Below are 71651 nucleotides of genomic sequence, written 5' to 3'. Positions count from 1 at the left end.
TGTAAGAAATGGCATAGTCTAAAGTAAGGGTTGAGCTTTCTCTTAGTACAAGCAGCATAAAAAGTCTCTGATTTCCACCATACTGCAGTGACCTTGAGACCTCTGGGCCTCTCTTCAGAGACATCCGTGTTGTCTCAAGTTTAACTGCTTGGACAAGAATTGCAGAAGTTTTTTGGAAGGTCAGCAGCTGGATAGCCAGATGGGCTGGTAGAACCATTGTCAGCTCAGTCACACAGGTCTTGTCACCTTAGAAATAGTTTTTTTCAACAAGGATTTCTGGGGCCAACACCTTCTGGGATGTAACACCATACTTACCCCTGGGGTGCTACTGTTGTTTCCCATCTGAGAAGCAACCTGGGAGCTCTCCTGCCTCCTGTTTCACTGAACCCTGATGCAAACCCCTCAGCATTCCACTCTGATGTAGGTGATTGGGGTCTCTCACCACTTACGGGGTCAGTCGCGTGGGAGGAGAGGAAAGTGTTTTCAAACAGAAGAAATTCTGCAGATACACGTGCAGAGGGGAGGAAGGTTCTGGGGCAACTCACCTCTGGGACTGCTGGGATTTTTAGCCCAGGGGGATGCTATAAAAAACAGTAAAAATTAGAGGTAAATTGCTTAAGTTCATAAATGTGGAAGATAATAAAATGAGTGGTCAGCGGAGAGTTAAGAATGTTAGAAAGCATGTATGGTAGGACAGCATGAAATATGTGCCTGAAAGCAGGACACTGACCAGCACACACCAACTGGAGCTTAATATATCCCCCATTTTTTGTAGAGACAGGAGAAATGTAGCCAGTTAATGATAATACATTTTGCTTCTGTGAACCTCTGCAAGATGTGGCCTCTGGAGCCTTTGAGCTGGCATTCAATTGGGACTATCAGGTAATGTTCACCACACATTTTAAGCTTCTACCTTGTTTTGGAACAATTCCAGTATTTGGATGTTCCAACAGTTCCTTATGATTTACTTTGTAATAAAAAATCTCATTTGTGGATCTCATCCTCCAGTGGGTGGTATCAGTCCCTGCTGCTCAAGCCTTTAGCTAACTTCTAAGTACTAGTCACTGAACCTACCAATCCCTTCGTGCATGCTGGGACCACCAAGGTCTTAGGGAATATTGTGTTCTGTTCTTTTTGGAACCCATAGCAATGTCCCACATGACCTCCTGATGGGACTGAGGCCCCAGCCAGCCTCTGTCCTCTGTCGTGTCATGTGGTGGCCGTGGAACTGATGAGACGAGACTCAAGTCTTCTGCTGATTTTTCAATAATTTCCCTTTGCCACAATTTATTATTCCCATTGCTGTCAATAACCAAAAGCTTTGCTCCAGCTTCATGGGTATGTTTTAGACCTTGTGGTGAAAATGATGGTACTCTGAAACCAGGACCGTGCTCAGTCACTGAACTACAGTCCCATGGGCACAGGCAGTATGGGACTGGATGTAGCCATGCTGTGGAAGAGCAGGTCGTGCAGTTGCCATCTTCTATCCAATTGGGATTATGTAGGCCATGCTAGGAATTTCCCTTAGTGCCCTTGTCATTGTAGACTCGTGATGGAGAGCAGGAACAACACCTTAGAAGGGAGGAGAAAGCAACAGGACATGCTCTCAGACTTAATAAGACAGGCCTGGGAAACACTGGGAATGTCTTGTCTCCCCTGCTGTCCCCAGCCTGTGAGCCAAGTGCCAGAGGAACAGAAGGAACTGGCTGGTGAGCACAGGGAAGCCACAGAGCCAGAAGTTCCCTCTGCAGAGAGCTGGCTCTACCCTGTGCTGACACTGGAATGAGACACTAAAGGTTCTAAAGACACTCAAGTCAGACAAATTAGCAACAAGAGGGGTCAGAGCCACAGATTATCTAAGCCAATAGCATATTGTGCCTTACCCAAGCTTAGCTGCTTGCTTTCCTCTTCTCAAACAGCAAGAAAATGCTGTAGGACTTCAGCACATGCTAAATATTTGTTGGTCTATAGAGCAAGGAGTGCTTGTGTGCACTCAGCATGGCCTGGAAAAATGAACTGTGGGATTTGGGTCTGCACAGGACCTTGGCAGTTGGTGCCTGGAAACGTGCACGAGCTGCTGAAACATCAGCCAGCAGCTCCTCAGGGCCACATTACCTGCACAGGATTATTGCCTGGCTTTACTAGGGACCATGGTTAGTCCTTATGACTAACTTTGTAATACAAAAGCTGCTGACATCTGCTTTCAAGTGTAATAGTGTGGAAATAATCTAGGAATAGAAACATTACCGTTAGTAATCCAAGCAGACCTGTGTCATTTTAGTCACTTTTATGAGAGCTGGGCTGTCCCAGGACATTGCATTCTGGAGATCCAAATCAATAACATGCCTGTTTAGCTACCATTAAATGGATCAAGCTGGTGTATCCATCTGCTGGAAACACAGTTTTCCCTTTCTGTGCAGATCCAGACAGCGCTGCTGCTGAAAAGGAGTTGCCTTAAACATTTTTGCTGTATAAACACACCCCTCTTCCAATTGTTTCCAGTGTCAATGGGTTCTTTCAAGGACTCAGTTTCCAAATATCCAAGAAATTTAGGGCAGTGCTCAATTTTTGATTAGAAAACTTGCAGTGAAAAGCTTGGATTTGTCTAGCTCACGTCCACTTTGCTGTCCCAAGGCCCCAGTTAAAAGTTTGCCCTGGGGAAGTGAAGCTGTTTTGTGCTGCAGGTCACATCTCTCTTCAGTTGCTCTTGCTGCGAGGGACACTTGATCTTTGCATGGTGGAATATATGTGAAAGGGGGAGGCTGAATGAATAAAACACTACATCTGAGCTTCCAAAAATCTTCCAAAAAGCTTCCAAAAACCTTGATCAGACGTTCACGAAGGTATGGTATCAAGAAAGTGCTGCGCTGCTCAGCAGGAACCACCAGATAGCGCTCCCTGCACCTGTATCAGCTGCTCCAAGACCTGTTTGCACCAAAACCTTCAATAATTCCTGAATTTTTGGCTCAGTCTGTAGCACAGGGCAGCCTGGAAACTCGATTCCCGTCCCCTGAAGTGGTTAAGGGCGCTTCAGTTCTCTCTTAAAGCCGTGTCTTCTTCTCCAGCACGTGAGTTGGGAGATGACCAAGTTTCATGACTCTGGAGGGGGGACATGGAACAAAGAGAGCCTGGACAGACAACGGGAGCTTCTGCTGCCCTCGGATCACCCTGACTGTGTCCTGGCAGCAGCCTCTGTGGCCGTGCTGTCACAGGCATGAAGAGCCACGCAGCTCCCTGGTTACACCCGCAGTTAAGCTCATGCGGGAATTACAGCCAAAAGAGGAAGGGATAAAGGTGTCTGTGGGATCTCAGTGTGACCCTACCTGTCTCTCAAGCGCCTAAACACCAGCTTAAAGCACAGCCCTGAACCCCGAGGAAACACTGGAAGAAAATCTTTTTGTTTTTCCTCCACAAAATTCCTCTTCCACTTGGTTTTGTATGTCCCGGGTTGGCGCAAGGTGAAGCGAGAACATCACAGCGCATGGAGTCAGGGAACCGGGAGCAGTCACCTGACTCTCCCCTCAGGCAAGGGATTAACGTGTTTGTTGGACTTTGCCAAAACCACTTTGTTATCGCCGTGGTCTGGTGTTGACAGCTGCTCCTAAACTTTTATTCATCTCGTCGCAACAATAAACACACCATTCAACTGATTAAAAGGCAAATTGTCTATCAAGCAAATTAAAAATCCTAATTTGATTTGCCTTCTCATAATCAGAAAGTTTAAGCAGAGTACAGACTCTTTATTTTTTTCAGTTGTTTCTTGTGGAAATTTTTCACACTGAATTCACTGAATCAGCAACTTAAGTAAATTATCATTAAAAGAAAAAGATAAAATTTCACAAGCATGGCCAAATTATCTGTGTAAAGAACCACCCGATGAATCACAAATGTAATTAAATATTAGCTTTCAGATAATTAAAAAATGTGATAGTCCAACTGTCATTTTCCCTGACTATCACTAAGGTCATTTCACATGTCTAATCATTCCTCTTGTCTGAGGAAAGGGATAGCTGCAGAGTGGCAGCTATCAGTGAGCTTGAGCATCACATACAAGAGCCTGAATATGGTGCCAGTAGTTATCAAATACTAATTAGTATTTAAGGGGAAGGTCCTTTTTATTCAATTCTGCTGAATGGGGCCTAAATCCATGACTGGTACTCGCTGAATTCACCCCTGTAACAAGGAAATAAGAATGTATGAATGGTAATAGATGGCAACAGGAGGCCTCGGGTGTGTCACTGCTGGATTGCTCAGTTTATAGGGCAGGTAATTTGCCATAACCCTATAGCTACTCACCAGTGAATAGCCCTACAGGGCCAAAGGGATGGCTGGAATAATCTCTTGGCTCTCCTTTCTGTCATTCCATAAGTGGACTCAGGAAGGACTCTCATCCTTAGCCAGGGGTGGGGATGGGTGCTGCCACCCAGCAGGATTGTCTAGGAGGAAGGAGCAGCAATCACAGCTTTGTCCCTTCCCAGAGGTGCAGCTGTATTTGCTGTGTGGTGATGTGGCAGGGGTGAGCCCATCTGTCATGCTTCAGGCTGACCTCTGCTGTCAACAGAGGAAAATGAGCACCTTCAGGACATAATTCATCTGCTCTGCTTCAGGTGTCTGCTTCAGATGAGATGAAATCACCCCAAAATGGCTGTTTCCCTCCACTGACTCTGAAGGGAATCCAGAGCAACACTAAGTCATAGACATCCCCATTACAGGACAGCTGTAGGGCCTCAGAAAAAGCCCCCTCCTTAACTTTCATGACTTGGAAGGAGGCACCAGCTTTGTCCATCATGCCAACACTTGGTGGGGTGGGTCAGGAGATCTGTGACATTATAGGCCTAGGAAGGGCATTATGTTAGGTCATGGAGAGAGAGCAACAATCTTTGCAAGCTTGGGGAGTTCAGCAGCAGCAGCAGCACATACCTGGGAGACTGTGGCTCTGCAGGAACGCAGCTGGCACGAGAATTTTTCTGTCTTTTTAAGGACATTGCCAATAATGGGTCTACTTACCACAGCACCTTTCATGACTGGTGTTTTTCCTCCTCTCTTTGTTTGGAGTATCATGGAATCACAGAATCATTTAGTTTGGAAAAGGCCTCCAAGATCATGGAGTCCAAGCTATGACCCAACACCACCTTGTCAACTAGACCAGAGCACTGAGTGCCACATCCAGTCATTTCTTGAACACCCCCAGGAGTGTTCACCACCTCCTCCCTGGGCAGTCTGTTCCAATGCTTGACAACCTTTCTCATGAAGAAATTCCTCCTGATGTCCAACCTGAACCTCTCCTGGTGCAGCTTGAGGCTACATCTTCTAGTCCTGAATAACTGTATGATAGGGATGGGTGTCACTAACAGGACTTTGGCCATAGGGGAAGACATGTGGGATGGCACATACATCCCTTTTGTCTTTCCATCCCACATCCCTCTCACCATGCCTGCCAGAAGGCATCTTGACCCCAACACACACATGTTACAGAAGAGGCACTGTTGCCCGTGCCCTTGTCCCCACTGCACATAGAGCAGCAGCCAGGTCTTGTGTTTCAGCAAAGACTGGGCAGCCCAGGAGCTAACAAAGGAATGTGTGTGTGCAGATTATGTAGGAGGAGTGAGGAAGACAGAAAGAAAGGATTAAAGCAAGGATAAGCTGAAAATTCCTTTAATGCTAACTTAGTGCAGACGGGTAGAGGTAGGAAAACTAGCTAAGGGGAGTCGTGACTGCCTCAATCCTTCATGGCAGATCATTGCCCAGCCTCGTGAATGTGGTGTGCCTCCTGCATGGAGCCCTTGGAGCAGGGAGAAAGCAGGGACATGTTATGGCTGTGCAGGTCTGACAGTAGACACCTGTTCTGATTCTCACTGCCAGCATCCTGCCTGCCTCAGACAGGCAGCCGGCAGCAGCCAGTGTCTCATCTGATACTGTGATGGAAACCAGATAAACCCCTCCTCCTCTTGGTTTTCTTTTATGCTTTGTGTAGGCACAAAGGCCTGTGGTTGACCTGTTATTAATAATAAGAATGCTCCCACTGCTCTCTGAAAAATTTCCTCAATTCTGGCAAAAAAGTGCTGAAAAACTTAGTCAGAAGAGAGAAGGAATTTGCATTTTTATGCATTTTTATGCCATGCTTGAAAACTCATTTTTCTTCGAGTTGTTCACTCTCATGCCAGTAACTGGTTCCTGCTTTGCTGTAGCAACTCTGTGTTTGGGTTGTCCTTAATGCCTTTTGCAATATGATGGTGCAAAGGCGTGCAAGGTATTTACAGTTCACTCACAGGAAAATATGGTCTAGGCTGTCACTGCCAAAGGAAGCTCTTGGGTCACTGTAAAGGGGAATCTGATTCTGTTCAGCTTGTGCAACGGTCAGAAGAGACTGATATCTTAAATATGAGGAAATGGATTTTCCTGCTTTGTCCTACAGCTTATACTGCAGTTGTCTCTGTCTCATTCTCTTTTATTAAATGATCTCTCCATGGGCAGCTGGGAACAGTCTCCCTCTTCATTCTTTACATTGTACAATGCAGTCTGTAATTGTTTCATTATGATTTTAATTATTCTTTCTTTCATTAAGGTTCCAATCATCACATATAGTGATTTTTTTTTTTTTTGGGGGGGGACTACTCAGTTCTTAAAAGAGCTGGGGAAGTTGAGGGGTTTAAAAGAGAGTGAAATGGCTACTCAGTTTTGGAATTACCTCTGGCACAGACTCAGAGTCCAAAACTAGTTGTCGTTTTTTTCAGGCTAAAAACATTACCCTGGAAAACTGCCGAAGTCAAAAGGCTCTGTAGGATCCTGCTGGTTTTCCTGTCAGCTCAAACTGGCCAGGGAGGCTGCAGGTTCTGGCCTTCAATCCACTGTGCCAGCAAGGCTGGGTGGGGAGCTCAGCAGTGAAAACTTCCAGCCATGACTTGCCTGAAGGCTCCTTCTTTCCCTAACCATCTTCTCCTCCTCATCTTCCTCCTTTCCCAGCAAGAAGCTAGCAGGCTTTACAAAAGTGGAAGTATGTCTTGAATAAAAGGATGCTGTGGAGTAAAATAATAATAAAAGTATCTTGAACAAAATGATCCATTGTGGGATTATGGGTCATGGCTATCGGGCCTGTCCTCCTCTACACAGAATAGTTGTCTGAGCCAAGTTTGAGGAATTTCTGTGTTAGTCTGGGTTCCCCATGTGTGTGCTCTTGCCCTTAACAGCATGGCCTGTTGCCATGGGCATGCACATGCATGAGAGGAGAGGGTTGGAGAGGAGAGGAGAGGAGAGAAGAGGATGACTTGGGTTGAAAAGAACCTTAAAGATCATCCAGTTCCAACCACCCTGCCATGGGCAGGGACAGCTTCCACTCCGCCAGTCTGCTCAGGACCCCATCCAGCCTGGCCTTGAACACTTCCAGGGATGGGGCAGCCACAGTTTCTTTGGGCAACCTGTGCCAGGGCCTCACCACCGTCATGGGGAAGAATTTCTTCCTAATACCTAATCTAAACCTTCTCTCTTTTGGTTTGAAGCCATCCCCTCTTATCCTGCCACTTCACGCTCTTGTAAATAGTCTTTTTCCATCTATCTTGTGGCTCCCTTCAAGGTACTGGAAGGCCACAATTAGGTCACTATGAAGTCTTCTCTTCTCCAGGATGAACAATCCCAATTCTCTCAGGCTGTCCTCCCAGCAGAGCTGCTCCATCCCTCTGATCACCTTGGTGCCTCCTCTGGAATCGCTCCCACAGCTCCATGTCCTTCCTGTGCTGGGCCCCCAGAGCTGGAGGCAGCTCTGCAGCTGGGGTCTCACCTGAGGGGGCAGAGGGGCAGAATCCCCTCCACACCTTCTGCCCATGCTGCTTTGGATGCATCCCAGGACACGTGGGGGTCTGGGCTCCCAGAGCTCATGGCTGGGGTATGTCCAACCTCTCACCCCCCAGCACCGCCAAGTCGTTCCACCAGGGCTGCTCTTGGTCTGTTCATCCCCCAGCCTGGATTACAAGTAAGGCAACAGGAATCAAGTCCCAGCAGTGCTCTGTATATGGGACAGACCCACTCTGAACCTGACATGACTCACAGCAATGCAGAAAATAGCACAGTAATTTAATAAAACTTGGAAAGGAGCTGCATGGTGTGAGTAAATCAATGAAGACAAAGAAGTGCTTTTCAAACCCTTAGGATAAAGATGATGTTACATAGCACTTGTAAACTTGTAAGTCAATGGCCTGGATAGTTTACAGTTGTGATTGCTAAAAATACGTCTACAGAAAACCTTGAACATGTTGAATAAAATATGGATTCCTGAGGAAATACCATTCCTAAAAATGTTGCATCAGAATTCAGAAAAGGCTGGAGCAATGGTAGTATTAGATTGGGGTCATCAGATCAAGGCAAAAAACCAGAATGGCTTTTCTAGTGAACTACACTATCAAACAAATGAGTAATGCCATGTGTTGAGAAGATTGTCCTTTCCTGAGTCTCCCCAAGCCAGGTTAGACCTTTTCTATGAACAGGTATGAAACCAAATTAGGAAAATATATGCATGTTTACATATGATATAGCTACATTCTGGTGAGGTTTAACTTAGCATCCTATGACAATCTGTCCAATACTGTGCAATATCATAAAATAACATAAACAGTTTAGCAACGGGTAAACTAAATACCTCAAGGCAGTTATCACTGGGGAAACTTCTAAATGGGCATGTTTTGATTAAGATCACACTGTAGGTAGTGATAGGCCTGAAGTGATTAAATATTTGAATCGGTGATTTGGAAGCAAATATAACTCCTCCACTGATTAGGGTGTGTGACTTATGCAGAATGGTAAACAAAGAGGCTCGATGGTTGCATGCAACGATCTTGACTTCTTGATAAGCTTGACACACTTAAGTGAAAAGTATTTAAGTAGCTGACTGCACAAATGCACTTTTAGGAACAAGGAATGAAGGCCATGTCTACAGAACAGGATGCTGTATCCCAGCAGGGGTGGATTCAGAAAAGGATTTGGCAGTGGGAGGATAAGCAGGTCAGTGCGAGCTCCCACAGTGGCCGAAAAAGGTTAATGGGATGCTTGGATTAACAGTGCACAAGCAGGGCAGAAGCAGGGCAATGTTCACTCTGAGCATGGCATTAGTGGGATCAACACTGAAATGCTACATCAGGTTTTGGCATCAACTGCTCTAAAGAAGGGCTGAAAATGCACAAAAAAGGAACCACACATGATTAGATGGCAGAAGAAACTGCCTTAGAGGGAGCCCTAAAGGGTTCAGTACATGTAGCTTATAAAAAAAAAGAAGATTGGACACAATTTGATTATGTCTTTATTATTGTTATTGTGAAGTATTTACTTACTTGGAACCAGGGAAGGGAAAAGTACCAAGCTGTAAGGGGCTTTTTAACGTGGTTAAATACACATGTAAACAAATAGTTGGAAACTTGAGTAGATACGTAAATACTCCACAGATTATTTTACAGCAAATGACAAACTGGGGGAGAAAAAACTATCAAAGGAAACCTTGCTCTTCTTTGATTTGATACCTCAAAATAAAGACAGGATAGCTGTCCAGGAGATAATGGAACATTGCTGACTCCCCCACAGGGTGACTGCATGGATGAGGGACCGCTGAGATTCCAGGGACTGGATTATAGCAGATATGGCCTCTTAGTCTGACATGCACCAGCCTATCAATGGCCAAATAGGTGTGAATTAGGAAAAGCTCATCGTCAAAGGCTTTCATGTCAGGCCTGTGGACTGACCAAGGAAGTCAGGCACTGCTGAATTCTATGGCTGTGAGGTTTGTGACAGTGAGAAATCATTTGCAGGGTTCCAAACTCGCCAGTCTCAAGCCTCTATCAGCTGTGCCAGGGACTCCAAGGAACTCATCTCTCCAAACTGACAGACTGTCACTGCAATAACCATGACAAATTTGAGTGGAGCCCAGGGTTTGCAGGTTGGTTCCCTCATGGGTAATGGCAGCTCTGCTTCCTTGGGAGCCTTCCTGCTGACCAGGCACCTTTTGCAGAGTGCATCACACTCATTTCGTGTTCCTAGATGGAATTTTGGACAAAAGCGCTACCAAGTACAAGTAACAGGCAAACACACATGTACTAAGCTTACCAGCTCCTGCTATGTTCCTCTCTGCACACAGTCCTGGGAGCTGGTTGATAAAAGTTGGTTAGTGCTTCATTCCCCTGTCAGTCTCGTGTGGGCTCCTGGAAGGAGAGAGTGGGACAACTTTCCCAAAGCCTAGTTGCTAACTACAGTTTTGAGAGGGTTTGCAGCTTTCTTCCCCTCAGCTAAAGCAGAATATGCAACTTGCCCTTAAGACTGAAACTCCAACAGACTGGTTTTGTTGCCTGGTGATCGTGGTCATTATCTTCCAGGGACTTCAGTTCTGCAGGAAATAAATGTATACATCATCAGGGAGCACTGAGGGAGGCTTATGTCACTTACAAAATGATCTTTGAGATGTGCCAGATGGTTTGGTTGTGGAGAATAATCAGATTTTCTCTACTGAGCCTCAGAAAGAGTCTAAAATCCCAAATCTTCTGCGGTTCTGCTGCCAGTCATGTACAAAACCACCTGTACCTTGCCAACAGGGTGGGAAAAGGACTGGTTTTCCTTCTGATGCGGATGGTCACAGTGCCCATCTGGCAGGCACACTCACTGCTCCACTGAACCTGGAACTGGTGAGGTTATTCAGCATCTCCTGCCCTTTCTAGAAGAGCTGCATATCCTGTGGTGAAACCCTGAACTTTACAAAGCTGTTTCACTTCACACAGAAACAAAGAGGAAGCTGGCATTCACATCCCTTCCCCATTTGGTGTTGAGTTGCATTTTCAAAGCAGAACAACTCTGAAGGGAGAGACAGGCAAAACTTTCCCCATAGAGCACTTGCTAGCAGTGACTCAGACCTTGTCCTGTCCCACCAGTCATGTCCAAAACCTTTCTGGAAACCAAGCAGAGACTGAATTTGAAATTCACTTTCCAGCTGCAGGATGAGTGCTCAGGGCAGGGCTGTTGGGTGCTGTGGGATAGGTGCTGCTTGCAGCTTTCGGTGAGAAAAACATGAGTTTGTGTCATGGCTGAGAATCCCCTTTGGAAACAGGTGCTAACTCCAAGTCAAGTCCCCTGGGTAATCTTTCCTTGGCATTTCCTTCTGCATCCCTTTTCCAGGTGCTTAACTCTGTCCCTTGGCACTGCACAGGGAGGATAAGCCAGAGGATTTCAGAAGATTGGTGCCATATCTAATTTTCACAATTGCCTTGTGAATCGAGACCGCAGCCTTTTCATCAGACCGGGAAAATATTTATTTTCTTCACCTAATCTGCTCGTGACAGGTTTGCTGAGCGTTTTCCCCTTGGCTATCACTGCACAAGTGATAGTGTTATCACTTGCTCCCTTCTGCCCAGACCTTGAGGCTACAGCCTGGGAAGGTGGAGTCTGGGGAGACATGATGCCTAAAATCCAGCAGCTCAGTCATTACTCTGAGCAATGTGCACCTGTGCCTGGTTAGAACAAGGGCAGTATGATCTGAGGGGGCCTGCACTGTAGGAATGCAGAAATATGTCCAAAATAGCCCCTGTGCTGAGGATCCTTTCCCCATAGCCCTTGTCTTCTCCCAGCATGATCTATGCACGGCAGAAAAATTTGCTATTTTTCCTTTCATGATAACTGTGGGAAAAGTAAATTTGCTGCGAGCGTGCTCTGTTTTCATCAACTGAAATTAGTGAGTTCATATAAATTATGTCCAATCTCTGACAAAAAACCTCTACTTGTTGCAGCAGGAAGTCTGACAGTGCATTTTCTTTCTCTCTCTTAGTGTGTCTTGGGGTCAGCTGGCAACTGAGGGCTACTTAGATACAGACTAATGAGCCACCATCTCTTGCAGAGCTAAGCCAAGCCGTTGCACCTACTATTACTTCTTTCCAGTGTTACCCCTTTTCAGTTTGCTTGAGCAAAGATGTTCAGACAAATAAATCCCCTGCATCCAGGGGAGGGCTGTACACCCTACTGATTGCCATGAGTACCACAGAGAGTAGCCACAGACATGAACTGCAATAGGTTGGTATTTTGCTCTTGAATTTCTTGCCTTTGGATCTCAGGAGAGGGACATTTCAGCACCCAGATGTAAAAACACAGGTAAAATCTTGTGTAAATGAAGCCTCTTGTGTTATTCCTGGAAATGTCAGTTGGAGACAAAAGTGGTGTAAGGACACAGCTTAGGTGGCATCTGTCTCTGTAACACTGGCCATGGCTATTCCAAGTCAGGTGTCTGGAGACCTCCCCAGCTTCCAGGGAAGCCAAGATGGGCCCAGAATCTATCCCAAATCAAGGGGAATATTTAAGAAGGAAAGCCTGAATTTTCTTTTGGGGATGCCCATTTCTCTCCACTGACTGAAAGAGAATCTTCATGACTAGCTCAGGTGCCAATTTTCTATGCAGCTAAAATTAGAGACAAATCCCACCCATTATACAGAGTATACCCAACCTGAAAGGAATGACTGATTATGTTCTTAAATATTAAATAAATCTGAAGGCAGATCTGTTTAAACTGACTGATCACATTCTTCTCAAATAGCATTATTTGGATATTTCCAGTATGGATAGGGAAGTATTAATGTCATGTGCAAAAAGATGTGACAAAACTGAGAGGGGTTATGACTGTTTTTCCAATAAATAGGAAAGGGGAACAACAAGAAGGGATGCAGCTGTGAGATCAAATCTTCTAGGGAAGGTAACTTTGAAATTATAAAAGGCAGAATCAAAGCACACTCAGGGTAGACAGTCTCTTTTAACCGTTACAAGACTTTGTTAAAAGTATGTGAAGTTATACTCTACCCCACACTGGTTTTTTTCCCCTAAAAAGTCTGTAATTTGGCAAAACTGTCTTAGGTTTAGCAAGAGCCACAGTGTCACATCACAAATTATGCCATAGACAGTTTCTCAAACGATGGTTATAAAGTAGGGGGGAAAAAAATCTGACTCTCCTTCTATTTTGGTCCCCAATATGATTTTATCCTGTTTGAAGATTCTTTCCCCAAGAAACCCAAGATAGAAAATTTCAGATCCAGTGGCTGAAGCTGAACAGGACGACAACTATTTGAAAGCAGAATTTCATAACAGAATATGCCAGGTAACCTTATGAATATGTATTACTAAATGGAAATAGAGAATATGGAGGTGGAATGCAAGACAGTCTCCCATCATGGATGTAACAAGCAATTCGGGTGACAGAGAAAATATAACAAAGGTTCATGAGCTGAGATAAGGACAAGGAGACATCACTCACTGAATGCTGTCACGGGCAGAACAGACTTAACTTGGGGATATTAACTGAATTTATTACTAAAAAAATCAGAGCATGATAAAGATAGGAAGAGGCAGACCTTAAAAACATCTTCCCCCCACAGCTCCCTCCTTTCCAGCTCTATCTCCTCCCCCCTAGCAGCACAGGGAGATGGGGATGGGGATCATGGTCAGTTCATCACACATTGTTCCTGCCACTGTTCAGGGAGAGGAGCCCTTCCCCTGCTCAGGGTGGGGTCCCTCCCATAGGAGATGGTTCTCCACGAACTTCTCCAATGTGACTCCATCCCATGGGCAACAGTTCTCCACAAACTGCTCCCATGTGGGTCCCTTCCCATGGGGTGCAGTCCTTCAGGCACAGCGTGGGTCCCCCCCAGGGTCACAAGTCCTACAGGAAACCTGCTCCAGCGTGGGCTCCATTCTCCATGGGTCCTCGTGGAGCTGCCTGGGTGCTGTGCCAAGGCAGCCACCTCATCCCATTCTTCCATCCCATTCCACCTCTTCCCACAGGTGGACCTCGGGCAGATGCAGGTGAACCACAGACAGGACAGGCAGAGCTGGGCCTTGTCCCTCTGTGGTGCCCTGAGCAGTGAGCCTGTGGGACACTGGGAGCCATCACTGGGAACCATCACACAGATGTAGGGAGACCACAGGGAATGGGGCTGAGCATTTAGCTCAGTTGCTTGGAGCACAGTGCTAAGAATGCCGAGGTCATGGATTCAATCCCAACCAGTGGTTGTCACGGCTGCCCTGCCTGGAGAGCTCATGGGACACTGGGAACCATCACAGAAATATGGAGAGACTGGACTGAACATTTAGCTTGGTTTGCTGGAATGTGGATCTGCCAAGGCCACAGGTGGTGGGGACACCATGTAGGACCTCCCCAGCACATCTCCGCCAGTGCAACACAAAACTGTGAAGGATCTGAGCCTTGTGCCCAAGAGGGAGCTGAAGCCCCACAGTAGCAGAAGGCAAGGAGCCAGAGCAGAGCACAGACTTTCCTTCAGGAAAGCCAGCCAAATTCTCCAGGATAAGGAGAAAATATCTCTAGTTAAAACTACTCTCTTCCAGAAAGATACTGATTTGTTTTCCTCACTGTACTTTCCTTTCCTCTGTCCTTTTTTCCAAGGGCAATGCAGACCCACAGCTACCAGCTGCCAGGAACCCAGGGGCTCAGCCTTGCTCAGGATCAGACCACGAAATTTTTTTAAACTTCATCTTTAGGCTGTTCAAACCTATATTCTTTCCACTTTTATTTCCCTAAACCTATGGAAATGATTGGGGCAGGGCATAAGAAGTTCAGAAACAATCCAAACCAGTATGGCAAAATGACGCTCCAGGATAAACTGTTGTTGTTGGGCTTTTATTTAGGCAAATAATTGCATGAGAATTTCACAATAGGCTGTTTCTTTGTGCTCTCAGCTTGACTTTTCATGCAGATTTATCCTTGAATATTTTCCATAGACTTCCTTAAACTCTGTCCAGACCAGCTTAAATTAACAGCAAGTTGCAAATTATTAAAGCTGAGGCATGTTTTTAATGAAAATCCAGTCTAAAATATTTTGCCTTTTACAGCTCTAACTTTCTTTTTCTCATCTGCCTCTTCCACACTTCTTGGTTGAACTTTCTCCACACATTCTGTCTCAGCAGTGAAGTCCACGCTGGCCTCTGCATTTCCCCAGGCTGTAGCACTTCTATACATAAACTAGTTCTTGTGGAGACACCAGAGCCATCAGTGCTGCACTAAAATGCCTCCTGTGGCTCTGCTGTAAATCTGCCCTCTCTTGCCGTTGGTGCATTTCCACTTTTCCCTGCCCTTCTCAGTGCATTTCTGCTTGCAATGTTCTTTTCCTTTCCTGTGGGCTGCACCAATCTACTGTCTGTAATGCTTATCCTGCTGTAAAGCCTGGAAGCTACTACTATTTCCTTATCTATTTTGGGAGTTCAGTTTTGTCCCTGCCTGCTTTTTCTCACCTTCATTTGTAACTTCTCTCTTTTTTTTTTTTTTGCCCTGGATTTTTTTTTGAAAACACCCTTTTTATATCTCTCCTTTTTTTTTTCTTTTTTTTTTCCCACAGAGTTGTGTTCTTGATCTTTTTGTCTGCAGGGACAAGGGGATCACCTATAAAGTTAATGGAAGAGTTAATGAGGGAATGTAGGAATGCAGGAGATGGCTATTTTTAGCATGCTTCATCTTATGTAATCCTTTTTTTTTTCCTGTGTGGTATCAAAATAGATACCAAAATACCAAATAGAACTTGGTTTCTGATAAACCTGTTTTATGCCTCTGTGTTTTACAAGAAGCTCCTGTAGATACTGATACTGCAGCCACCATGATGAAAATAAGTCCTGAGGATCTGATCGTGTGTTCTTGCCCAGGATAAACTTTTGTGGAAGGCAGTACCTTAGGACCACAAACTGCTTACAGACAGCTGAAACTTTTGTTTGTGCAGCAGATCTCAGTACTGTACATTTCCTCTCTCTGTATCTAGTTCCACCTCACAGTTAAATAATAATGTTTTACCCTCTAAATGTCTTAAGCATATATATCAGTATTTCACAGCCCTTCTCAGGTCCTGTAGGAAGATAAAGCAGCTTTCTCAATGTTTCTAAGGGAAAATACAAGACACAAGCTTGAATAAATTTTAGGTGCTATACACATGTTCTGAATCAAGATAATTAAAACCCTGGACCCTCACTTGAAGAATGCACCATAATTTCTCTTTATTCCCAATATTAGGAGATAATAATCTTTGAAATTTCTACTCAAACACAGTTTAAGCCTTCAGTGAGGACTTCTGGGTGGGCCCATCCATGTTTGGTGTGGTATTCCACAGCAGGTAGATATTTCTTCATCAGTACACAAGTTATAAGTAAATAACATTCTGCAACATCTAGGGACTGAATCCAAGGCTTAGTAAGTCTCCACACTATTCCTTGACAATAGGTTGTAGTGGATGATAAAAGTTTCTGTGTTTCCAAGGGGGAGCCTTGTCTCATGGAAGGGATACTGAGGGTTATTAACACATTCAGGAGGGACAACCACATCAAAAAATCCTTGAGCCAAAAAGGGCTGTAGGCTGTGAGAGTAACAGGGAGAGATTTGATACAAGCCAGCCCTGTGCTTAAGCGCTTGTTTGAGCATCCATCTCCTGGCCACTGCCAGGAGGGAGGGTACTGCAGGAGATGGGCCCCATCTGACCTGGCACAGATGTTCTGTGCAGCAGTTCCCTTCCTGCTGCCTGCAGTAAACACCCCTCCACAGCTCAGCAAGGATAAAATACTTACCTACCCTCCAGGGGCTTTGTGAAGATTACTGCTGTGCCTGTACAATGCTACACAAGTACGAAGCATTATGGCAAGATCCCTGCTTGGGAGATTCCTCACAGATTATAAACTCGTGTACATAATATTTCGTAGATGCTTTGAATCCAGTTCTTGGACAACCTATTATAATTTATTCCCTCTTGCTGTTACTTCCAGAGTGTCTTAGCAAACCCCAAAAGCAGGCCCAGCGGGTATGGGGGCACTCAGAGGGTTGGTGGGTCTTCCAGTACCTGGATTCTTGGTGAAGTGGTTGGGCAGAGTCTTCTGCCAACAGGCAGCATGGTTAGTGAATCTAAATCAAAACACAGTCATGGGTCTAGATTCAAACCAGCAGTGCCAACACAGCCCTAATGGCAGGACCTCTCTTTATAAGTATTTGAAGGGGATGTCAGAGGATGGCTCTTCTCGGTGGTTCCAAGCCATAGGACAGGAGGCAACGGGCAGAAACTGATGCTCAGGAAGTTGCACCTGGATATGAGGAAGAACTTCTTTCCTGTGCAGTGACCAAGCACTGGAACAGATTGTCCAGAGGGGATGTGGAGTTTCCCTCACTGGAGATATTCCAGAACTGTCTGGACACAATTCTGTGCCATATGCTCTGGGATGACCCTGCTTAGGCAGGGAAGCTGGACCAGATGACCCACTGTGCTCCCTTCCAATCTGCCCCATTCTGTGACTGTGTGACCCTGCCGAAATGCAGGTCTCTGATTTGAGGAATAAACGAACAGGGACTGTAACTCAGTGACAACTTTCCTCCCTCTCCATTTCTGAACCACAATGGCTCGCTTGTAAATCAATGGCGTGCGAGTCCCAGGGTCAGAAGACCCATCTCGTCCTCATCCCCGGGCGGGTCGGCACAGGGCGCAATTAGACGGTGCTTCGAAACCCGTTTCCTCAGGGAATGCCATCCCAGTCCCCTCCGGGAGCCCATTGGGAAGCCGGGCGAAGGGTGACCTGTGCCTGTCATGAGCTTCCCATGTCCCGGCGAGCGACCTTCGGTCCGCAGCCCCCTGCACAATTGTCTGCCGCCTGTTTGGGTTGAGGGACAGCCACGTCCATCCGCGGGATGGGGACACGGCGGATGGGGACACGCTGGATGTGGACGCGCTGCCCACCCTCCCCAGGGCGGAGGAGCTCCCCGACCCCCCGGCTCTCCCCATCCCCGCGGCGGGGGCGGTCCGGGACGGAGGCGGCCCCATCTCCATCCCAGTCCCCATCCCCATCCTTGCCCGCCTCCCGCAGCCAGTCGGGGCGGAGAGGCGGCACTCGAGGGCTCCTCCGCCGGCAGCCGGGCGGGCAGAGGGACACATGGCATGTCTGATGGCGGCTTTCTCCCTGGGCAGCGCTTTGGTAAGGCGCGCCCTGCCCTCTCTCCCTCCGAGGGGCGGGCGGGGGGCGAGGGGTGCGGGGTTTGGGGGGGTGGAGCGAGGGGTCCGCGGGGCGATCCCCGAGTCACTTCCTGAGACGCTCCCCGAGTGGCAAGCGGGGCCGGCGGGTGGTCCAAATGCGGGATGCGGTATGCAGGATGCGCGGTGCGGGATGCACAGGGGATGCGGGTGTGCGAGGGGCCGGCGGCGCACGGCGGGACTTGACCGCTGGTTACCTCTGTCTGTAGCTAAGGCGGGGGGGATTATCGCCGAGCATGCTCCCTGAGCCGCTGCGCCCCGCCGGCTTCCCGGAGGATTTGCGGAGGGACCGTAACCTTTGCATAACGCGCGGTGCCCGCGGGGGACGGGCCGGGCAGAGCCCCCGGGACCCTCCTGCCGCTGGGACCGGGCGGGCGCTGCCGTCCCCGCCGGGCGCCCCGAGCGGCCCGGCCCCTCACGGGAGACGCGAAACTACATGGGAAATAACCAAAACTGTGTAAAAGCAGCGGAGAGGTGAGCGGAGGGGTCGCGGGGAGCAGCCGCTCTCGGCGTGCCTGGAGCGCAGGGGTCGGGGATGCGGGGCTGTAGCATCACAGCGGTCTGCAGGTGTTTGGGGCACACGGAGGGTTCAGGTGTTTGGGGCATACGGAGGGTTCAGGTGTGTCTGTGCCTTACGAAGGGCTCGGGTAAGTCCGTGGGTGTCGTGGCCACGGGAGTTGCCCGTCTCTTTCCAAGCGATTGGGAGCCACTGGTGCCGTGCCAGGTGCTCGGGGGACCCTCACCCGTGGCAGGTGGTCCCTGGAGAGGAGGCAAGTGTGTGACAAAAGGCTGCTGACAACAGGCATTTCTGTCCACCGAGTGATTGAAATTGTTTATTGTCCCGGCAGCAAAAACCTCTGGCTTCGTACTCCCGGATGATTAAGTAGTTAGAGACAAGGAGCTTGTCCAAAGGATGCTTGGTGTTTGAATTGATCCAAACTGGAGGAGCTCTGACTGTCACCTGAATAATCAAGGTGACCTGCTCGTTGAGAGTTAGTTTTTGGGTGTTCCCTCTGATGCGTGAAGGTGGTCAGTGGTTCCTCCGAACAAAACAGCTTATGAGTGCCAAAGTAAGCCTTGGAAACATTCAGGGAAGAATATTGTTAACTCGCCTTCTCTTGGTTTTTAGGGAAAAGGGAGGTTTCCTTGCTTTGATTGTTGAGTTCTGAGATGTTTCACGTTACTCTTGTTATGTTCAAATTACATACCATTGCAGTCAACTGTTTAAGAAATTGAGAGTAAGTGTTACTGGATACCTGACCTCTGAGTAAGTTGAGAGCACAGCTAAAATCTTTTCCTTGGGAAAATGTGTTAAGCAGAGCTGATTTTTACATCCAGAACTTGGTGCTTGTGCATGAATGTGAAGACACTAACTGCAGAGTGGTTATGTAGGACTACTTTTTTTCATCGGTGATTATGTAGGACTGTTTGTTTTTTAATGTTTTCATCAGCATTCATGACAAGTTGACTGATTTGAGCTGCACTGCTTTTGCAGCATAAATGGGAAGACAGAAATCATGAGGGAGAGGATGGAAGTGGCACAGTGAAGAGGAGGCAATGTGACTTCTTAGTTGCATTGGAGGACAAAGAGGGGGAAACAGTGGCAGGACCTGCAGCTCTGTTTGGGGGTGTCCAACACCAGTGCCTTGAAAAGTAGTGCAGCACATATGATTTCCAAGAGATACCTTTGGGGACATGTAGATTGTTGGGCAGATGGGCCAACATGGAAATCCTGGCCAGCTACAGAAGTCTTTTTCAACACAGATCTGCATTAAAAATACTGAATTTTCTAATAGACAAATGTGCAGATGTTGGGCCCTGCTTATGACACCCTCCAAACAACAGATGACAGTGAACAGCCTCTGAACTCTTCAAAAGTATGTTCAGCTGAAGAAAATTCATGAGTGTTTTGCTTTTGACCTTACACACATTCTGTTGATATTGATGCAAGGTACCTGTGAGGGTAAAAGGAATGGAAGAAGTCCAGATTTTGTGTGCATAGTGAAAAAAGAAAAGAAAGGCAACTGAAAAGCCCTTGTCATGAGAGGTCAGGAGAGGAGGAGAAGGGGATTCAATCCAAAAAATGCCAAGTGGAATTGCACTGAGTGCTGTAATGGGCAAAGCACAGCAAAGGTATGGCTGTGAGCACAGTTGACCTTACAGTGTCAGCTGTGCAAGTACTGGAGCAGGGTTTAATATGTTTATGTAGCTGATAAGATTTCCATTAGGGATCACTATCAAGCAAGGAAAGCACACAGGGCTTTTGGGTGGAAAGCCAAAGAAATTGTACTGTTCCAGGTTGCAAAGTCTCCAAAACTATCAGTGCAGGAGCAAATAAGGCATAAAATAGTACATTTAAAAATTTGCAGAAATAAAACACATTTCACATTTGCAGAGTATATTCTGATCCAGAGGATCAGAGCTCTTAGACTTTTTGAGTGGCTGTCTTTTGAAAGGTCTGCACAAATAATTGTTCACCCAGCTCCCTTCCCCCTTCGGCTCTGTCCCAGTACAAGCCCTGGAACCAGAGTAACTAGAACCAAATTCTTTGAGTGCATGAGAAACCAAATACAATGGTAACTGAACTTATAAATGTATTAATCTGGTGCAAGGCCTAAAAGGGAAACTAGTTCTAAAGGAACTGTGTGCTGCAAGAGCTCTTTCACCTCTTCTATCAATGCTCAGGCAGAACAAACAAAAGATTGTTTTATTTTATTCCTCTTTCGCCTTTCAGCGCGTTACTGTGCTGGATTCTTGTGTTATTTAGATCATAATTCTTCAAGTGCAGGGGGGTTTGAAATGTGTTCCTAAACAGAAGTCTTTGAACTCCCTCCATCTTCCCTGCAGAACGGCAGCAGTTCCGGGTGCACCATGGCCGAGCCGAAGTCGGTGTGTGTTTCGGTGGACGAAGTGGTCTCCAATGGCACAGACACCCAAGACATTCGGCTCATGAATGGACACTTAAAAAAGGTGGACAATGCTCTGACAGAGGCTCACCGTTTCTCCTACCTACCCCGCAGACCAGCCGTGAACATTGAGTTTAAAGAACTGTCCTACTCCATCCAAGAAGGGCCGTGGTGGAGGAAGAAAGGTGAGGAAGACAGTGCTTCATCTACAAGAAACTGTAGATGCAGCAGTTTGTACAACTGCTTATTTTTGCCTCCCAATTCTACAGTATCTGAAGTAAATATGGTATTGCTGTGCTGCCAAATATCTGTCCTGTGATCTTGCATGTCTACAATTTATTGTTGAGGGTGGGTAGAATATGCAGCAGTTTAAAGATGGGGGTGGGGGGGAAAGAGGAGGCTTTTTTCTTTTACTCTTGCAACTGGCTGTTTTGTGAAACGGTTATTTTTTTCAGTACTCCTTCAGAACAGCGAGTATCTCAGAATTTCAGAAGGCATCTGACTCCAGGATAAAAAACATTTTCTTAAAATGCTGAGCTTGGAAATAAATGCTTTGAGCTGTAGGAATGTCAGCCCATCCGTGCCTCTTGGTGTTCTACGAGGGATCTCTCTAAGCTGATAATTCCTTTTAACTGATGGAATCACTGGCTCTTGCTAGGATTGAATCCTGAGGTTTAGTCAAAGACAAAGATGCTCTTTTGCTACCTCCTTTGCTGATATACACAGCAAAGAGTTCACAGCCTGCAACACAGGGTGTACCAAAATGATACAGATATTGGGAGCATCTTCAGAAAGAGAAGCGTTGGGAGTAAGAAGGGCATATTCAGCTCTGTTCTTTATATACCATTGGTCAGTTCCATCTCTGAAAGGTGGATGTAAGGTGGCTCTCTCGTTTCTCCTGGGTTTGGCATCCATTCCTTTTATACCTTCACTTGCTTTGTGTAGCCTTGTGTTTCCTAGAGAGTTTTTGGGTTTTGTGTGTGCATGTGACTAGTCATCTCTGAAAGGAAAACTAGGTCGTGCAGTAAATTCCTTCTAGTGAAAAGAAGTATGCCCAAGAGAAACTACTGAAATCTGCGGGAGAATTTTGTGTACTAAATGGCATAATTGCTCTTCCTTGAGGAATTCTCTCTCAGTAATGTAAACTGGTATGGTTGTGTGCTTTAGTTCTTTTAAGAGATAAGCCCCTGCCAATGGACTGCTCACCTGAGCCGTACTTCATACCTGCACAGGCTCTGCATCTATAAATCCAGTGGCTTAAACATTACACTTGAAATTGTTTCACAAAGTACATTGCTGCTGTCTGGAAATTGTGTCATTATCACAGCATCAAGGCCTTAATGGTCTAAAAATGTGTGGTATGAAAAACACTGGAGCTGTTGCCATGAAAGTGCTACTGTACATGGACAGCCTGTGCATACAATTGTTCATTTGTTGAAGGATCTGCAGATTTCATGCTTTAATGGGTTTTTCAACATCAGAACTGTATGCACACACACTGGCCATCTTTTATTTATCTATTAAAATTGCATGGAGCCGTGCTGTCCATAGGAGAACAATTGGTTTGGCAGCAACTTCGGTGCATTCAAAATTATGTTTTATCTTATCAGAATGAACTCAAACGTCGAAATGGAGCAAGGCCAAGATGTCTCGTGTGAGATTTAAAAGCTTGAGATCTCTAACTGGATGTCTTTCTCACTGGCCAGAAATGATTGAGGGGTTCTTTGTTCACATTTGCTGACATGCCTTGACTTGGCTTGAACTGAATGGCACGTCCTGGCAAAATGTCCTGCTGCTGAAAATGACCTGTTGAGGTATTTAGCTCTAGAGTATGGCTGTGACTGTGTCACTACACTTAGGTTTGAAAGAGGAGATTAAACTTTTCTAGCTGTCTGTGTGCAGGGGTTCATATTCTCTCCTCCTCACCGTGTGTCTTTCCTGGGGCCACCGAGGGCACCCTCAGAGGGGCTGTGAGGTTGTGTCTGCCAGCAGGGCTTAGCATTCTTCTTCTTCACAAGGACCTAAAACAGCTCTGGGAGGTCTACAGTCCATGCCAAGTGACTGTGAACCAAAGTGTACTCTCATTGCCAGTAAGATAAACCATATAATGTACTGCCTTTGGAGGCCATGGCCAGGTGGAGCCCAGTTGTTATCTTTCCTGGCGTCAGTGAGAGCACAACTGGGATATTGTACCCAGTGGTGGGCCCTCCAGATCCACAGAGATATTGGGAAGCTGGAAAGGGTCTGTCAGAGGGGTAAAAAATTATTCAGGGGGCCTACGAAGAACAACTGAAGAAACTCAATATATTGGTTTTAATAGAGGAGATTTTTCATTCTAGAAAAGAAAATTGAATTGCCTGAATAGTCTCCAGTGAAGGTAAGGCCCAAACTATCAGATTCCTTGAATTGTTTTAGTGATTCTGCAAGTAAAATTTTTTTTGTGTATGCAATTTGGGATATTCTCTGTTTCAAACTGATGGATTTGTAGATTAATGCATTGCATGTGAAACTGTTCTGAATGCCTTATACTGGTCTCTCCTCCAGTGGGAAAATGGGACTTTTCAGTGGGTTTTAATCTGCCACTGCTCAACAGAAGGGCAATATTGGGCCTCCTAACACTGGTGGTGGTCGTAGTTCTACACTCCTTGTGGATTCCCTGTGCTAAAAGTCTCTCTCAGTGATGTGATGTGAAATGTTTGAATTCACTTTTTTTATGAGAAGAGGAGCAGAAAACACTAGGACAGTCCAGTATAGGAAATGCAACTGAAGTAAAATTGTGTGCACAACTTGGGAAAAAAAAAAAAAAGAGAAATGTCTCAGTTCACATTGTTCTTGAGTGCTGGTTGTGGTACGAAGTGATAAGGGAAGCTGTTTCAAAAATGTGCCTTTTAAATTAATGGTGTTTCTATTCTGAAATGGAGCTTAGAAAAAAAAATATACTATTTCTACATCATTCTCCATGACTGTAATGAATTAGTTAAACCCCTTCAAGAGTGTTGGATCACAAAGGCAGAAGCATAGTTTCCTTACAAAGCTGATTCCTGCCAGAGTGTTGGAGAGGAATTCAGCTAAAGAGCAACTCCCTTCAGTAAAAATGGTATTGCAAAATGATGTTAAGGTTAAACTCCAGATTAACAAAAGGAGGAATAATTAGTAGTGCTGCCACTGTGTTCTGTACTTAGCTTGATTGTTCAGAACAATGAAACTCATGGTATGTCATGTCATTTACTTTTCATTAAAAGCACAAAGAAAGGTGAATTTGCATTGCTTGTCAACAAGAAAGAAGCTAAATAAGCTGTAGTAGACTTCAAATTAGAATTTTTCATTGATTTGTGTGTCAGCCTTTAAATGCCTAATTTATCTATTGAATCTATTGAATCTCTTTTTCTCTTGTAAAGGAGGGAGGGGCATTTTGATTCTAAGGTTTATGTGATAAATGCCTCTCTGCTCATGGTGTTTTATCAAATTCGTAGCAAAGATTGGTGTGACTCTGGAGCTGATTCATTCCTGGTGTAATTCCTCTTGTGGTCAGGGGCATTTACAGGGAAGGAAGGTGGCAGGTCAGTCCTAGATCAAAACTTGATGGAATGGTATGTGACCCATTCCATTCAGGAGGAGCTGTTGCTCCTGTATGGGAATTTGGAAAAGCTGACAGAGGTAAAAGTTTCAGAAGGTCTCAGATGACTTTGGCGTTTTCCCCATAAAGCTTTTAGGGAACCAGTCAACAGAGAGAGTCAAACTGTTTCTTTAGTTTTGAAGGATTTTTAACTGACTTGATCCAGATCAGGTTAAGGATCTTCCATAACTGAAAATGTGTCTCAGTCCTTGTTCAAGCATTTTCTGGGGGTTTCCTGTGGGTCAGCGAGTTTCAGGATTTATTTAACAAAGGTGCAGGATTCCTGGAGTAACTGCTGTAAGATTAGTTAGTCTAAGAATGCCTTCTCCTTTCTTTTAGGACAAGGGAGCCAGCTGGCCTGGAGGTGAAGAGAAAAATGAGAGTCTTATGTTAGATCCAGTGTGGCTCCTTAAATATGGAAATAGCAAGATCTGCAGAGTTTCAGAACAAAATGTGACCAGAAGTTTTACTGTCTCATAACAAAGCCATTTATGTAAGGCTTGAGAAAGAGATGAAAGTGGGTCTTATCTTGGCTTCTGAGCTGTTTGTTTAAACTGCAGTTTGAAATGCAAACCACAGAAACCTAGATTGGTTTTACCAGTTCATAGAAAAATTAGAGACTTGTAGGTTTTAATACTAGGACTGCCTGAAAACTGTTTGCAGGGGGATTTCATAGAAAACTCAATGCCTCAGGTTTCTGCCATTTTTGTTAAAAGCACCATAAAGTAATCTGAATTGTGATTTGGGGATGAATTATGTATAGGCCTACATACAAAGAGGGCAGGAAAAGTACTTTGGAGCTTTCCATCTTGGTCAAATTCATTCAGCTTTACCTAAAAAAGATACATATGTTCTATATACCCAGCAAAGGAAATTTCTTCTATTATTTCTGGGTGATTTTGCTATAATACAGGATGGAAATGGAAATATTCTTCCTATAGAACTTGAGTGCACCCGGGAAGAAAGTAGTAATAAATTTGCTTTCAAAACTCCACAACAACTCAGAGATTCCTTTTTTTTTTTTTCCCCTTCTCCCCCCCCCCCTCCACTTGTCAGTATTCATGGTTAATTAGGCAACGTTTTAGTTGGAAATTTCTCCGTTGTTATTTTTAGGACTGTAATGACTCATTTGTGCTGCGTTCAAGAGTAAGTTCTGCTAGGATCTGGTCTTTAGTAACCTCGGAGGGAGCGGGATTCAGCCGGTCAAAATCCAGCCCGGTGCTTCTATGGAGTGGGTTTGGTACCGATACAGAAATTCATGGTCAGCAGAAAAAATGTGCTATTCCTTGTTATTTTGGGTTTGTGCTAATGGCTCGAACCCTGTGGAAGCAGTCAGCTGGAGGGGTGCTGTCTTTTCTGTCAAGGTTGTTGTTTCGTGGCTTTGAGATTCAGGAGTGGCAGGAGAGGAATGAGGGACTGGGCTTATCCTGGATGGCTCCCTCGTGTCCGGTGGGGAAGCACGGAGTCTTTGGCAGGTTGTTTGGTATTCGTGAGCTGTGAAAAGTGGCCATCACAGTCCGAGATAGTGTCATCAGAACAGCGAGATGCCTGCATTTCAGCTCGGAGGGCTGTGTATTATGTTAATGCTGTTCCCTGCATAAGATGGAAACTTCAGCCGCTGTCAAATCATCAGCAGAGATTTAAACAGCCTGGGTTTTGCTGATTTGCCTCGGTGCTGTCTCACGAATTAGTTCTGGTACACGCACTCGGACAGACCCGTTTCTTTCTATTTAGTTGGGGCTTTTTTTTTTTTTTTCCAGCATCAGCATCATCAGCATCCTTTCTGTGACTTCATTTAAAAGATTTCACACCCCCCGCTCCGGAGTTATCCAAAGACCCAAACGAAAAGGAGAGGCTGGGGGGGGGGTGGGGTGGGCGGCAGGGAGGGATTTGCCCTAAATTATTTGCTAATCCTTGCTGGAGGAGTCGGAAAAAGCCTGTCCTCATCCGTGGCAGGTGCACTGCGGTAGAGGTGCCGCATGCCCGCTCCGGGCGAGCCCGGCGCGGTTACTGGCGGGCAATGCACTGCAGTAACCCGCGCCAGCCTGGTTGGCTGCTCCAGGCTCTGTTGCTAAGATGGGAGGAAGGAAAAGATGCAGAGCTAAACCCACTTTCCGAAAGCAGGGTTTGGGGGTTTTTGGTGTTGGTTTTTTTTTTTTTCCTTTTTCTTTGTTCTTTTTTTTTTGTGGTTGTTTCCCCCCCCCCCCCCCCCCCACCCCCCCCCACCCCGTCTCTGGCAGATGGGTTGTATTGTTCTCGACCATCTTTTTTTTTTTTTTTCGCCTGCTTTGTCTGAGAGAGACCCCGCGTTTTCATCATCTCGGAGAGATGCCTGTATGCAAATTGAGATCCATATGTCGGAAAGAATAAACAAGTTAGGCTGCAACCCTAGTAAAAATCTCTGTGGCCAGCTACTGTGTGTGACCAACTATTCTTTTTCGGTGGCTTAAAATATTAGAAAAAATAAAAAGAAAACGCGATTTTTTAGCGGAGGATTTCTAAGCGCGCGTTTCAACCTTGATAAAATCCGTGCAGTTTTTCTTTTTAACACTTAAGCTGTCTCAAGATGGTAAAAATATACTGAGTAGTCACTGTTGCTGGAATAGTTCACAGTGTTTTATTAAGTGATATATAACTCCTTGTAGCATGGGTTGTATAAAATAGAGGTTATTGGGAATAAATCTTGGTCAGCCCCTTTGTCTGATCCTTCTCCTCTTTCCCAGCTGAGCAAGACCTTACTTCAGCATTACTTATTTTCCTCCAAGCAGAACCCGTTGTTATTGTGGGTTTGGCTTTGTTGGGGTTTGGATTTTTTGTTTGTTTGTTTGGGGTTTTTTTGGGCCTGGAAATGTGTCTGAGTTTGACTCAGTGATTTTTGGTCACTGAGTCTTTGTGGGAGTAGAACCTATTTTTCTTCTTTCTCCTTGCTGTATTGTTTATTAAAAGTAAACACAACAATGACCTGACTGTTTTTAATTCTAGCTCGTGTTTTAATACAATAAATTTTATTAACCACCTGTTGTGAAAACTTGTGACTGAGGAAGGAAGTTTTAGAGAGAGAGAGAGAGAGAGAGCAACTAAAACATTTCAGAATTTATATGGCAGGAAGTGGTGATGGCAAGCTGTTGGGAGTCTGAGCTGTGGTCTCTGCTGTTTCCATCTCCCAGTAACTGTGTGTTGGGGGCTGGCTGTAACTCACCCTGACAGCCTTCCACTACAACTTTCTGTGTGCTGAGTGGGATTTGATGAAAAGCTTTGCTGTCCTCTGCCCATAGGCAGTCATGTCTTGCTCGAGGTGTTGCGGAGGTAGAGATGGAGTGCACCATAATCTCGGTGTGCTTTTTTCTCATTTCAAAGTAGACTTTGGCTTCCGTAGTCTGAAGAAGTCTGAAGGAAGATGAAGCAAAACTCATTTTGCAATTGAAGCCTTCAGACATCACATGGTTGATCACAGTTCTCCATAACCTCCCTAAAAGGAAAGAGAAATCACAAAAGCAGACAAGAATAGAAACTAGCTCGAGTGAAAATGCCATTCAAGTTCGTTTTCTGTTGTGTATTCACATGCCATTTTGAAAAAGTGCTTTCTTGAAGTCCGTGGGGTCTAAGCTTAACCAGCTTACTAGGGCAGATCTTTTGTTCTCAGGGGTTTTAATATCTCAGAGTTCAGCTCTGTATTTTCTAAGAAATTATCTGCTTCACACTTCCCTGTAGCATTGTTCTTGTAGGTAAGCTGGCTGGCTTTGGGAAGACAGGGAACATGATACTACTCAAAATGTGACAGACCCTCAGCTGCTTTGTAATTCACCGCTGTTTCCATTAAACTGATGGGTACCTTTGTCCTCTGTTAGAAAACAGTGTTTAGCCTTGCTATTAAAATTAAGATCTCAAAACTTACCCAAAACAACATGCAAGGAGAATCCCAGCAAAATCTGCATGGTAGTTGAGCACATGGGAATGAACTGCTTTGGATTTAAAATTAAAGCATTGCCAACTGAAGAGTGGCTGTTCATTCTCAAAATGAACATCCCTGGGGCAAGACATAAATGCCTTAGGCATGGTTTACCCCTGGAACCTCTGTGACTCGCCTCTGCTGAGGGGCATAAGGATATATGTCCAAGCTAAGACTGAGTTTTTGACAAATATAAGGTGGGAGTTTAGGTCAGCTTGCCATATGTCCCTTCTCTGACAGCAGGCAGAGCTGAGTGTGTGGGGAAGAGTTCAAATCAAATGCAGGCAGGTGTGCAGCAGTGTTTCTGCAGGTTCCCACAGCCTGCAGCTCAGAGTTTCCTCATCTAGGTGTGGTATCTTTGTGTATCCTAGCTCTAGCTCTCACTGGATTTTATTTTCGTAACATCATTCCCTTTCTCTCTGAACCTTTTGTGTTCATGCTGTCACCTCGTTCTTTGCCTTGCTTTTTCAAACCATTCAGCAGTAGGGTGAACACCACCTAATTCCCTGAGGCTCAGGGGTAAACTTGCTTCACTGGTTGACCACTGACTCCTACTCTTTTGTTTCCTGTTGCTCTATCTGCTTTCTCATTTATTTGAGAACCGGTCATCTACCTTCTTGTCAGGTTAATTTATTTAAGAGCTTTAATGAAAGACCTTGTTGAAACACGACATCCATGTAAGATGACAAAATGCCCCTCTTTTTTTAGGTATTCCTTCCACAAGACATCACGTGCATTTAATATTACCAAATCTTGTATCAGAGGCTTCTGCACAACATCTTTTTTCTCTGTCAAAAGCTTTGGGACAGCAGGAAACTGAGGTGTTAGTGGTTCAGATTTCCTGTCCACTGTGCCAGATTCGAACCTAGAAGTTAGCAATTTTTGGTTAACACCATTGGTACAGAGGGCAGCAAATCCACCAGCCCTTACTTAGACTGTACCATGTGGAAAACTTGTTTCTCTGGTGTGAAGGCAGTTTGCAAGTACAGCTTTAGTGCCAAGGACTGGCAGAGCCCTGCTCACCAAGCCAAGGACCGAACCTTATAGGCATGTTCTTTTTGATATCAAAGTCTGTGTTAATTAGGAAATGGGAAGACTGAGGGTCCTCAAATTGTCCAAATGTAATCACTTTTTTACCAACTTCATGAAAAGAACATATAATACAATATGTATGGAAGAATTACTTCCCTTTTCAACCAATCCTTTGACTTGTTCATCCCCAAGTATGATGGCAAGAGGTAACAGCACATACATAGAAGGCCAGTTTTGGTGGTTTTCAGTGGCTGTTTCAATCTCAATGGCTTCCTACAAACATCAGGAGGCCTGTGGAAATACCTCATTAATGATGATTCAGATCTTTGAAAGTGGCTCCCTTGTGAATTATATGCTTCAGTGCAGACGTTTGAGCTTAATTTGGCCTTTGGACACTTAGTCTCTTAGAAGATTTTAGAATGAATATTTGATCAGAATGTAAGTGGTGGCATAAAATCCGGAAGAACTAGTCCCATGTAAGTGTCTCTGGAACGGGGACAAAATAATTCTGTCTAGGAAATGGCGTGGCTGGAGATGCTGCAATATGTCTTGAGTCACTCTGTGGGAACCTGTGCAACTGCATTTCCTGATTGGACTTTACTTTCTTGTCGCTGTTGGGCTTGTATTCTCATTTCCAGTTCATTTAGACTTTGCTGATTTCAGGGGAAGAAACAGATGCGCTCTGAAGACTTAATTCTCTTCAGAGGGTATAGGGCTGAAGCCATCCAAATTCTTATCAGGCAGAACTATCTGGAATTACATAATAGTCAGATGGAGTTAACCTCTTGTTCTTTGTCCATTTTTTTGGTTTTTTTTTTTGTTATATATCTGTTCCAAGTAAAAATAAATGGCAGAGACCTTGGCTTTACAAGCTAATTTACCATCTGCTTCTCATCTAGCATCTACAGCCTACATCTTTTGTGTAAGAATCATATTTCTTCCTGCTTAGCGTGTTTAGATTAATGACAAATGTTGTTTATAATTGCAGTACATCTGCTACAGGAGAGAGGAGAAGATAGAACATGCAGTGGTCAGGTTCCTGGGGGAATGAGAATGGACCTGTGCTCTGTCTCTTGCTGATCTTTAGAGGGTAGGCTTTTATGCCACACAGGAGAAGAAAGTAGTTTCAAGTGAAGTCATGCACCTGGTAAAGATAAATTTAAAGAAAAAAATTGGAAGGTTTTAATGCCCTTGCTAAACAATGGAGTTAAATTCTGTCCTGTTGCATCTGTTTTGTTCTTGTGGAAGCAGTCAAGTGGATGAGGCTGCACCAACAGAGCATGGCTAGTATAATTTTTTTTTTGTCATGATCCAGTTATTACCTTAAGTGCTTTGGAATTTAAGCACTCTAATAACACCAACATGACAGGGCTGGAATTGGTAAATGAGTACACAATTAAAAGAAAGGGGATTGAAGCTAAATTTGCTATTAGAGGAAGGGAGTTATTTTTTCTGGGTCAAAAAGCCACAAGCTTCTACCAGATTATTGCATATGAATATCAAGGCCTGATTATCTAAAATAGCTATTTTAGGCTCATGGAGCTGAAGTCTTTGGGTGGCTGGCTGGGACTGAGTTTCTCTTCTGTCTCCACTCAGAGAGGTGAAGGTCATATGCTGCCAGAAGAGAAATGTAGGAGTCAGAAAGGCAAGGACAGTGCAGAGGGACACATCTGTGCACAGCTGGCCATGAAGAGTTATTCCCCTGGGTTTTCATTTTGACTCTGAGTCTTGAAGAATTACTCGAAGGAGAATTTGTCCCAGAGGAACAAATTGACAGGACATAGATATGAAGTGTGCAGGTGATTGATGGGAGTCGTTTTGGAAAACCAGTTGGGTCGGGTCTGTGAGTTCTTCCCAAGAAGTTGTGGTGATTGTAAAACCGGACTGTTGGTAGTAGCTGAACCTGGTGGGGCTTTGGGACCATTCCTCTCCTCTGACAGCTTGTGGGCTGCACACACACCCCCCAGACAAGGCAGATCTCTCCACCAGTGTGTTTTGGACACTCTGTCAATCCAAACACTAGCCTGGGCTCTGGTCTCTTTCTGTTAGTGGTACCTGGACCTACAAGCCCTCAGGTTTGCAACCTCTCACTCCAGCAGCTGATGTGAAAACTTCTGCTACTCACCACTGATATTTTATGCACATGAGCTCACAGCAGTGAGTGCATTCACACAGTAGAAAGTTGGGAATAGTGTATAGCAGGAGTGCAAGTTGGATTGCAGTGTTTAGGATCTTGGTCAGACAGGTGTACTGACCAGCCACCCCTTCACATGTGTCTGACCCCTTTAATCCCCATTTAGACACATCTTGGTGGGCTTTCCTCCAGGAACAGCAGTCCAGTCCTTTTCCTTGGAGCATCTTCAGAGTGGCTGATTCAGGGAGCTGTGTTTGCACTGGGTAAGTTTGTAGGCTTGGTGCTTTTAGTCTCATAACTGAGTAAAGACCATTTTAGACCTTCTTGGCTGATTTGATTTTTTTTTTAAGCTTTGTTTTTGAAAACAAATGAAAAAGTAAGGCTTGGCAGTCCTTTTTTTGAGCTCATGGAAAGTTTCCCTGTGTTATATATCATCATAGAAGTGGAATTCACATGGGCACATTTTTTACCCTCTTATGTGAAAGTTTGAGAGAAGTTGTGAGTAACTGCAAATGGGGGATGGAGTTGCTGCCACTTTTGATTATAATAAATCAGGTTCTGCTGTCTTAAAGGCTGAGTTGTGACAATATGTGTGAGCTGCTATATCAAAAACAGTCAGAGGAGCTTGACAGACACTCCTGAAGGGGGTTGACTGCTTGATTTTTTGTCTGGGAGAAAGATGATGTAAACCTCAAGGAGAAATGCATTACCTGAAGTAGTCACAAGCCCATGAACCCTGGGATTACTGTAAGGCTTAGTGTTCATAAAGAATGGTTATGTCTTATCCAGTGGTAGTTTGACACCTGAGGACACCAAAAGAAAGATGAAACTTAAGAATATACATAATGATACTTATAAGATTTACCCTTTAATCTCCAAAGAGAAGCATTAGCACTGGTCTCCTGAATCCCATATATTCCAAATATACCACGTGCACATTATAAAACCAACCAAACAAATAAAAATAAAGCAGCCTGCCCCATATAGGGCATGGATATGACATATTAGCACTCAGCATTTGATTCCTATTGGCAGGCAGTAAAAATAAGCTCCCCAAGCGAAGTGAATTGGGATAAAAGGTGGCACACATTCTGCAGTAAATAAAAATAACTTCAAAGCCAACCTACAATTCATCTCAGACATTCATACTATATTGCTTTAAAAGTACAGGACCAAGTGAACCTTGAAATCACTGCAGTGGCATATTGGATGGAGTTTACCCAAGGAACAGGTATCAGCATTCTGCCAGGACTGTTGTCTTATGATAGAACATTTTGAACCAAATTCATTCCTAATATAAATTATCTGAAATGAATAAATCTTGCTGAAGGAAGAGTATGGCCTAATACCAGAAGACAGTTTTTCATTTATTTGTATGTTTTACTGCTAAAACTGCATTCTAAAATATACAGAAGCCAGTGCAGTTCATTTTAAATGTTAGTGTTGAATGCCACCAATATGCTCTTTGGGCCAAATAGACTTTAGGCTACCACTGTAATAAATCAAAGGCCATTTTTTCCCCCACTCCCTCCCATCACCACGTTTTAATCTAAGAAAACTTGCCCTGGCTTGGATTCCAACTCCTGTCCAGATATTCACCATTACAAGTGAGAGAGTGCAAGCAATGTTTATACAGTGGTGGAAATGTGTCAGCAGGCAACATCCAATTCATGTTCAATATTATATTTAATATCTCCATACAGATACCTGTAAATATAAGTGTGTGAGTATATAAATATACAGGTTATCTCTGTTTTCATATATATAGATGTTTGTATACACCCATACACTCAGATATGTTTATTTATGTACAAAAACTGGCTGTGTATCACTATAACGAATATTTTGAAGATAACATTTTTATAGAGGTGTATATTCCTCCTCCTCCTCCTTTGTAGTGACAAGATGATGTAATTATAGGAAAGCAGCAACAACCTTATTTCTTTTAAATGAAAAGCAGAAGAGTATCAGTTGCTTAGAAGTGGTTCAGGTCTGTTGCTACTGGATTAACAGCATAACAGGATAAAATAGCAGAAAAAATGACTGTAAAATGGAAGCTGTTTTATCTACCTGAGTGCCAGTGGTGTAAAGAATGGTATAAAGAAAAGACAGCATTTTGTGGATGCTTTTCAATAGGGACTTATTACATTACATAAGCTGAGTAATTTTCTATTCTCAGTCGTTTCTCTCGTAATCATATTGTTTGTGCTTTGTTCTTGTTTTCTTTAGAAGTTGTAGGAAAGAATGGGTTGGAGCTCTCATATGTGTTAGTGGTGGGTCCAATTCATACCTGTTTGGGCAATTTGGGCTGTTTATAACTGTTGACATCATTGTCTGAATTTCCTTCTTTACATAGCTGAGCATTATTGCAACTTGCTTTCCTGCTGGGTGTAAAGGAGAGTATGCTTATGTGCCAGATAAACGAGTGCTACTTCTGTTTGTTTGAACAGTGGTTTGCTGGTGAAAACTAGAAGGAGTTGTGTATCTTGGGGTGCAAAAGGAAAATACCAAGGTTTTATGCAGACAAACAGAAATGTGCTTTGATTTGGAAGAGCCAGCAAGAGAACGGTGCAAGGAACAGGAATGTGGCAGAGATGTTCTTCTAACAGATTTTCTTGGGGGCTAGAAACTTTCCATTTGCCTTCTCTTAGCACCTTGGGGGTGGAAGGGAAAGGGCTGGTGAGGATATTGTCAGCCTTGGGAGGATCCAGACTGGGTACCCCTTACACCTGACACATCTCGGAGGTGTGAGCGGGAGTGCTCCGTGGTCTCTTCTTCACAGGGTTGAGGGGAGTGGGATCGAGCTGATAAGAACTGTATTGGCACTTTCTTTTTTGCTAGCCACACTGGCACTAATACATCTCGTGATCTGTGTGAGTTGCCTACTGTGTTTTAGAAGATGGTCCCTCCTGTCTCCTCCAGCTCCACTAATTATCCACACTCGCAGCCATTCTGTGGAAGTGCTGACACTGAACACATAAGAAGAAGTGGCTCCAAATGCCTCCAAGGTGTTTACAGCTGTACACAAGGAAAGGAGATTGGGGATATAGTCAAGATTAACCTCTCCTTTTGTATCACAGTATCATTATCTAATGAGATCAGAAGCAAAGCCCAGCAGCTTAGTCAGTGTTACAGCGTAGGCACCCATTTCAGGAGGAAGCCTTTGAGAAGAGCAATCTTCAGCCGTCCACCTACACCATTTTCTTTGTGGCTTTGCAAGATGGAAAAAGTGACAGATGTAAACCTCCCCAAAAGCAGTTGCATGTTCTCCTTGCATGCATTGCCTTCGGAGACTTTTGCCCCCCAAACCACTGACTCGTGGAAGAGCTCCGTCGGTGACCCTTGTCCTTGCTGTCCCTGGACTGGCTTGGCACAGCCAGAACTCTGTGCTCTGCTGGAATTCAGTGAGAAGACAGGCTGCTGGTTTCACATCATCCATGCTGTTTCCACTAGACCAGGTCCCATTCTTGGGCTTTATGTACGTTGGGACCCATGCCCGATTCTTTCATGTTGGTTCTGCATCAGTTCCTAAATGACCTTCCGGTTTAGGTTCATCACACATCCCTCTACAAGAGCATGCCTTGTGCAGTTTCCCCAAGCATTATTCTGACATAACAGATGGTGGGATATTTGTAGGTAAAGCCAAATTATAAATTTGATTATGTTTTGAATATACCACTCTATGTGAAACTAATCCTGGTGTGATCTTTACTGACATATGAGGGTCTTGAGAGCACTGCTTTGGATTTCTCTAGGAAGTGTAGCAAACCCTTCAATTGTATAAGGACAATTTATCATCAGAAAACAAATGGAGAGTGTGGGAGAGAAGAAGAGAGTAGATCAGATTCTGTCCCTACTCCAAGATCTTGATCTTAATAGTTCATGTCAATAGACTAAGAACATGGGGCCAGGGCATGTGGAAGCTATTGTGCTAACAGTAATATCAGCTGTAAATATAAAAGAACTCTTCCAAATATCACAAATGCAGAAGTAGAAACTCTTCTGTTGAGGGCAGATAGCAGGGCTTAAAAAAAGTTTGTTGTGTTTCGCTCAGGTCTGAAATTTAAAAATACAGCAATATTTTGAAAACATTGTGATCTGGTAAGAGAGCAATGTTCTGTACTTGTGCCATTACCCAGATTGTTGCAGCCCCTGTCAGCATAAGGTAATCTCACCTGTTGGCACAAGGACAGAAAAGGCACAGGTGGTGCATTCATCACTTGCACATGATGATCAAAAGCATTTAGGTAGCACTGAAATGAAAACTCGCAATATTAGAGGTACTTATTTTTCCATTTGCACACAGGCTACAGCTGTCATTACTTTCCCCTGTTCTGTCACATCCACTTAGAAAAAATTACTTGAAGACTTCAGACTTGAGCATCACCCGTATGGCACTGAACATGCTGCCCCTAGAACTGTCTGTGGCCTGGCAGACCACAGTGGCTTTATCATTGTGTGTAATGGAGCTGCTCAACTCACAATGAGATTTTAAATTAAGGTCTATCAGGTGTTTTCAAGTACATGGATTGCATTAGTGGTTGTACCTAGTAGGTAGCACACACACACACGTTTTCCCTTGAGTGTTTCACGGTAGCGAGAAACAGGCTTGACAGAGTAATAGAAGTTGGGTTGGAAGAGATCTTAAAGATCATCTCATTCAAACCCCCCTGCCATGGGCAGGGACACCTTCCAGTAGGCCAGTGTCCAACCTGGCCTTGGACACTTCCAGGGATGGGGCAGCCACAGCTTCTCTGGGCAACCTGTGCCAGGGCCTCACCACCCTCAGAGTAATGAATTTCTTCCTAATATCTGATCGAACTCTACTCTTAGTTTGAAGCCCCTCCCAGCTTTTGGCACACCCCAGCCTACTCTATAAGAAGAAAGCCTTGACTTTGTGCAAGCACTGCCCAGGCAACAACAGCCAAAACACACCGTGTTATCAATGCTGTCACAGCTCCAAAGCAGCACCCTGGGGGCTGCTCTGCAGAAAATTAACTCTGTCCCAGCCAGACCCAGTAGAACAGCTCACATGAAATGTTTGTGTTGTAGATGTTTGCGGCAAAATCTCATGTTGAAATTTTGAGTTCCTGCTATATCAGTATTCTGATGTGGAAGGTTTCCATCTTCCAGTCTTTGAATCCTTGCAATACTGCCTTGTGTCTAGGTTGTCATGAATCCCTGCTTTTGATCCCTGAGCCTGTGTCAGCTGCTGAAATAGCACAAGCCTGTGCTGCTGTATATTGATTTTAGTGGTGCCGTGTTTCTTGACAGGAGCCGAGTCTGGAGAGGACCTGTGATTTTTAGGATCAAAGCATGTGTTTTGAGGTGACAGGGATATTTTTCTAACTGTGTCTCTTCATTATCACATTTAAAGTGACAGTATTTGTGAGGAAAACCATGTAAACACTCTGGACTCTTTGTCTCCTTTTTCTCTCCTGTGTGTACTGGTGTGTTCATAGGCAGCAGAGATAAATGACTTACAGAAGTATGTTAAGTATAGGTGGTCCACTGATATAAAATCATATAGTAAGGGAATAAAGAAACATCAAGTGACAAGTCAAATTTAATTTTCTGGTAATGTATCCAACCAATATTTTTTTTGAAATGTCGTTGTCAGTTTAGTTGGTGGCCAGGAAAAAATGGAAACATGTTCTCCTGACTTTGGAAAAAAATGTATTTTGGAATATGGTTTATAGAGGCATCTAATTAGAAGGATGTGAGATGACCAACAGTTTTTATGTGAGTTTCTTTCATAATGATATACATGAGCCTTTGGGCCATTGACATAGTTCATCTCTTTTGATGGACTTCCAATTTGTGGAGGAAGCAGCTGCTTTTACTACCAAGTTTTTCCTAATTAGACCAGTTGGATCAGCCAGCTTAAGTCAGTCCATAGTTTGCCCGTTGCCTCTTCACTGAACAGCTGAATACCCTAATTGTAAAGAAGGACAGAAAGTGTCAAAGGAAGTTACAGTTGTTACTGGGAAATGAACCAATGCAGAGAAACAAGTATGAAGGAGAGGGCTGTTAACACAAAGGGCCTCCTGATGAACCTATAGTGAAAGTCCCTCTGGAAGTTTTCAATATCCTCTTTTGGTTCTAAAATGATGGTGCATCAGAGTAGAAACATGTTGTTTCTTCACTGTATATTTTTTCTGACTACATTTTCGTGGAGATTTGTTGGGTCGAGGACTTTGTAGCTAGGAAGACAGAAAATGCAGTCGAGTGGATGCGACCAGATCTCCTGAAACTGTAAGAGACTCAAGTTGGAGTTCTTGATCTGACTCAAAGACTTAGGTTTGGTTCAGTGAGTTCCACTGGCCTCTGGACTGGCTTGATTCTGGTTTGCCAAGAACACAACCAAACAAAAAATCTGCCACCAAACCTCAAAGCTGAATTTCCTTTCTGCCTCAGAATACGAATAAAATGGAAATCTGAGGTGAAAATCATGCTTTTGTGACATGAGTTCCCGCTTCCCAATTTGCTTCACTAATAATTCTGTAGATAATTTAGAAAAGACAGGATTTCCAAAATGCTGAATGATTCTGATGCCTTATTTTAGCATGTCCTGAAGTTATGAATAAAAGTTCATTAGGCTTTTTTTTTTTAAAAAAAAAAACCCTTCCGATAATTTTCATTGTACATTTGAATTTTTTGGGTATGTGAAGTAAAATTTAATCAGTTTGTTGATACCTGCACTGCAATCTCAATGCATCTGAAAAAATGTTTAGGTTTTTTTTTTTTTTCCCACACGAAATGTTGAGTTTTTCTCTTGAAAATTCTCATCTTTACATGGGACATATTACTGATGAAGCATTCAGTTGCTTGGGATATATGGTTAGCAGGAAGACTCTAGCTTTCTTCATGCTGCTCTATAAGCTTCAACTAATCCATAATGTAAAATGTAGGTCAGCTGGAGCTTTTAAAAACAGATGGAAATTTAGTAGTTTACAGTAGTCCAGTGGATATATGTCCCAGCAAGGCTGCCAACTTCTCCAGTCCCAAACTGCAAAAAAAGCAGAAATCAGGCTGCTGAAAAGCTCTTGTTCTACCTCATTTCCATTCCAGAAGTAGCAATGCCCTGTGCAATGGGCTTTGTTTGTAACATATTCAACACTGACATGCCACAGAAGATGATAATTAGTTCAGTGGTGTTTAGAGGATTTTATATTTAGTTTGCTGACAAAGAAAAGTGTTTTAATTTGGGCAACTTAATAGCATAAATATTCTAGAAGAGAGACAAAACCACAGTTGTTCTAAGTAAAATGTAAGAACTGGAGGTAATCCAGGGTTTATTTCGGCACAAGCTTCAGGTTTTCCTATAATTTTACATTCAGGCTCATAAGTTGTATCCGTTACTAGATCAGTGCTAAAATAAAGTAAATATGTTATCCTGTGTTTTTGTTTCATTGAAGTGTTGAGGAGAAATGATCAGAATCAGTTTGGCTGTTTCTGAAAATAGAAGTCTCCCAGGACTTGTGCTCCAGCTGTCCATATGGCCACAGGGATGTCCTGCTGCCACAGGAGCTTCTTCAGCCTCAGCAGTTCTCCCAAACACAGCTCCTGTTCTCACTCACCGGGCTCTTCCAGGTTGGAAGGCTGATCACGGAATTTTCTATCCCTGCCTCTGCTCCTGGGTGTATATAGTAGGATTAAAGACTCAGTGCCTGAGTTTAACATTTGCTTTTTTGAAACACCTCTGGTATTTGCCTCTGAGTGCATTTCAAAAGGTCCTCCTGGCTCCAAGCGTTCCTCGGCCTGCCTGTGGGAGGGAATGGGGATGGGAGCAGTGGGAATGTGAGGGGATGGAAGTGTATCTTGCAATTGGCAGGGAGGAATTGGTTTGAGAGTGTGAGAAGAGGCAGGAAAAGGATGTACAGGAGTTGTTTAGAGGGTCGGACGGCCGAGGTGCTCAGCAGGTGCCTGTTCTTCAGAGAAAGTTCCTTCACCAGACTGTCATCACTACTGCAGTTGAATAAGACTGATGTGAAAAAATGGTATTTGTTTGGAGTCAGATGCGATATTTTGAGTTATCAAAGCTGACTTGTGAACTGTGGTGGTTTTTTTAAATTTCAGACACTGTGGCAGGTTTTTAAATTGCAGCGACCGCAATTTTTCAAAAATCCAAGAAATGCATCTCTTCACGTCTGTAAGGTCTAGGGGCACAGAGTGTTGTCTTGTGAGCGTGTGAGTCATCACAGAAGTCTGTTTCAGACAACGACTTTTGTTTCAAACACTCCAGGAAAACGTATGGGTTTTTCCCTATGCAGTTTACAGGAGACGTTTCATCACATTCCAGTTTAATCTAGACTTTGTGATGAACATGTACACAGAAGTACGAGGGAAAGCTTTTCTTTACACACCATTTGGACTAGATATTGCCATGAAGCCCAGCTTGGAGGAAAGAGATGCAAAATAACTTCAGCTGCTTCTGCTGTAACTCTAGAAAGCCCCAGGGCTTCTTTTCTAGCCCTCACACAGGTGGGTAGGAGGAGAGAGCCAAAGTTTTACTTCTGCTTTTTTCCCCCCTTGCTTTGGGTACACGTGGGTGGGGATAAGTTGGAAGGAGGAAGGGAGAGGACTCTGAACATCAACAGAGGAGACTCAGTAGTGTTCTCTGAGGGAGGAAGGTTTTCTTTCTCCCTTGTTGCAGAGTGACCCAGCTGGATCCACACTTGGAAATAAAGGCAGATGGGGCAGTTCAGTTCACAACAGCTGCTGGGCTATTTTGGAATGTCTCCTATTTGAAGATTTTATTTTTTTTTTTCTCCAAAGGAAAGGGATGCTGGGAAGGGTTCTGGCTTTATTTGTCTGTAAGACTGTGAATAATACTATTTGTACTTGGAGGTATGAAGGTACTTATGAGAAATTGCTTTCTGCCCGGCTGTCACACGTAAACAGCTTTCATCTCAAAATGTGTGTATCAGGCTCGTGACTTCAGTTTGTCATTCGAGGAAATGTGTCAGCCTTTCATTTCGAATTGTGTTGGCTTTTCTTTTGTCAGGAAAGACCTTTCTTGTGGGCTTAAGTAACAGAAACAAAGGCAATTAAAAAAAAAAGGCAGCGAAAAGCAATTATCAAACAAGGATTAGGCTATGGATATTGCTTTGAAAAGACATTTCCACTAGATTCATAAGAAAGATGAAGCTGTGCGTCATTCATACTTTTTTTCCCTCCCTCTTTCATATTTCCTAAGGGTTGAAGATAAATTAGGGTAGCTATTTTCTGTGCAGGCGAAGTACAAGCTATGCCCCAGATCTCCAAATGCTTCAACATGTAAATACTGCTTCTGAAGCCATCAGGTCTTGCTGCAAGTAGAGATTTATTTGCATTCATGTTTGAAGGTTACTCTCGTTCATTGACCTATTTAATTGTCATTCTCTCTCCTCAGTTGCAGGCATATGGCTTCATGTGCATGTGTAGGGAGAGAGGAACAGCTTTAACTCTTTCAGGCAGAAACATTCAACAGAAAAAACGACAAGAACTGAGTCTTGTTGTGGATGTATCTGATAACAACAGTAACAATAATAACAATAATAACAATAATAGATAGGACCCATATATAAGCATAAGCATCCTGTAAACCTCAGCAGAAGGATGTAACTGTACTCTTAGACCAGATAAAGGGATACAGAAAGGGTGAATCCGAGGAAAGGCTCAAAGCAGCTGTCCTAGTGGAACTATTATCAGCCAATATGAGATATTTCTGTAACAAGAAGGGTGTCTGGTAGTTACCTGGCCTCTTACTGGGTCAGGTTGCATATGCAGGTTACTTAAGGGCCTCAGCTCTGCCTGGTTATAGCTGTAAAGAGCATAGAATTAAAGGGCACTGGCACAAACCCATCCATCTCACATCGTGGTGGGGAGGTGTAATCAGTATTTGCAGGATCGGGAATTTTGCCCACAGTGCTGCTGACACCTGTTCTGCTCCTCCGTACTCTTGGAGAAACGTGTGTCAAGAAAGTCTGTAAATGCTCTGTCCAGAACAGAAGAAGCACTTCAGTCTCCTGTCACTTGGAGGTCTGAGTTCTCTGTACGTAGACCCCAACTTTTTTGTAGAGAAACTTTGCCTGGCCAGCAGTGCAATCCAGCCAGACAAGGGGAGTGGGGGTTTGTAGTCCAGTAAACCTTCAAACTAAAAATTAGGAGGTGGCAGAGCTTGCAGCCCAACAGAGTGTCAGATCTAATTAGTTATTCTGAAGAGGAGCAGTATTCAGATACTAAAATAATGTGATGAGCAGCCTGGATAACAGAGAAAGAGCATGGTGCACACAACTCTTCAGAGTTTCAAAGGAGTGAAAGCTTTACTTAGTCAGGGCTTTTTTTTTGTTTGACTGCACAATGTGAACTGTCAGATCCAGTGTCTTGCATAAGTTTAATATCTAGTCCAGGGATCTGAGAGAACAATTAAAGGGACTTTTCAGATTCTTTATAATCTGCAGTTTAAGATTCTCCCTCTGCTAGAACTTGGTTTCTTGTCTGGATTGCAATCTTCTCATCTTTCTCTGTTATTATAAAACATGGCCCAGAGTAACCAGGGATTTTGTGTCACAAATCTTGGTTTGGGGGCTCATGATCTCCCTTTAGGCTCTACTTTACTGTGTGGCCACAGAAGGAAAGCTGACACATTTAACACAAAGGGAAGTGCACTGATAGAAGTCAAACCTGAAGGCACCCATGCAAACAAAATTCAAAAACTGCTTTAAAATTAGTTCTTATACATTTAGCTCTCCATTAACCTCTATCTTCCAAAGCATATTTGGATTTTTCAGTCTTTAAAGTGTTTTGCTTAAGTTTGAACCCAGTGCTAGCAATACAGTGCTGTGTGCTTGAGCTAGTAGATTACTTGAAGAAAAAAATTGCAGTTTTGAACTGTCCCCAGTTACCAGAGTGCAAAGCAAGTGCTAACCACTAAAGACAGAGTGAAAACACAGTGTCTGATAGGTTTGTACATCCTAGGAAGCATCTAAATATGTGAAGTGTCAATCCAACTTGGAGACTTGGACTGTGCAATTGGTGTGTTTAACTGCTGCAATTGAGGGACCACAATCAAAATTGACATTTAAAACCACAGAAAATGTCTTGATATTAATTTTATTTGTGACTGATACTAAAACCGGCTGTAATTTCCTTGGCAATAGATGAGATTTCTCACAGCTTTTAGAGTCTTGGTGTCTCATCTAAGCTAATTGCCCTAAACTTCCTACTATAATTAAGAGAAAGAGGCCCTTCCAGAGGGTTATTTATCCCTTCCCAGAACAAGAATGCAAAACAGGTAGAATTAATTACCTGTGAGGTGTGCTGGTTTCTATCTATTGGTATTTTGCAGGTCCTAAAAATGAATTTAGGTTAAGTATCAGACATTTAGATGTGTAAAATTAGGTAGATTGAATGCTACAAGGCTCGCTGTGAGCATGGGCTAAGCTCTCCATCTGAGTTACGACTAATCCATCCCATGATCACTAAGTGGGAAATCGGCTGTGGATCAAGAGCAATATGTTTAAGAAGGCCTGGCTGTGGGCTATATTAAGAAATGCAGTTTAGTCCACTACAAAGAAAGAGCTTTGCTGCCCACAGGGGAATTTTTTTTTTTTTTTTTTTAAGGCTTGAAAGACTTATTATTTTAGGTTGAGAGGAATGAATTCCTCATTTCTGAGTTGGAAAGGACTTTGAGGCAGAGGAATTTGATTTGGTTACTTCAAGCACTCACTTAGCTTTTCTGCCCTTTCTGTCCTGGTGTTTTGGTGCCTGGCAAGCTGTTTTATAGACATTTACATAACGAAGGTCGTTTCTCTGAGGCAAGGTACAAGAACACATTACAATTGTAAATTCCCTTAATTGTCCTAAAGCAGGGCTCGGAGCTTAGACAATGGAAAATCCTATTGTTCTATGTCCCTGAGAGACGTGTGAACAGAATTGAAATATATGGATGGGTTGATTCTGAAGCTGGAATGGAAAAATGATTCATAAAAAGGTTTTTTCACTTGTGTTACACAATGGATGGTGGAAGTCATGAACCAAAGACATATGAGTTTATCTATAGGTTTTATTTAGTAGACAGTTACCTTAAACATGTTTATTCCTTCTAGTGTGACTTTACCCCCCAAGGCTTTATAGGGGTACAGTTCAGGCCAATATACAATTAAGAAGGTTCTTGTTATTAAAGCAATATATTTTTTTCACTCTGTTTGTCAGGAAAGTTATTTCTGTCCCCTACATTTTCTGGAAGTTAAAAAGTGCCTTTTTTTCTTCCCAAATATCAGTACCTGTAATTCACTTAAACTCGTTTGAACTCAGTGGGGAGCTTGGGAAAGAAATGTCCATTTAAATAATCCCCATCAAGAGGGTTTTTAAAATTCAAATTATTTAAATAATCATCGACTGATACAGATAATCCCTCTCAACTGAGAATTTACAAACTTAAACATTAACAAACCCTGTTGGTACCACTGAGAGAGAGAAAAGCATTCTGTGCTCCCAGTAGTGAGTGGGGAACATGGTGTCCTGGCTGGTTAATAGCAGGATTAGAAATACATGGCAAACATCTCCCTGACTATATGCCAGGTTAGGGAAACACCCTGCCTTTGTACTAGCAGTGATTTAGGTGAAAAGCCTCATGTTACTTCATCTGATCACTGCAAAGTGATTTAACTTTTGTTTTATACTAAAACAAAGTGAAAAAGCAGTCCAGTTTGGAATGAAATGGTTTGAATGGCCCAGCATGAATTGTAATGAGTAAAGGGGTAATTTAATTTAAGTCCTGTTTGTCTTTCAGAATGGAAAAGGTAGCTTGGGAGAGTGATTCCTGGGTGGCACAAACTGCTGGAGGGGCCCCAGCTGCTGAAAGGACTGTCCCACCACCCCTGTTCCACCCAGGACTTGCCCTGGCAGACAGGGACAGTTCTGCAGGCAGAGCAGCTGGAAACAAACCCTCTTTGCTCTTAATTTCCAGGGAAAATTTCCAGGTAGATGGGCTTGGTTGTTCCTCACTTCTGTAGGTGCACTCGAAAGCCAACTCAGGGAAGGTGTTCTGGGGGGAGAGGGCAGAACAACATCATCTTCTAGTGGTGTAAACTGCTTCTGAAACTGCATGTTCCAGATATCCCAGACCCACAAAGTGGGCCAGTGCTTTGCAGTGGCTGCTGGTCACTCCACACATCTCTTGGAACACGTATGGTTACATTATGTTTGCTGGCACAAACTGGGTGTGTGTGACTGCTGAGTTGTCAAATGGAACTGTAAACCACCAGGAGCTAGTTCACATGTGCAGTTGCATTGTTTATGTGCTCAGAAGAGGAAGCTGCACCTCTCTTCATGTGCAGACAGACAATGTAGATGTGACTGTGCGCTCTGAAAGTGGCACAGCAAATGCGGGGTGTTTTCTGTCCCTGCCCTCAGTGGTCTGCAGTGCCAGCCTGCTGCTCTGCTGCATGTGCAGACCTTGCTTCTGGGGTTTGGGAAGGTACTCACTGAGTGCAGGGGGGAACAGGGGGAGTAAAGCATGAGGAGAACAAGAGAGACTCCGTGGAATGGCAATATGGGGTAACTTTCTCCAGGGACTCCACATAAATCTCTCTACTGCCACTGCTTGCTTACCCCTGTCCCACAGAGTTCAAATTAGATGAAGCAGGTTGGTGTAGTCTCTGCTGGTAAACACGTGGATGCTTTGCTATGAGAGTGGCTTCTCAGGAGTGAGAAAAGGGCTGAGATGCAGAAAGTGAATAATAGGTTGAGAAGGAGCAGACGAGAGAATTTTTTGTTGGCATATTTACACCTCAGTGTGCGGAAAACGTTGATGTAAAAACGATAAAAATGTTTCCTAGCTAATGGTTTATTACATCTCCAAATGTTTCTAGTGCAAATCTGGCCTCGAGCTGTTATCTCTGTGTGTGTGTGTGTGTTTCTCGTCTTGTGCAGAGTTTCTGCCAGTGTTCCCCAGCCGTTCAGTTTTCTGATATAAATCTAAGGAGTCTACAAATTAAATGTCTGCCACGTAACACGAGGGTGGTTTTCCACGTCTGGATGGACTTCTGCAAGCTCTTTCTCTAATCCATAAGTTACTAAATTGCCCTTTAATATCATATTTGGCTGAGTTAGCCCATTTTTTCCCTCACTTGTGCAGCTGTAGACCAGTACCTGAACCAGAGAATGGCCTTCAGCCATCTGGGTGTGACTGAGGTGGATCTCAGGGGCAGCAGCGAAGTGATGACTTTTCTAGGAGCATTTTTGCATGATAGGAGGACTCCCCACTCCTGCCTCAAGGGGAAAGATGTAGGTGTGACTCCTCAATTCCGCTTTCCCTTATTCAGGTTTTGCAGTGGAGAATTCCCTGGACTTTGGCATAGTTTTGGGGTTTTTTTTGGATTGAAACAAGAGGAAATAAGATGAGGGTTAAGCCCAAAAATTTTAAAATAGGGAAATACAGTGGAGTTTCTTTAATGGAACAGGGTCAATATAAAGCATCAAGAAATTGCTGCACTTTCTTGTAATGATTTAAGAAACAATTTGACTAATGATACTGTAAGAGAACAAACTTGTGTATTGAAACTTAAACTGCTGTTTTTTGTTGAAGGTATTGAAGTGAAGCAGGTTAGTAATATAGTACTTGCCAGGGGTGTCTTCTGTATTTCCAGCTGGGTATTTCACGTCCTATGTAAAAAAGCACCACAAAAATACAAGGAAATATAGTCCTTTTGTATTTTTTTATTTTTTTTTAATAAAGAAGTGCTGCATTTTTACCTGTCAGGGAGTCTGGAAAGAGCAGGCTATGACGTCGCTGATTTTGATTTTTAAATACCAAATGCTGATTTCTTTGTGGCTCAGTTTTCAGTTGTTTATAGTTTTGCCAAACGTGGACTTTTTGAGTTGAAATTTCCTATGTTACCTATTGCTATAGTAAATTTTCTGAGAAGCCTTCGAGCTGTTTCAGGCCAGTGGCACTTGCAGGGCAACAGCGGTGATTTCCTGCCTTCAGAAAAGCTTGTGATGAAAGAGAAGCAGTTCAAATACATCGGGAAGGGCAAACACTGCTCTAATTGCAGCAAGCAGGGAAAGCCTGCTGTGCTCACCCGGGACCTGAGACGGGCCCTTGGTGCCTACTGATGGATGCAGAATTAGGCTACAAAGCCCAGAAACTTCTAGGAGTCTGTGTGACATTTCTCTGAGTAACAAATGAGTATGTTGCTGGCAATGAAATGCAAATGAATGAAGCACTTCAGTCAAAAACCTAGAGGCAGTGTTTACCTGAGGAAATTCACTGTCAGGTAGGAGTGAGTTTTGGTTATGTTTTTGTTGGTGCTGACTCATACACATTCTGAAGCATATGCTCCTACCCTGAGGATGAGGAGGGGGTGGTTTGCTTGATTCTTTCCAGGTTGTTTATAGTTTCTCTGAGAATGGGAAAACCGGATCTCCCTATAAATCTTGATAAAATCCAGGAGGTAGCAAATAAAACCATCAACACGCTTCTCTCTTGCTGAATCCATTAGCAAAAGCTTTGTAGACCTGAGCAATGGGAGCATCTTCATCAGAGACACGAGGTCACCCTCTGCTCGTTGAAGAAGGGGCTACCTGTGGGTTTTGTGGTGCTGCCAGGCAGAGAGGGAAACCCACCTCCTGAATGGGGGGGTCTGGTCAGGCCAGTCAGGTGCTTCTGGCTGAAAATATGATCTAATATCACAGTGTCTCACATTACCTTCATGGGAAATCCCAACATGAGAAAAAAGCCACACATTTTGCTTCTCAGGAGAAGCAAAACCTTGAACTCTGGAATGCAAAGTGTGGTTAAATTAAGACCAAAACATTTTGCATCACTCCAATTTTCTGTTTAGGGTTTGATTTCTTACTTTTGTATTCAATTTTTAGTGTGTTGGACCGAGAAAGTTTCAAAGTACTTGCTCTGATTGGTGATGGTGTGTTAATGTCCTGTTAATGAATCTGTATTTTAAGCAGTTCTTGAAAACTTGTATTTGGATTCCCAAGGGTTATCAGCCCCTAAATATATTTTTAATGGTGATGTCACAATAACTTCAGGAAGGGACATTGGAAAATTGAAAGATTAAATTTTCCACTGGAAATCAAAACAGTTTTAAGAGAAATAACTGAAAGTCAAGATGCTAAACTTGCTCTTGATGTAAGTCCAGTCCAAAGGGAAACAGCTGCTGTGGTGCTGGAACTGAATGGCCTGTAAGGTGCTTCCACTTTGGGGTGAGTTGGCTTTGAGATTCAACCTTTCACTAAACTCTGTGTTACTTAAACTCCTTCCTGCATGGATCATGAACCAAGGAAAACGAGGTGGTCCAGAATCAAAGGTAGCCAGAAATTCCTAATATATGGCAGATGGACATGAAACAGTCCCTGTACTGTAAGAATGCAATCCCCTTCAAATGCATAATCTGTTTCTCGTGAAAGACATGTGGCCTGATATAGAAGTTTTAGGTCAACTGATTCTGTTAAAGATTAGCCTCGATATTCTGAAAGAGAAGACTGTAGTTACTTAGGGACTTTAATTCCTTATAAAGGATTATACTGGGCACCACACTACTGCCACAGTGTCAAATCTTTCTGTGGGTTTGCTAAATTAACCTTTGTAATAGAAAAGCTTTTTATGCGCTTCCAGTCAAAAGAAGAGACGGGTTTGAGTTTGTAGCAACTTAAAATGCCAATGATTGGGATCCTAATCTAAAATTCATAATTTTTTTTTTTCCATTTCTTCTTAAAGCATGTTTTTCTACTGTATTGCAAATGACTTGCAGAGAATTTTAGGAAGAATTTCTCCACAGAAAAGGCTGTCAGGCATTGGAATGGGCTACCCTGGGGGGTGGTGGAGTCACCATCCATGGAGGTGTTCAAGGAATGACTGGATGTGGTACTTAGTGCCCTGGTCTAGTTGACAGGGTGGTGATCAGTCAAAAGCTTGGACTTGATGATCCTGGAGTTCTGTTTCAACCCTATTCTGAGATTCTGTGATGTGCCCTGCTCTGATTTAATGTTGTGTGCAGGATTCTTAAAATGGAAACCTGCATCAGAGGGGCAGAAACAAGAGCAGGTCATGAGGGGGAAGATACTACAATTAAAGGTAGACTGATCATCATTTGTGAGATTATGTTTGGAAACATGAGTTTAATATATGTGATGTTAAATCTCACAGTCATATGTAGTGAGAGGAAAGGTTTCAGTTTTAGGACATGGTATATACATTACTACACATTTTCAGGCAATGAGTGTGTTTTTTAGGTGGCACCTTCCTCATTTATGGCAGTACACGTTTTTATCCTCCCTGTTAAGTTTGTGAAATATTTACTGTCCTGATCTTGAAACTCATGGTGATCTGACCACTACAGAACTCTGACAAGAACCCTTTCCCCTGTAAATATGGGTCAGAACAAACCCATGCAATAGAAATTGTTGTAGTGAAGTTGGCATGAGATGTTCTGTCATGTTAAACAGCTTTGCAGGGCAGACAGGGAATAGAGACAGACGCCTAACCCGTGCACTGCGTGTGGGACCTGGTGAAAGAAATCCTGTCCCAGTGGAAGCTCAAGACAAGGCACCTTGACCAGCTTGTGACCAGTGTGAGAAACTTTCCCAGCTGCACATAACCTGTGTGCATGATGGGTGGGTGCATAATACAAATAATTGGAGGTACAGTCTAATGTTTGAGTCCTTTACAGGTTTAATAATAGGCTTGGGAGGGAGCTGGTTCTCTGTAACGAGTGGGATAGAATGAAGGACTTTGTCTCTCTAGATCCTATTTATTAAATATTGTCATGCCTGAAAGGTCTGGCCTGTCCTTGCACTTGCCCTTCAGATGCTGATTTGGATGGTGACATTGGTGTGAAGGACAAGCCTGTTGGCCTTGCCAGGGTGCCATGAATTTCTCTCTTTGAAATAGCTGTTCCTTTTGATAGACTGTCCTTGCTTTTGTTCTTAGAACTTGTGCCGTGAACAGGCAACATGAGTGCACTGCTATTTTCATACCCGTCCTACCTCGTAGCTTCCAAACAAGTTGTTTTCTTTGGGTCCAGGAGAGGATTTATAGTGAAAAATTACTGACCTGTTTAAAAAAAGGCACTCAAGAAAATGGCTATTTTGAGACATTTAGTCAGTTATTTTTTCTAAGACATTTGCCATGAAAACAGAAGAATCAGATATTTCTAGAGAGTTTCTGTGGCTCCTGTTTCCCCCCTGGGCTGGGGGATGCTCAAGGAAGGGTATTTGCTGTGGATTTGGGAGACCCCATGGCAGCATGACAATGTTTTTAGTGCAAAATTTGCTCTCTGTGGCATGGAAGGAGTACAAGCTCAGGCTAGAGAAAAGAAGAATATTTGAAGAGAATGCTAAGTGGAGATAAAAGGAAAACAAATCATGGAGTTAAGAAAGATAAACCAGAAGAAGATAATCCACCATTCTTTTTTCTAGGAACTTGCAGACAATGAGGTTGTTTTGGTTTTTTTTACAGCATTTCAATGTTCCAGCTACAACCTGTGCTAGAGATAATCAAAGGACTGGGATAGTTTACATGTGAAATATAAATTCTGCCTGCATATGCACCAGTGTGACAAAATGCATTGTCAAATCCTAACACTGCATGTAAATGGATTTTCCACCCTTCTGTTTCGGTTTTAATTTAACTACAGGAACATTTTCAGCATTGGAGGTTGTTTTTTGACACCTTACTTAACTCTTTTCTTTTATTATTAAAAGTTTTCACTAAAAGCACTTGTAATTAAAATGAAGTAAGCAAGCAAAAAAAATAAAAGGGGAAGAGTTCCTGAAAAATTTAAATGCTGGTCAGGGCTCTCTCCACCTTCCCCACAGAATTCTTATGCCTTAACATGGGAATCATGCAGGGCAAGGTGGATGCAACTAGTCCAAATCTGGAATTCTCACTGGAGCCCAGTTTGCTTACACCTAGAGCAACACAGAGTTTAGGCTTTAAATAAAGGTTTATTGACAAAGGCAATTCACTCAGGGATAAGTTGAAGGAGGTGTTGTCCTAGAACATCTTTGCCTGAGGATGTAATTATCGTGGCATGACGTTCTGGAGCGGATTAATTTAAATGAGGAAAAAACCTGTGTGTTCTTAATCCAGAGTAAATATTTCCCTAGGAGTTGTTTTTACAGAGTTACTGTGGTCAGTCTCCCTGTCTAGACAAGCTTTTGGAGTTCTTAGGATAAGAGGGTCCTTGTGGTAAGATATTGAAACAGGCTTGTGTGTCTCCTTTTGCTGCATTTCTTGTCATACCTCTTTTAGTGGGGAATGAACAAAGGCAAAGGGCTTTGCCTTTGAGGTCTTGGCTATTGCTTTCTCTAAGAAGTTGATGTTTTGGTGAAGAATTTTGGTATTGAAGCTGCAGTGGTTGGAGGGCAGTCTGCTCCAAGGCTCTGGAGTTATGTTAGCTTTGGAATATTAGATATTTTCACAGCATTCTAGTAAAATATTGTGAGAAAGCACTTAGAAAATGGCAGCAAGGTTTCATAGCCCTGTTTGAAAGTCTTCCTGGAGTGAACCAAGAGCCTGTGATCCTGTAATCCCACCATACTACTTGTGTTGCAGGAGGAGTCTGCTGCTCCCACTCATAATTTGGCTTTTGATAGATATTTTTGACAGTTCTTGCAGTGTGCTGATCTCAGGCATCAACCTCTCAGCAGGTGCCTGCTAATGCCTGTTTGTCACCAGCATTCAGTGGAAATGAACTGTCATTGCTCCCCAGACGTGATTGTTCACGTGATTGGTGAACTTTTCTTTCTTCTTCCAGGTTATAAGACCCTTTTGAAAGGAATTTCAGGGAAGTTCAGCAGTGGAGAACTTGTTGCAATTATGGGTCCTTCAGGAGCTGGGAAGTCAACGCTTATGAACATTCTGGCAGGATACAGGTGGGTAACATTGAAAATCCCAAGTTCAGATAAGCAGAGGAAATATTACCCCAGTGTTTGTAGAAAATAGGTGTTTCACAGATTTTGGATTAGATTCTTACTGCTTATATTGTTTCTGTTCATCCCATTCTGTTCCCTTGGGAATTTATCTCTTAGCAAGTGAGATCCAAAAATAAGAAGCAATTTAAAACCCAAAACACACACACACACACACACAAAAAAAAAATTAAAAATCTCCTTTTTGGCTGTGTAACAAATCTGACTCAGTGTCTTATGTTTGTGGTGGTTTTTAAATCACATTTTATAAACACTTGAAGAAATTACTCTCTTTAGTCACCACTTCATAGTGTTGATGTCTTCTTGACCAAACTGCAATGACTGAAGTGATTCACCCTCCTGAATCCCCTCCTATATGGCCAAAAGCAAAGTGTCTCCGTGTTGTTGTCATTTGGGGCATAAGGAACAGGATAGAGAAACCTAAAAAAACCCCCTATTTTTAATGTTTTGATATTTTTTTTAGGCACTGATATAGGGCAGCACACATTTTGTACTAACCTTGAGTAAAATTTTCAGCAGCATTGCAAGAAGCCTTGTATGAAAGAGAGCACCATCAGGAAATGAAATGATTTCTAGCCACTGCATCGGCTTTATTTCATGGTGGCAATAATTAGCTAAGACTTCCACACACTGAGGCCTCTGGCAGCACAAGGGAAGGCAGGATTCACCTCTGGTTGTTTTCTTGGTTGGTTTCAGAGAGACGGGAATGAAAGGAGAAATCCTCATCAATGGGCAGCCCCGGGACCTGCGCTCTTTCCGCAAAGTCTCCTGCTACATCATGCAGGATGACATGCTCCTTCCTCACCTGACCGTCCAGGAAGCTATGATGGTGAGGTTTTTTTTCTTGTTCTAATTTATCTGAGCAGGAGAAAATGGAAAAAAAAAATCTCTGTGTATTGTGCACGTGTTCTCACTCCTGGCAACGCCACAACCCGTCGTCTATGTTTGATCCTGCTCGGTGAAAGTGCTTGGACTTTAGTGTTGCCTTGAATTCCGCTTCAGGCTCGTTCTTCTAAGGGTTGTGTGAGCTTTTTAGCTTTTTGATTTTCAATTTGTGACCAGCATTGTGATTTAGAAGAAGATCTAAGGCTCTTCTCAGACCTCCTAGAGAACGGAACCTGAAATTCTTCACAAACGCATCTTCGTAGGGATGATCTGTTCTTACCTGATGAGTAACCTTGTATCTCTCTTTCTCCCCATCTTCCATGTTCTGACTGCTAATTGTTATTTTACTTTAGCATGGTCTCTCTGTGCTTTCTACTCTTTTGTACCTTTTCTTTAATAAAGGCATTGTATAAAATCTCTTTCATTTCTTCGTGGGAAAACAACAGGAACAGAATAATTCCAACACATACAGGCAACATAAATTCTTCTTACTCTTTTTCATGGCATCAAGAAGTTTGCAAATTGCCAACTTGACCAGTTAGTCTAGAATTGCCTGTTACTCAGCCTGAGAAATGAGCCAGTTTTTCTCTGAGATTGTTACCAATGCAAGGCTAAGGATGCTCACACTGTATGCTGGCATCAATTCACAAATTTTAAGGCCAGAAAAAAAAAATCATTGTAGTTTTTTTTGTAGCTAATTTTTCTACAAAAGTTCTTTTCTGTGATGAAGTTTTTCTTCTCTTTTATTTACTTGAGCATTGTAGTCAGAATCCCACAGGACCACTTTCATAGAATTGGGCCCAGATTATACTTGCTGTCTAAATTAATCAATCAAGGCTCTGACAAAAATAATTACCTAGCAGTTTAATTGCTTTTAATAAAGGTTAATCATGATGTTTTGTGGAGCTGCCTCTCAGGACAACAGATGACATCTTTCACAAGATTATTTATTTCTGTGCTTGTTTGTTTGCATCCTAGAGAATGGCAGAGTTCAGTTATCCTTGTGATATGGATGAAGCACAAATAAACTGGTTTTTTCCAGTGTTGCCTGAGAATTTACTGGCTGTGCAAAAAACATGACTCTTTCATCTTCTCAAGCTCTTTGACTGTCAGAGTGGCCTTTCTAATATGTTTTTTGTCAGGTGCTCCAGGGATTGATTAAGTCAAATTACACTCAGTTAGTGCACAGGCATATGTGATGCTTGTGATTTGAACATTATAGTTCAACTTCAGATTTGCTGAATGGGTTTAAAGAAGTTGTTTAAGTTAGACATTGGGATGTTGTGCCTGAGACATCTGCTGTAACTGGTGGTTGTGCTTCAGACCGGTTCAAAATCCAATTGCATTGGTTTTGCATTCCAGGTATCTGCTCATCTGAAACTTCAAGAGAAAGATGAAGGGAGAAGAGAAATGGTATGTACACTGTCCATCAAACTTAGAATTTTGGGGGATGCCAAGGCCGTGAAGTGAGCTCTGTAAAGCAGACATTTTTATCTGACATAGAATTGCACTGGATTTGTGATGACAGAATGAATCACAACCTCGAAGTTGACAGGTGTCATTAGGAGGGATTGTTAACTGCAGCCTCCATGAAAGTTGCTTTCAGTATGAGACTGGAAAATTGTAGAAGATTTACTGAAATAAATGTACAGGTTTTGAAGGATTCCTTCTAATGTACCTTAGCACCTTGGGTTCTCTTATGTGTGTGTCTGAGGGCTCAGGCATCTCGTGTGTGGTGAGATACATCAGTCACGTGTGGCAATGGTGAGTGTAGCCCTTAATTTTTCCAAGGACTGATAAAAAACTCAGCAGTTCTTGTAACTGCTACAGAAATTTCTGTGCTCATGGCTGAAAGAGCAGATCTTTATGGCTGTGCTGGTGGGCATGTTGTTGCACTGGGCAAGTTAATGCAGTTGCAACTAATGTATTTTGGAGCTGCGTTGGGTGACTGCGGGTTGGACAAGCAGAAAACCAGGCTAAAACATGCACATGTATTTCCTAAACCATGTGAATGAGCTGCACATTTGCTGCACTGCCCTGCTTCTGCCTCCTGCTGACATAGGGCTTTCCTGAGGGGGAGAGGAGTCCTGGTATGTTTTTGCCCATGGAGACCTGTAACCCAGCTGGACCTGCACTAGGAAGTGTGCTCCTCTCAACCATCCATGGGGAAAAGTGCACGCTTTTCCTGAAATGTGAAAACTGTGTCGACTTCCTAGGTAGAGCAGCTATTTTTGTGGCTGTCCTCTGTCTGTATTTATTTCCAAATTGGAGCAATTGACATTTCTCCAGACTCAGAGAATCCTTGAAAATCGGAAAGAGCTCCACAGAGGGAAACTTAACAGGAATCTTGATAGCTCAAGATTGATTGGATTCTGTCAAATACTTTTTTTTTTTTAAATAAACTGGACACAGATTTTTCATTGGGAAAAATTTTTCAGAAACAACTGTTGATTTTTATTTGTACTTTGAAAGTCTTAAGTCATTTACACTTTAGTAAGTTAGGCCAAGCAAGTTAATTCACTTGTTTACACTGTCACTGTAATTGCAAAGAACTCTGTGAGTAAAAAAACTGTGCTGTATGTGTTTATTCAACACATGTTAGAAGGACATTTTCTGGTTAGTGTTACTGGCTGAGCTGGACTAGATAATTCATTTTATTGTTGTAAATTTTAGTGTAAATATTTATTGTAGATGAACATTATGAATTTTATGCACTTGTGCTAGCAGGATTACTTGTTTAAAACAGGGACAAGTGAAAAATCCTCCAGCGAACCATAGTTTATGTTTCTAGTTGGCCTAACTTGTCCTGCCCATGTCCTGTGGCATCTTTCCTAGAGATAAAGGGAATGAGGTAGTTGCGATCTCCTCTCTGAGAACAAGAGTTAGTGGGTTGTGTTCTTTTTTCACTCTCTCTCACTGAGAGAGGTAACTCCTGGAAATTAAAATCAGGACAAACAAAGACCATTTTTTAGCATGTCAGCCACCCTTTCTGGTAAACTCCCCCCATCCAAGCAATTATCACTTTCAAAATGATGGGCTCCTTTTCCTATACTTAAATGTAATGTTAAATGCCCGGTTTTGCTTCCTACCTTTGAAGTGGTTCACTTTTTCGATTGCATGAGCAGTGTACCTTGGATTCACTCATTTTTTATGTCCATGCTTTTACTGCTGCCAGAGAACTGCTTTTCTTATACAGCTCTGCCAGGCCAGATCTACAGTCACTGAAACAGAAAAATTCATAGTGTCTGGGATTGTTCTCCTTTTGCTCCAAAGACCCTGGGACAGGCTGTGCCCTTCCTGGGACTGTGCCTTTAGGAAATCCCGAACATCTGAGAGTACCTGTGACAACTGAATTGACTCCGGGGAGCATGAAAACACTTAAAATCAATGGCTGCACTTCAAAGAGTAGACTGTGAAGAAAAGAACAGATTAGATAAAGCAGGTCATTGCTCTATAGAAACCACTGACTTTTGTTATGCAGCTCTCCAGTCTCTTGTAGATACAACCCAGAAGTTCTGTTGAAAGAAACTTCTTGGTCTCTCTGTGTAATAACCCCTCACATGCTGCACAGCTCTTTTGATGTCAGTGCCATATCCATATATATATACAGCAGTAGGAGAACTGATTTCCACTCCATTTTCACAGGCAAGGCTTCTCTACTGAGTAGTGAGGTCATGTAGGACAAACAGGTAGAATTTGGGTCGAAATAGTAAATGATAGATTTGTTAAGCCCCACTGAAACTAATAAATGCTACATTAGATGGGAAAAGGCTTCGGTGCATGGATGATGAAACAAAGTTATGAGCTAGTTTACAATCTGCATGAAGATCAGTAAAGAGGCTTTTTTTTTTTTTTTTTTTGTGCTGACAACTTGGAGTGTTTTGTTTCCTGCAGGTAAAGGAAATACTGACAGCCCTCGGTTTGCTGACCTGTGCCAACACGAGGACTGGGAGCCTTTCTGGAGGCCAGAGAAAGCGTCTTGCCATTGCTTTGGAGCTGGTGAACAACCCCCCTGTCATGTTTTTTGATGAACCAACCAGGTACTTCAAGGCCAGAAATTAAAGAAAGACAAATATTGGTTTATATAGCAGAACAGCCCTACAGAAAAGCTATTCACCTCTAAGTCCTTGGAAAAGGCTCATTTTGTGTTGCCTGTAAGCACTGAATAAGGCCACAAGAAATAATTTGATTTGGGTGCTTAGTGCCTTGGGTCACTGCTGTAACTGCCAGACCATGGGACTATAAATAATATTTAAAGGAGACACAAGCTGAAGCAGGAAGGGAGAGAGGAAAATGTTTTCAGATTGTGGCACGGATTTTCTTTTTCAAGCAAAGGTAGCTTGAATATAAACATTTTAAGATGTGACTCTTAGTAATGAATGTGATCAGTCTTTGAGGAGGCTGGGAAAGCTATAAATATGTATCTATTCATTAAAGTTGGGAGAATTTAAATCTGCAGTCTTAAAATGTAAGAAGTCCCTTAAGGCAGCTTTGAGAATACTCTGTTTTTCATTCTCAGGCATGCTTCCAACTTAATTAAAAGACCGATGGAGAAATACAAGCATAAGGTTGGCATATGATAAAATTAAACTGCTACAGAGAAAATTTGTAAAAGGATAATAATGAGAGGCCAAGCAGCAAATCCACGTGCTGGTTTTGAGTGTTGCCTATGGACCTGTGGATAACAAACTTCTTTCTTTTTATTCAGTGGCTTGGACAGTGCATCATGTTTTCAGGTTGTCTCTCTGATGAAGGCTTTAGCCCAGGGTGGCAGGTCCATCATCTGCACCATCCACCAGCCCAGTGCAAAACTGTTCGAGCTGTTTGATCAGGTATTATTCTCAAACTTCCTCTCTATGCATGGTTTAGGTAAATTATACTTTCAAGGCTACACTCTTTAAGTGAAAACGTGAATAATTTTGGTCTGTGGCAACAAATCAAATGAAGAAATTAAATAAGAGCAAAATATACTTTTCGGATATGTTTTTTTCCTTTCTGTCTACCTGTTTCCATTATTTGCATGTAATATTTTTAGAGAATCTTGTTGGTATGTTTATGAAATCATGATTATTGTGCTTGTGATTATCATGCCTTCACTCACCACTGCTCCTGTGCAGAGGGCTGTCAGTAAAGTAAATTGGAATAATATAAAAGCAGGAAAGATTTAATGTCAATGTCTGCAATGTTGCTGGTAGATATTCTCATCCTTGATACATGGGTGTGGATTCAGAAGAGTTTATTCACATGAAATGATAATAAGTGAAATGAAGTCAGTTGGAGAACTTTTCTCCAACTTAACAATGGGATGTGGACCATGTGTGTTTAGACTAGATATAAATTTATTTTAGTCTTGTTAGGAGATTTAGATTAGACCCCTGAGAGGTGAGAGAAAACCTACTACACCACAGGCGAAGGAGCTCTTGCAGATTGCCAGTCTGCCAGGGAGGTTTATTTAAAGCCAATAGTATGGCTAAAAGTAAGACTAATCAAGCTGTTTCCCGTTGCTGTACTGTCCCACCTCTCTTTCCATTACTGCATTCACCAGCCTCATCTCCCAGCCCAAAATATCCATAATTAAATGGAAATTAAATGGCTTGACTCTACAGTTTCTTGCCTATTTTCAGCATATGTCTAAGGCTGGAATTAGTGTGTTTCTATATTAATGTGCTTTAAGTCCTGGAGGGAATGTTTGCAGAACTCAAACCTTAAGCATTTAATTTTCCACTAGTTATAATTTCGTACAGAAATTACTTTCAAGTGGTGACAAATCTTCCCAAGGTGTTCTTCCCCCACGGACAAGAAGACATCATTAGGTTCATGTATTGGTGTCATACAGGTTCAAATATTTTGATACTATTTCATGTTTTTCTTTCTTCCTTTTCTTTTTCTTTGCCTTGTTTTCCAGCTCTATGTTTTAAGTCAAGGTCAATGCATTTACCGTGGGAAGGTAACAAACCTAGTCCCTTACTTGAGAGATTTGGGTTTGAATTGCCCAACCTACCACAATCCAGCAGATTTTGGTAAGGACAATTTGAATAGTTCATTTAAATTAGTTTGTGTTAGATTAGTACCTTCAGGGTAATGGGGACCATGATGTGTGGTACACTTTTGTATATATATTCTTATGTGCACGTGTACATATATACACCAAAATTCAAAATAAAATTATTCAGATTTTTTTCCTAAGTAATTTGAATGCCATCTAGTGGTGCAATTTAGTGAATATTTCTCTCTGGTGGAAGTCCAGGTTCAGGAGATGAAAGATAAAGCATATTCTTTAGTGTTTCATAGTAATTAGTGGCTTTTCAAAATGGCTCCAGTATTCTGTTGTTCTTAATCTTGAACAATTCCACTGTGGTATTGTAGAGTTAATAACACTGAGAGTTTTATTATCAGTGTTGTTTCTTAATTCCAAAGAAGCAGTAAGGACCATGAAAATAGACTTTAGTAATTTTTTTTATTACCAGGACTATCCTCTAAAATGGCTCATTTAACTTCCAGGATGAAGAGACCTCTCTGAAGAGTTATAGAAAGATGATTTAAATGTTGTGTGTATACGTGGGAATTTGCATGTGGCGCTTTAGGGCCTGCTCTAGGCCAAACTTCTGTTTCTGTCAGTGCTGCAGAATCAATAACAAAGCTTGTAGCTTGTCAGCAGTGCAAACCAGCAACTTAAGCTCTGTTTCTTGCAGTTATGGAAGTGGCATCTGGCGAATACGGGGACCAGAACAGCCGGCTGGTCAGGGCCGTGCGGGAGAGGATTTGTGACACCGACTACAAGAGGGATGTGGGTGGTGAGAACGAGCTGAACCCCTTCCTCTGGCACCGGCCTTCTGAGGAGGTATTTTGTGCATCACAACTACTGGACATGGCTGGAGGCTGGAGGGGAAGGAAGGGAGTTTAAAACCTTGGCCAGCGGAGGTTTCTGGGCACATTCAGATGGTGCGAGTGGGGTTTTGTGAATGAGAACTAAGCAAGGTACTGCAAGGAAAGAAGTTTATCCTGTGATGTGTTCCTGCAGGATTCCTCCTCCACAGAAGGCTGCCACAGCTTCTCTGCCAGCTGCCTAACCCAGTTCTGCATCCTCTTCAAAAGAACTTTTCTCACCATCATGAGGGATTCGGTAAGACTGCCTTTATAATAATGTTTGTAGCCAAAAGGTCTATTCAGTTGGGTGTGAGATACTGTAATACTCCTCAAAGGTCATGTCCAACAGCCCATCCATGAAGATTATCACAGAATTTCAAAGGAAAGAGACTGATCTTTCACTCTTGCTGTTAACTGTACCATTTTCATTGTGAACAACAGCTTTCTTCACAGCACTCAGAAGCACCTGGCCTAAAAACCTGAAGCTTAAATCCCCTTTGTGCTGGCAGGTTCCTTATACAGCTATTAATCCTACTGAAAAGTGAATGAGAGGTTGTACTAGTGTGTCACAGAATTAGGTTTTCCAGAAAATTCAGGATGACAGAAATAATAACTTCAGTGTGATGTAAAGAGTTAATACTTGAAGTCTATTCTTAGAAACAGACAACTGGGAGATAAAACTTTTGCTTCTCTGAAAAGGGAACATTTCTGTTTTCATACATTTAATATCAAGATGAACTAAGTGTCATAATGAAATTCGTCATTCCCAAGGGAAAAAAAGAAGCATATCTTCCACCTTTTTTCTTAAAATAAACAACGTCTATCAAAATCCCAAGCCCTGCAGTGTTTGCATCTGTTCAGTAAATGTTTTGGGTGCCTAGTTGTTTTGCCAGCACGTTTCTTTGCCATAACTTGTTCTCTCTCACTGTTTTACACTTACATTTGCAATTTACTTTGCATTTGTCAACAAGAATTCATTAAGTTAATGAATTAAGATCATGGGAAACTGTAACTTATTTTCTGATGCATAGATTGAAGAACATTGTTGTTTTTAAGATTTTTTTTTTTCCTGCTCAACTCTAAAGGCTTGCAGCTACAGATTTTGTTATTTCTTTTGTTCTTCCAAGCCTCTTGTAGCAATACAGTATTGCAGAAAGGCACAGAAAGCTAATGTATCCCTGGTGAAGTTAGTTTGGTCTATACAAGCCTGAAATACCTTTCTGCTTCTCTTCTGCCCTGGGAAATTTATATTTTAGTCAAAGAGAAAGCCTCCTTCTCCTGATGAATGAGAGCCAGTGACATTGTCAGAGTAAGATTTCAGGTTGCAGCATTTGCAGTTTCTGCCTGTATGTACTGGAAGAAATATTCATGTGTCGGATGGAAACTGGGAAGCTCATAGTTTTTCTTGGCTGAAGCCCAGTTTGCCAGTAGGAAATGAACATTTTTCATGGCAGGGGGGTTGGAACCAGGTGATTTTCAAGGTCCCTTCCAACCAAAACCATTCTACAATTTCTATGCAAGTTCTTCTGGACATAAGTACTCCTTTTCTGCAGCCTGTATATCTGATTTCAGCCATGTTGCCACTGTTTTTGAGCCCAGACTCTCTGATCAGAAATACCCCTCTTTCCTTGCTCGTAGGTCCTGACACACCTGCGTATCACCTCACACATTGGCATCGGGCTGCTCATCGGGTTGCTCTACCTGGGCATTGGCAATGAAGCTAAAAAAGTCCTCAGCAACTCCGGCTTCCTCTTTTTTTCCATGTTGTTTCTCATGTTTGCTGCGCTCATGCCAACTGTCCTCACCTGTGAGTACCAGTAATTCTGTTACATCGACGGGGAAGGAGTTGCAGAAAGGTGGGAGGGTGTTTGGATGAATCTGTTTTGTGTAAGAGAACATTTGACTTGTGCTTCTACTTCTAAGACAGCTGCTGGGATAAATCTTGCACCCACAGAGGCACTGCTGCAAGCTGAGATAAGCTTGGCCGGTGGCGCTTCTCTGTCCCTGCTTTTGTTAGTGTTTCTCAACACAGACAGTTAGTTCACTGTCACAGTCCTGGGCTGGAATTTCCCCTTGTGCCAAGTGCATCTCAACCAGTGAGATGAGCTTGTGACTGGTCTTGGGGAGGATGTAATAATTTCTTTAGGACTCCTGAGTCGTGACTTCTCCATAAAATCAGCGTATTCGTGTGGTGTCAGAAGCAAACTCTTGCAGTATGGGCTGCTTGGGAGCAGAGGACTTCCTTTGGGAGTGCTATTACTTTGGATTCCCTGTTAGACCAAAAAGGAATAACCAAGTTCTTTAAGTTTTTGACATCACTTTTAATTGAAAAATCCTCTTTAAGTGAGGTTCAGATAACTGAGTAGACTGGTCTGTAGTCTAAACAGTGAGCAACTCTCAGGGCTGACCTCTTACATTTCATTAGAAGTCACTGGAACTGTTGCTGCTCTGTCAGAGACCTGAGAGTTCCAGTCCCACCATGGGACTGCAGCAGTGCAGGATTAGATATGGATAAACCGTGCTGTTATGTGCAGCAATACTGCACACTGGCAATCCAACTTAATAATTTGTGTCCTCTGCAGTTCCCCTTGAGATGGGAGTGTTTCTCAGAGAGCATCTGAACTACTGGTACAGCCTGAAAGCCTATTACCTCGCCAAAACCATGGCTGATGTTCCTTTTCAGGTATATGCTCTACTCTTCAATACAGTAAGAACCATTTAAGTTCATGACAAGCCCACTTACTAGGAAGATTAGTACTAGCATTTTATCCATCTGAATAGTGGACAAACTAACTGTCCATATGTGTCTGCTGAAGCTTCAGGGTCAAATCAGAAGCACCTTAAGAGTGCAGGACTTCACAAAAGCTGAGACCTGACCCAATAGTCTTTTCATAAATAGATGACCATCTCTGCTTTTTTTGCAGAAGGGGAGTTTAGAAGGGCTGTAAGTGAGTGGGATCTGTTTTCTAATGCCCAAGTAAGATAGATATCACAGTCTGTGGCAGACTCTCTTCAACCATGTCGTGTAATGGAAAGACTGAGACCTGTGGGTTAATTAGAACTCCCCATGTTTTTGTCTTACTCAGAGTAACAGCAAATGTTTGGCTTTAGTGGACTAACTCCGAGTGTATCTCCCTGCAGATCATGTTTCCTGTGGCTTACTGCAGCATCGTGTACTGGATGACTTCACAGCCATCTGATGCTCTCAGATTTGTCCTCTTCGCAGCCTTGGGAACCATGACATCCCTGGTGGCTCAGTCCCTGGGCCTTCTCATAGGTGCAGCCTCTACATCCCTCCAGGTACTGATGGTGTTTTGTGGTCTCACAGGAACCCTGCTGTCTCCTTACACTACTTGCTGTGGCTGCTGCTGTGTCCCCAAGATATTTGTTGAGAGGTGACAGGCAAAAAGTTGTCTTGGTCTGATGGAGCTCTTGATGTTTCCCATTAGCATCAACTTAAACATGTGAGGCTCTGAAGTTCCTTCCCCACCTGAACGGGGCTGTGCCTGCCCCTGCCTGAGGGGATTGTCATTTCCTATTCATCCCAGGTCCTGGAAACTGCAGGACTGGTGCACTTCTGTGCCCCTACAAAGTGGAGGTAGGATCAATATCTCAGGAGAGGGTTCTTCATACACATCAAAAAGGGTTGCAGGAGGCAAGGTAGGAAAAGGCTTCCCCAGAAACCAAACTTCTGCAGAGGGAGGGAGAGAAGCAGCTGTTGGCATGACTGGAAGCTGGCTGTGTAACTCCATTCTGCTTCTTGTCAGGAGATGCAGGAGATGTGCTGAGGTGACCATTCCACAGCAGAGCTGTTCTGGGCTGCTGGTGATAACAGATGATACTGACTTCAATATGCATTGAGGATATCGAGATTTCTGCAGTAGAAGACTTGATTCCCTCTCTGTGCCCACTCTGTGGAGACCAGCATAGCCCTGTTGTGTGATCCCTGTGCTTCTGCTCTTCCCAGAGATACCTACATGGGTCTTTGCCCTCAAGGGAATATAGAGAGGAAAGGCTGGAGCTGGGTCCAGCTCTGTCATCCCCACCAAAGCCACCCAGCTGGAGATGTTCCTTATCCTCTTCACAGTGTTTTAGGACCAGTTGAAGCTACTGTTTTTGTGGGATTTAGTGAGGAAGGAAATCTGTGTGTCCTTAGAGAAGAGTGAGGGGAAAAAAGACAATATTAAGCAGAGGGGTCTTATACCCAGAGAAGCAAAGGAATCCCAGTGCCTCTCTGGCTCTGTAAACTCCTTGGTGGGTTTATGTCCTTTGAAGGACAGATCCCAGCACAGCAGGGCTGTCAACGAGTAGGAGGGTTTAAGAAGAGAAGAGGGACCCCTTTCCCTCCCCTAACAGCACCTCCTTCTCAAAAGAAATTTCATAAGAAAAACGAAATCAGTAATTTTCTTGTATTCAGAACTGTGATAATTTAGGGTAGTAGCATTACTCACAAGAGTAAAAAAAAAAGCAAGTTAATTTTTATTTTTTTCCGCTCCCTTTATGATGAGAAACTGTCCATTTGTTTTCTTCACAGGTGGCAACATTTGTGGGCCCAGTTACTGCCATCCCAGTTCTTCTCTTCTCTGGGTTTTTTGTCAGCTTTGATACCATCCCAACATACCTCCAGTGGATGTCCTACATTTCCTATGTCAGGTACTGCTAAGGAGGCCTTTAACCTCCCATCTGGAAATGCTTTCCTTTGCCTGCCTTTGCCTGGTTGGTTGGTTGGTTATTTTGGGTGTCAGAGAGACTGTTCACAGCATGTTCTTTCAAGAGTATAAACATATATATGATGTAAACCACATCATGTCACTGCATTTTATGTTGCATGTGTTGTAAAATAAAAAGGAGCAGGTTATTGGCCACAAGTCCATGTCAGTCCCTTTGAAGTCAGTGGGATTCTTCCTGGATTTTGCAATACTGGATTTTTGAAATAGTGAGGACAGTACCCCCAACTGAGAAATTGATGCCAGCCCCTCATGTTGGAAGAAAATATTGTATAAATCACTGCAGTATCCTAGATAGACTTGTTGGATAAAGGCCTGGTTTTGAGTTTTCCAGTAGTGCTGCCACAAGAGACATGGGATTTGTGTCACCTGTAGTTTAAACTTGTGTTTTAAGATCCATAGGCACCTTGTATCCCATCTATGTCTGTCACTCTCACTGTCTGACACAGCTATCCTAAGATGGGACAATCCCCATCAGGAAACCTCTGGAGCTTGGCATGGGTAGTTTAGACTAGACACTGAAATGTTTACAGCTGTAATTAGGAAGGGTGAATTTTCTCACCTCCCTCTTCCTCACTCTGCCCAAACTGCACTACTACTGGGAAAACCCAAGCAAAAATACCCTCTCATTTGGCAAGTGAGGTCTTACACAGACACCTATCAAAGGTAACGAGACTGCACCCCCCCCAATTAACACCTAGAGTTCAAGGTGAGGCCTCAGGCCCATGTTGGGGCTCCTGAAGCTGGAGGGAGCTATCTTGTGCATGGGATCCATCATGGGCTTATCTGATTGGAAAAATCAAATGCTGGGTGCACCCAGTGCCAGGGGAGACGTGAGAACATTGTTAGTGGAACCATCAGTGCATGGAGGGAAACAGAAGACACATTCCAGATTGATGCTGGTGTTAGTATTTCTGACTTCGAACCATAATTGTATCCTTGTTGCTTATTTAAAAAGGAAAGTAAATTAGTGATGTCACATTTAAAAAGGAAACTTCTGGCTATGAGCTGAAATTGGGCTGCTTTCTGTTTTAATGTTTTTCTGTGGAGAAATTGTGCTATACACTAATTTGAAGCATTTAAAGCCACAACTTATGTCCTTGTTCCATCTTACATAACGTGTCATGTGCTTGATTGTAACAGGGATAGAACTTTGCCCCAAGACATGTGTGTCAGAATGGTATTGAACCCCCCAGTGTTTCAGCTGAGCCCTCACAGGGATTGTGTTGCTGGAGTGTTTCTGAACAGATCACCAGGACTTTTCCTTGTAATCCATCCTTCTTCTTTGCAGGTACGGGTTCGAAGGAGTTATTCTCTCCATCTATGGACTGGATCGGGAAGATCTGCATTGTGACAAAGACGACACTTGCCATTTTCAAAAATCAGAGGCCATCCTGAGAGAACTGGATGTAGAAAATGCCAAACTTTACCTGGACTTCATTGTTCTCGGAATTTTCTTCTTCTCTCTGCGCCTGATTGCCTATTTCGTTCTCAGATACAAAATCCGAGCGGAGAGGTAAAGGAGAAGCAGCTAAACCAATGCAGTAGGGAGATCTTTAGACATGCAAATAGAGGGCACTTGACATTGTCTCACTGTGGCAGGCTGGTCCCCAGTGCCCAGCCAGATGCTGTTCTGACCGAGCCCATGGAGAGCCACAATGGGATAGTGGACATACAGTGTTAAGCCAATCAGTCCAGTTGGGTTGGGTCATGTTTTCATTACACTTTCTAGCTTTAACTAGGAAGAAGAACTAGAAGGGAATTTTACACCACAGAGTATCAAAACCGAGGCAGTGTAACTGTGATAAAAAACCTGCCTGCAGGAGCTTTCCTTATGAAAACCAATTTCGGGATAAGGTTGCTGGGATATAAGTCCTGGTAGCCAGAATAGTATAATGTCCTCTCTAGTTGACAAGGTAATGAGATGCAAAATGAGGAATGCAATGAAAATAGGATTCTCTCATCTTTTTAAATCTAGAGTTTCATCTTTGCGGTTTTTCTATATATTATTTTGCAATTCTTTTCCACAGAATTACCCCTTCTGGCCAAAAGTCTGTAAATGTATTAATAAGGTAAAGACATCTTTTTAATATGGATACTTTTTTAAAGCAAACCTAAAGTGATTCAAGTAATTATTTTTGTTTCTGTCTGAATTTAGAATTCTGGTGCTTTACTTGTCGAGCTGGTCTCATATCTGAAAACTGTAATAATAGGAGGAAAAGGCAGATTCCGAGTCTGCACTAAACCTCTGGTCCTATTTGGAAGCATCCCTGAATAGCACACGCAGTTAGACATGTTCAAGCTGTCACTGAACGGTTGAAAAAAAACATTATTTTGCAGTGTCTTTTAAATCCTTGGTATTTGTGATATTCAAAATACTAACTCTGCTCATTACCTGTTTGATCTACCTCCTGTGAATATAAAAATCAAAGCACTCCAAGGCTCATTTTTTTCTTAAATTGTGAAAGCAGAATTTGTCCCTAAAGTGATTGTTAAAGCCTGATGGAGTGCAAGAGTTGTCCAGAGATCAAAGCCTGGGGTACTGTGTTAAAACACTTGTGACTGCCTCATACAGCAGGAGTCATTTTGTCTGCACTGTGTAGAACCCTCCTGAAACATACAGATGACCTTGTAATCCTGCAGATCTAATTATGCCAGGTAGTTCTGTTCTCATCCTAAAGTCCACGTGCACAACATGGGAATCAATAGCTACTTCATCTAAACATCAATGAAACTGTTGTTCTGTGTATCTCAGCTTTGTAAATTTGGTAGGGGGAATTCTGGTTCCAAGCTGATGTGGATTTTGTCACCAATTTTGATGGGTTTGGATTTTCAAATCTTAAGTGGAACCGTGGGGCCCATACTCGTGTTGGACACCTTGATGAACTTCAGTGCAAATCCCACCGCCTTCTGCCATTTCTGTGAATTTATCTTGGTGTCCCAAACCTCTGAGTGAGACCTACACTCTCTGCAAATGTATTATTCCTGTCAGGATGCTGAAGTCTTGTGGGTTGGAAGCAGCTCAATGTCAGCAAAACATGCAGGAGCTCAACAGCTCGTGGCAGTAGAGTAGATAAGAGAGACCTTGTGCATCTGCTGGCCCTCTCTGTTTTCAGAGACTCCATGGCTATGTCTATACTAGCGAAACAAATAGTGCCAGGGCCAGCTCTGTTAGTCCTCAAATGACTGGGGCTGATAGGAATGGTCCCTGTACTGACTTCTAAACAGAGCCATTGTCTGGAAAAGCTCTGGCTGTGCTGGGCTGCAGCTCTGCCATTGTTTCCCAGTTTTCCTGGCCTGTGCCCAGGCTCTGTTTAATTTACCAATACAGACCAAGTATATCTGTTAAACTCAGGACATTTGAATTAAACCTGTGTTCTGGAAGACTTTAAATCGAGTCACATATTTTGGGAAGGTTAGCTGAACCTTCCCTGAAAGTAAGATTGGCCTTTGAAAGCAAGGTCAATCTTCAGTGTAGAAGAAAACCAAAATCCTTTCACAGCCTCTTTGCATAATTTTTGTTGCTGTTTTTTCTCCAAAATCTTTCGTACAGCTCTGCAGCTTTTCCAGGCATAATCACAAGCAGGTATGGACCTGTATGGCTGTCAGATTTGAGAAATTAAGAATTTTAGCTATTCTAAATAATACTCATAACTGTGAACAGTTTGTAAATAATTCACAAGTCTGAAATCCCTCAGCACAACATGCCTTGACTATTTCAAGACTCTCAAAGTATTTGTGAATATTTTACAGGCAGTTCAAACACTGTTTGCAGGCAGACAAAAGAATACATTTGCCAAATGACTCTTTGGTTGCACACCCGCTGGTCCAGCTGCAGGCTGGCTGAGTGTGAGAGAGTGTGACATCCAGGGCATTGAACACCTTCAGGGCTCATGTGTTGTGTTTACCAGCACCATTTACCAAATACCACACTGAAAATCCCTTGCAGGAGGTCACTTTGCTGACCATCCCGACACCGGTGACTTACACGATGCTGTTTTCTCCCATCCAGACCAGTTTAGCAGTACGAGTTCCCTGGATGCTGTCTTGTTATCTGTGCCTGTTCCTCTGTCTGTTGACCTTCTTATCTTACCTCTTCAGCCTGCAACATGTCCTCCTGTACTGTAACTTTGTATGTGTTATGGTAGCCAAAAGTCTGGTCCTGGTGGGTGTTCCTAATAAGAAAATGCAGGCTCTGGAATATTTTTTGTCACTCCTTTTTTTTGTTAGATATGCTTTTTCCCAGCCATCTGCTGACAGCACTTAGCTGGAAGTTACTATTCTAAGGAACACTTTCAGACTGTAGTATCCCAGTAAAGAAATAATTCTCTGGGAACTCAGTGGTACTCATAGATGAGGTAATTGTTCTTTCCCTCCTTAGCCTGCAAATTAACTAATGATCTCTCTTTTGTCGCTACTGCGGGGCAGAAGTATTTAAAATCCATCCCAATTATGTTTTCATATACTGCAAAGATTTTTAACATAGTCTCAGGCTGGCTTTTTTCTCTTCATGTGGAAATAAATTCTAGCAGGCTGGTATAAAATGCATTCCTGTTCATTCAAAGCTGAGCATTCATGTGCTGTTGTGTTAAACAGCACATTGTGAAGCTCTGGAGGCTTCACGTGGAAGAATAATAAGGCCAGCAAGGTTCTGAAGTCTTCAAATCCTCAATTTGTATAACCATGTATAAAGAGCCATAAACAGTTTGAAATCAATGCCATTTTTACCATTTGAATCAGTCACAGTCTGACTAAAAGTTGCATAAGAGGCTAAAGGTTTCTAAAGGTCACTTGAAGACTGAATGTATGATTTCTGTTTGGATTGCAGGAAGACTCTAGTGTCCTGTTGGCCTCCTTATTATATTTTTACTTGTTTTGACATGTTGCTTTGGTTACTATGTGCATCAGTTAAGACTTTAGGTGCTTCATATTCTTTTTGTTGTTTTTTCTTTATGGAAAACTTGCGTATAATATGAAACACCCTGGAAGATTTTAAAAATTATTTGAAACATTATTATTTACAATTAAATAAAAGATTTGGAAAGCAGATTCTACCTGTAAGAAATTGAGAAAATTTCATCTTTATAGGTCAAAGGGAGTAACAGAAGACTGGTGCTGAAAAGCTCTTCAGTTCTTAGAATTTGGAGCCCAAGTTATTGATTTTTGTTAAAAGAGAGGAATATGTAGCCATGTAATAGAAGAACTGGTTATGTAAGTGGGAGATAATGAACACTTGAGTCCAAGTACTGGATGTATCAGGTGATGCTTTTGTGTCAAAGCCTGTGTTGTCAACAGAAATTAGTGTTTTACAAAACACTTTTTCTGGAAAGAAGTGTGGCATATACTGACCTGTGTCACCCCAGTGATCCTCACAGAGGAGATCTTACCTGTCCTATTTACAGGTAAATAGGGAGGGAGTCTGTTACAGACCACCCAAGCAGGGTGAAGAGGCAGGTGAAATACTCTATAAGAAGTCTGGTGATCTGAGCAGAGAAGGACTGGTGGGTGACGTGATGGCTGGAGGTTGTCTTGGGCACATCATGAAATGACAGAGTTTTTGGTTCTTGGGGAAATAAGGAGGGGGATCAGCAGAACTGCTGCCTTGGACTTCTGAGGGCAGCCTTTGGCCTGTTTGGGAACCTGGTTGGCAGAGTCTCTTGGGAGGCCATCCTGAAGGGCAGAGATGTCCAGGGAGGCTGGAGGTTCTTAAGAAGGAAATCCAAAAGACAAGCCGGCGGAGAAGAAGACCAGCCTGGTTGAGCAGAGAGCTTTGGCTGGAACTCAAGGAACAAAATAAGAGTGTATCACCTTTGGAAGAAGGGTCAGGCAACTCAGGAGGACTGCAAGGATGTTGTGAGGTTACACAGGGAGAAGTTAAAAGGGCCAAACCCCAAATAGAACTGAATCTGGCTCCTGCTGTAAAAGTCAGTGGAAAATGTTTCTGTAGATACAGCACTAAGGAGAATCTCCATCCTTTACTGGATGCCATTTTCTTACCAGAACAGCCCGACAGGGTGCAATTGCTCAGGAATTTCTTTCCTTTAGTTCTGTGTGGAGATGCATTTATAAAGTATAATCACGTGAAAAGCTGTTGGGAACTAGAAGTGGGCAGCAAATGACACCGTGTCATGTCCTCTGTAACAGTTTGTGACAGGCTGATCATCGTGGTGCCTGTGACACTGCCACACAGCACTAGTGAGTGCGTAAATTAAGTGCTGAGTGTCACTGAAGTTAGTCATCAGCTCTGCTATTAGTGGACAGGGGCAGTAGAATTTTCAGGGATCACCTCCTGCTGTTCTCCTCTTAAGTACCCATTTTCATAATACAAGAGGTTGTTGTAGTGTATCCCACTGAGTGATTTTTATAGCCCCACGTGTCATTCTTCATACTACAAGTCCAAAAGTTGCACATTGGGCGTGCAAGCACAGCAAGTTTCATTTTAATTCTGTTTAATACTTTGTTTCTGTACATTCTTCAAGTAGCGTTTCTGAAGGAGTAATAGCACAAAATGTACCTTCAGTGTTCTTGTTACTTTGGAGTCTTAAGATGAACGATGATCTTATGCAGCTGTCAACTGTAGAACTTTCCTTTAAGAGGTTTAGATTTCTGTTGAGACCTGTTGCCAGCACAGTAAAACAGAGGGTGACCAGTCAAAATGTGTCTCCTTTGGCACAAGACATGCCCATGGCTCAGCCTGCGTTCTTCTCTGCGTTGTTTATGCCTTCAAAATCCAAACAAGTTTTTGTCAACCCATTTCCTTTCTGGGGACTTTCATGCAGCTCAGCCCATGCCTACCAACTGCTTGTGTCCTTACTGCTGGGTATTTGTGGTTGCTGTCCACGTGAGGGTGGGAAAATGAGCTGCTTGGGAACCATGTGGGATAGTTAGAGGTGGAGGGATGACTCTTAGACTTCTTTAAGCTACCAAATACCCAATGTGCTGGATCTCTGGGTTTGCTTTACTGTTTCAAGAAGGAGAAAAAAAACCACCTTAAAATGTCTTTCTAAGCAGATTGTAAGGCAACAAGGAAGTTTTTACTTCTAATGTTGATGCGGTTTTCTACTTCAGTGGCATCTGTGATGTCTTTTTTTCCTGACCCCATTGTAGCTTATTTTAGTAGCCCATTGAGGGTAATCATGACACAAACTCCTTTCTATTGCTTCCAACAACCAGCTTTCCTGACCTCAGTGATAATTGTACCAATCTTTAAAAATGTGAATTAGTTGTTGAACAATTTTTTAAAAATATGTAAAAAATGCTCCTAAATTACAGTAAAAATAAATTAAATCTAAGAAGATTACACTGATATATCTAAAAAGAAGACAACAAATCCTGCAGTGGAACCAAGCCTTTACCTGTGTCAGTAAAGATTTGTCAAACACCTTATCTGAGTCAGTTGACCTTATTGTGAGATACTGCCCTTGAATCTGTTACTGAATTATTTAACATTTGGTTCTTTTGTTTTCAAAGCAAGAGTCAATGCAAGGTATGATTTTAAATCAGCGTGCTAAAGTGTGCATATTCTGTATATCTAATGTGTCATTGTTGTCTCTTGTTTCTGTAATGCATTTGCATTACTATGAATCAAT

General features: G+C 43.0%; 1 protein-coding gene across 2 annotated transcripts; it reads left to right on the top strand.

Annotated features, from left to right (window-relative positions):
- The first annotated feature begins 17854 nt into the window (after positions 1-17854).
- On the top strand, positions 17855-68005 carry ABCG1 (ATP binding cassette subfamily G member 1). 2 transcript variants are annotated; one of them, XM_027742006.2, is made up of 15 exons: positions 17855-17952; positions 20856-21099; positions 51409-51526; positions 52280-52412; positions 53831-53881; positions 56363-56508; positions 57177-57300; positions 58374-58488; positions 59161-59309; positions 59490-59591; positions 60974-61142; positions 61918-62018; positions 62477-62635; positions 63870-63988; positions 65354-68005. In XM_027742006.2, exons 1-15 carry the CDS (start codon positions 17911-17913, stop codon positions 65580-65582), a joined length of 2001 nt encoding a protein of 666 aa, XP_027597807.1. In that variant the 5' UTR covers positions 17855-17910; the 3' UTR covers positions 65583-68005. The 2 variants fall into 2 exon arrangements, with proteins under 2 accessions (XP_027597807.1, XP_027597808.1); XM_027742007.2 differs by lacking the exon at positions 17855-17952 and adding an exon at positions 18309-18482.
- Positions 68006-71651: the final 3646 nt, after the last annotated feature.

The sequence above is a fragment of the Pipra filicauda genome, unplaced genomic scaffold, assembly GCF_003945595.2.
Source record: "Pipra filicauda isolate LSUMZ 115617 unplaced genomic scaffold, ASM394559v2 scaffold436_size1054928_pilon, whole genome shotgun sequence".
Lineage (NCBI taxonomy): Eukaryota > Metazoa > Chordata > Aves > Passeriformes > Pipridae > Pipra > Pipra filicauda.
The sequence above is the reverse complement of the archived record's forward strand: the minus strand, read 5'-3'. Positions and strand labels throughout refer to the sequence as shown.

Bases quoted from the DNA above. Each gene is read 5' to 3' on its own strand.
- ABCG1 (XM_027742006.2), top strand. From the start codon at position 17,911: ATGGCATGTCTGATGGCGGCTTTCTCCCTGGGCAGCGCTTTG. The intron at 53,882-56,362 runs GTATGTACACTG...TGTTTCCTGCAG, and splicing joins ATGAAGGGAGAAGAGAAATG to GTAAAGGAAATACTGACAGC. The intron at 58,489-59,160 runs GTAAGGACAATT...TGTTTCTTGCAG, and splicing joins CCACAATCCAGCAGATTTTG to TTATGGAAGTGGCATCTGGC.